Source organism: Miniopterus schreibersii (genome assembly GCF_964146895.1).
Source record: "Miniopterus schreibersii genome assembly, chromosome: 1".
Lineage (NCBI taxonomy): Eukaryota > Metazoa > Chordata > Mammalia > Chiroptera > Miniopteridae > Miniopterus > Miniopterus schreibersii.
Window position 1 is genome coordinate 80,845,944 of NC_138101.1, and position 59,785 is coordinate 80,905,728.

The following is a 59,785-nucleotide window of genomic DNA, read 5'->3' on the forward strand; positions in this document are numbered from 1 at the left end:
AGATGTTGAGATATTAACCCATGTCCCAGAACTTCTGTTCTTCATCTCTAGAATAGAGGTAAAAATAAATTACTTACAAAAAGAAAAATCACCTGCCTCACAGAGATGCTGGGGAATTAAGATGGGAAACAAAGCACCTTATAAATGAAAAAGCACCATTCGATTTAAAGTAATTCTTTTGAACCCAATTGATTTTTTAAGTATCTATTAAGAGGAGCCAAATAGATAAAAATGCTAACAGTGGATAAGTATTTCATGATGCCATATTTGGGGCAATACTTTTTAAATTTTTATTTATACTTTGTTATATTGCCAACTTTTCTACAATGAGCATGCATTTCATTTGCAATCAGAGAAAGCTATATTAAGTAGTTAATATAAGTGTGACTTAGAGATACACACCGTGTAGTGGAAGCATAAAGGGAAACAGAGGGATGATACATACTGATGCCAGGATACAGTTACTGCTGGGAATAAGAAATGAGACGGAACAAAGAAGAATGCATGTGGGCTTTTACTATATCAGTCAAAATTATGTTCTTAAGCTGAGTGGTGGGTACAAGAGTACTTTTTAATTATGATATATGCCTTGTTGTGTGTTTTAATTTCATTATAAATTTAAAAACAAAATATCAGTTCTAGATACAAAAGTTTATGTGCAAGGATGCTCTTTGTAGGGTTATTTGCAATAGTCACAAATATTATAGATTAAGTGTCCAACAATAGAAAATTGGTTAAATAAATTATGGTGCATTAAAAAAGTAAGCTAATATTGTTAATATTACTATTCTTGCCCTATGAACCTTAAGTCATCTAGTTTCATGGAGCTAGCTGCTGAATCTGCTTATTGTAGGTGGAAGATGATAAACAATTGATGCTGAATTGCAGTTTTGATTCCTCCCATTTTATTTTCTCCAGTACTTTATTAAGCCATGATTGGTGTAAATATGTTTACTAGGTGAGTATTTCTGAGAATTTAAAAATGTTCAGTTAGCATTGCAAATCTTTCCATCACAGATGAGAATATTTAGTACTTGAGCAAGAAGATATGAAGAAGGAAACATTTGAAAGGCCCAAGTGAAGCCACAAACCATCACAATCACAAACCTCAGCCTATAGCACACTGGCCTCTTTACTTTGCAGATGAGAAGCCTTGATTTCGGTTGACCTTTTGTTTCCTTCCTCTTATCAAATTGTTACACCAAGGGAACTGTTTCTCACTTGTTTATTAGGCTCCACGGTGGATATTATATAGTAATGGACCTCGTCAAGGATTTGGTATTTCTGTCCATTCTTTTTTGCACAACCTACTCAAGAATTCTAAGGAAGGTAGCTTTCAAATCAATGATAAAAGACAATGTTTTTCTGCTCTGTTCTCAGGTGAGTAAACTGTGAATTGCTGTTCAAAGTCATTTTTTCCATTTTTCAAAATCAAAACTAATATTATTGTATGAATGTTTGTGTTGCTGATGCAGATGTGGCTACCAGCCACTAGGTGTCATAAGAGTGAGCTGCAGAATCAATTCAGAGGATCACGGGGTTCAAGCAGAAGGAAGAGCTGGATTTGTCTCCAGCACCTGAGACCCCTGCTTCTGCCCTGTTTGCTTCAACAGCTTGGCAATCTCTCCCAGACTTCTAGGAAAGGACCCAACAGGGCTTTGTGGGAATATGAACATAGGTACTGCTTCTCCCAGGAGCATTTGCATTTCAAATTTTATGTAAAATTGTTGACATGTTTATTCTCTATTAATAGTAATCCAGGAGCAAAAGGAGGAGATATATTTCAGAGTTTGGAGGAACTATAGAATCTTTAAATCACTCATCCTTCAGGCAAGATTTGGAACTATATTCCATTTTATACTTTTGTTTATGCAGCCTCGGTATAATGTTGTAGTATAGAAGCTTGCAAATTCAGTATATAAATAAAATGCCTAGTATCAAAGTCCATGTCTATAAGGCATATATAGAGCCATATAAATCATAAAAAGTACGTACAAAAGTTGAATTAAATTAGAAACGACTTTATTATATCACAATTCACCACTTATCTTCATTTTAATAAGACAGCCAGCCCCCTTTTATCATAAAATTCCCTTCAACTGTCACGGTACCAAAGTGCTTGTGTTCAAGCCACCATTATTTTACTTAATAATGGCCCCAAAATGCAAAAATAGTGATGCTTGCAATTCAGATATGCCAAAGAGAAACCGTAAAGTGTTTCCTTTAAGTGAAAAGGTGAGTGCGGTACAGTAAGATATTTTGAGAGACAGGGATAGACTACATTCGAATTACTTTTTCATATTGTTATAATGGTTCTGTTTTATTATTAGTTATTGTTAATCTCTTACTGTGCCTAATTTATAAATTAAACTTTATCATAGGTATGTATGTATGTTTGCACGGGATAAAATATAGTGCACATAGAGTTCCGTACTATCCATGGTCTCGGGCATCTACAAGGGGTCTCGGAACATACCCCTGTGGCTAAGGGGGGGCTACTCTACCATAACATGGTTCTCATAATGGCCCAGCTCTCTCCAAGATACTCTTACTCTTTTCTATTTCCACGACTGAGCTAGTGGAAAAATGGATCTCCTGACATCTTGTGTCACTCAGATCAACATTTTGTACTTTCCATATTTTTTTATTTACAGACCCTTACCTGGACTTCCAAACTCTGTTCATTTATTAACTGCTGAGGTCATGAGGATTATGTGTATTTTGTTTACCACAGTTTTTCCAGCACCTAGCACAGTGCCAAGCCCATTGTAGACGATCAACAGCCATCTGCTGAGGATACACCTAAGGAACAAAACAACAGCTCCAATGTCCTGAGCGCCTCCTCTGGGCAGGGCACTCTTCTAAGCAATTTACAGTTAATCAGCCCCAGGAGGAAGGATGCTCTACTAGCCTCCCTTCACAGGTGGGACAGAGAGTTTCAATAACTTGCCCTAGTTTCTACTAGTTAGGATTCAACTTCGGCTAGCAGATGGTTGAACTAGGACTTAAACATAAGTATTGTAACTTCAAAGCCAGCCTTTTCTCCCTCCCCCCACCCCCTACTTTCCTGAGATATTAATACATAATTGTATGTTTTCAATGTACAATATAACAATGCGATTTATGTACATATTATGAAATGATTACCACAAGTTCAGTTAGCACATCTATCACCCAGGAAGCCAGGCTTCTTAATGACCTCTTAGAAAGCACCGAGTGCCTTCTCTCTCCTCCTTTCCTATTTCCACTTCCATTTCCATTTCTTCCCTTTCTCTTATAACACTGAACATTTCCAAGTGGGTCTGTACCTGCCTTCAAGATAAAAACTTGAAGCTTCACCCTTGCCCAAATCACTGGTGCCAGCAAGACCATAAAAGGTCCTCCAACTGAGAGGGACTTTGCCCGAATCCCTCGCCTCTCCTGGGTTCCCCCGTGTCCTGCAACCCTGGCCTGCTCCCAGCTGTAAAGGCAGGGCTGAGAAGAGTGATCTCAGACCTTGGCTCATAGGTCTCATTTGGTTTTGCTGCTGGTTTGGGCCTTTGCCTGTGCAGGACTCTGCTTTTCATCAGCATCTCCTGCTTGCTGTGAACCCCCCGCCTAGGGCCTTGCTTAGTGTTCCTTCTGCTAGATTACTCTTCCTCATGAAGGCCTTGGCCTGGCCACCTGCTGCTTGTCCCTCCATGCCTTGGCACGCTCACATTCAGAACTTGGCCTTGCTTTCTATAGCTAAGACGATGTGCCCTTTTTATGTTTGTGAACGTCTTGGCCTTGAACCCACGTATCCTCTCCAGGCCACGTGGGGAAGTTAGATTCTCAGTTCTTATCGTTTAACATACCTCTTGGGCTGTCCCTATAATCTGAAGCAGACATTTTCCCCCTAAGATCTCATTTTCCCACTTATCAGTGAAAAGCCCTTAGTATATTCCCTCAACTCATTCCTTTCTTCCTCTTCTTGCTAATATTTCTTGGCTCACGTCCACCCTATGACCTCTGGTTTCATGAGAGAACCAGATGCAGATGTGGAGAACTTTCCTAATTTTTTTCCACGGGACCTCTGCAGAGTTGCCGTGGTGAAGCCATTTGTGTTAACAATATGACACACTTTCCCATATGGTGCACAAGTGGGGGAAAGGCGGGTACAAGGTGTTGACCTTGAAGAATGCTACAGAAACTGCATGTAAGTAGCCACAGAGATAAAAGGCAGAAAAAAACAAAAAAATTATGACCAGAACCCTGGCCAATGTGGCTCAGGAGTTAGAGGGTCAGCCCAAGCACTTAAGGGTCCCAGGTTCGATTCCAGGTCAAGGGCGCATACCTGGGTTGCAAGTTTGATCCTCAATCCCCAGGCAACCAATCGACGTGTCTCTCTCACATTGATATTTCTCTCTCTCCCCCTCCCTCCCTCACTCCCTCCCTCCCTCCCTCCCTCCCTCCCTCCCTCTCTCTAAAAAATCAATGGAAAAAATATCCTCAGGTGAGGATTAAAAAAAAAAAAATTGTGACCAGGAGAATATTCTGAGGGAAATAAAATCAATCAAAATAAGATCTAATTTACTCCATTAGCTACGCTTTACTGTGTACTATGTGTGTATGTCAGGGAAACCACTGGGACCATCTGTTAAATGTTTATTTCCATTGTTACGTCTGAGGTGCCAAAAAAAGCCTGTAATGGGAAGAAAGGGGAAAATAGCCTTTAAGATTGTTGGAGATTGATCAAGAAAAGAAAAAGCCAGACGCCCAATTCAGGCTCAAGTTCTGTCTTCTTTTTTATAACCAGAAAGTTCTAGAATAGTCAAGCCCGCCTTTTCAAGGATCTCTGCTTTTTTTCCTCTCATTATCGATAGCAGGCCTTTATGGCAGAGAGAATAGAGACTTGAGATGGAGACATTTGTCATTTGTCGATGCTTTTTTGAGAGGACAAAAGAAATAGAGACACAGGAAACTAACCACCCTACTCGTTAGCTCTTCTGGAGAAAAATCTGAGAAGAGTGAAGTCTTTAGCCAAAATAAGGTACAAGAGCTTGTCTGTACAATTTAATTATTCATGTTTCCCCTGCCTACAATTAGTCTGGATAATCAAATACTGAGTAACCCAGGAAGACTGAAAAACAATAAAGCATCTTCCCATTGACCTCACATGCTCCTAAGGTTTAATTTTGCTTGCTGACATCCAAGAATAGCTTCATCGTGGAAGAATTGAAGAAGAAAGTAATTAGCATCCCTGAACAAACTTTGGAAGTTTGTGTTTACAATGGATTCAATTTATAAGAGGAAAAGTTGTGGTTTCTGTTTCTTAAACCATAAGAATTTGTATAGACAATACCTAACTTGCCAGCAGCTTCAGAGTCAATTACCCTGAATCTTGTTGCCAAAAACTAATTTTATTTGGTAAGAAGCAAAGTGAGTCTACTTGTTTGGTTCAAACCCCAAATTAGCCTGCAAATAACAAATTCTCATTTTTTTCCCACTTAAATGAAAAAATCATCTACTTAAACACTGTAAATTTTTGAAGATTAAAACTAACACATAGGGCTTACTTTCAAGTATAGTAACCATTTAACAAAGATCTTTGTGTACGTCAGTAAATAAACCTTTTGGCTGGACTACAACAGAGAAGAATGAGGTAAAAAGTCAATTTGTTTAAAGAAAGTTATAGTGAGATTTCAGTATTTTATGGAATAATTTATCTTAAGCTCATTTTAGGGAAGGGCCATGATTTTGGTGAAAGTAAAGGATTGTGGTGCTTAATATGCACTATCTCATGTGGTCCTCACATCCCTACAAAGCAGGTATTTTCATCCACATGTTTTATCTCTAGCTATCTTTTCAGAGTAAATGTTTTTCTGAAACATTTCAGAGTAAATTGCAGATGTGATGTTTCTTTACTTCTAAAAAACTTCAGTGTGAATTTTTATATTAACAAAGACTTTTCTTATATAAACACAGCACAACAATCAAACTCAGAAAATTAACCTTGACATAATACTCCTACCTAACCTATAGACATTCAAGTGTTGTCAGTCAACCCACTAATGTTTGTTGTTTCTTATCAAAAGAAAAATAATGTCTGGTTCAGGATCCAATTTGTGATCACAAGTTGCATTCAGTTGTCACATCTTTTTAGTGTTTTTTAACTTGAAACAATTCCAGTCTTTTGTGTCTCTCATAACATTGGCAATTTTGAATAGTACAGGCCAGTTATCCTATAAAATGTCCATCAAAAATTGGAAAATCTCAGCAGAGAAATAAAAACAGTGAAAAGAAGCAAAGAGAAGATTTATAATTGAAAAATACAATAACGAATATAAGAAAAATCACTGGGTGAGCTCATAAGAAAAATGATGACAGAGGAAAATGTTAGTAAACTTAACTGTAGAGCAATAAACATTATCTAATGTGACAGAGAGAAAAAAATGTTGTAAAAACAATCAAACAAAAAAACCTCAGAGCCTCAAGAACCTATGTGACATGATAAAAATGAAAATGTCTAGCATACATGTAATTGGAGTCCTAGAAAAACAAGGGAGATCGGGACAGAAAAAGCATATATTTGAAGAAATGATGGCCAAAAGCTTCCTATATTTGGTGAAAGGCATAAATTTACAGATTCAAGAAAACTAACTAATGCCGAACATAATACATTCAAAGAAATCCTTGGCCAGACACACCATAACGGTTGAAAATAAACGACAGAGAGGAATATCGTTGGAAAACAGCAAGAAAGAAAACAAACACATTACTTACAGAGAAACAAAGATCTGAATGACTGCAATGTCTCATCAAAACCATGAAAACCATAAGACAGTGGGACAACTTGTTTTCTGAAAGACAGCATCAAATTTTTAAATGTTTATACCCTTTATCTTAGAATTATACTTCTAGGAATTTGTTATAAATAAATATACCTTTAAAAAGTACCTAAATTGCTCATCAAAGTGTTGCTTAAAACAGCAAAGAGTATACATAAATATATATTATTATATATCCATGTAAATTACTATGCAGACATTTAAATTTTTGGTTATATATTTATTGACACAATCTTGTTGAATTTTTAAAGCAAGCATGATATACTTTCTGAACTTATACACAGCAAGTTCCCACTCAAGTAAGGAAAAACTTTGTCTAAGGAAGAAAGACCAAACGGGCAAACTACCATTAGGCTCAGGAATTATTATTATTTTCAACACTATTTCATCGTAATGTTAAAATTTTCAAATCATGACCAAGAAGCCATGTCTTCTCCATTTTAGTGAGTTCCTCTTGAAAAGTCCATTTGACCTAACTGTGGAAGATTGTTTCAAATGGTCCCCAATGAATCATGCCTCCCTGAGTCCCCACCCTTTGCTCTATGACTTTGCCACTCTTCCCATCAAGAGGTGGAATGTATTTCCCTGGACTCTAACTGGCCTTGTGGCTTGCTTTGACCAATAGAATGTAGTGGAAATGATGTTCTGAGATTTTTGAGCCTCTACCTCAAGTAGTCTTGTAGTTGCTGTTTCTGCTTTTAAGAATCCATCAGGAGGATGGGAGGCCATGTAAACAGAGAGGACACAGAAGAGAACGAAGGCACCACAGCTCACAGCCAGCACCAAGGCCCCGACTTGGAAGTGAAGCTATTTTGAATTCTCCAGCTCCAGTCATATTGTCCCAGCTGATATCATATGGCATAAAGATGAGTCTTCTCTACTTAGTTCTGCCTGAATTCCTAACCCATAGAGTAAGCAGCAAATGGTGGTTGCTTTAAGCAACTAAGTTTTGTTATACAGCAATAAGTGACTGAAACAATACCATTCGGTTAAATATCTTGACATCGATTTATATACTGTGTGTAACTAGAGAATAAGAAAATGTCAAGAACATAATACAGGGACCATTCGAATAAAGGTACAAGAGCAAAATAGTCCCTGTTAAAAGACTGAATTTGGTTATTTAAGCAAACCTTAATGAATTTGTTTCCTAAGCAGCCATCAATCACTAATATTCTAAGAAAAAACATTAAGCTTTATGATTCTAGCACTTAGAATTGTTACATATTGTTGCATTTACTTCACAATAGTATATTTAAAAACCCACAGTAACAGAGTAAATAATTTAAAGAAACATTCTACTAAAATCACTATTATAATCATGGCAGTGAAAATTTTGAGTTCAGTGTAGATACATCTGCTATGCAAATAAATTATCAAAGTGATCTCAATGATTCTCAGTATACACATCTTTATTTAAATAACTCATACTACTATTGACAACTACTGAATCTTTCTCATCTCAAGTCCTCAACAAGCAACGCAGGTCCAGGTCATTCCACATAGAAGACATTGTGAGAAACAGATACCACTCCGTAACTACAAAACAAACAAATAAACAAACAAACAAACAAAAACACGTACTTTGAAACAAAAGTATGCATTTAAAATCATATCCTCCCAGTTCCACTCCAATGTCAATAACTGGTATTTGTGTTAGAAATCATCTTAATATAGGATTGTAGAGATTATGTTTGAATATATTAAAATTATTCTCCAAAAAGTAAATTACTACTGGAGACCACCGTTCTTCTAAAATAAGTTCTCTCAAAATTTAAGACAGTAAAAGTAACAGCACCCATAAGTATAATATGATGTATTCTTTTGAAAGTTACTGAGATCATTATTTTATTTGATCCTCATAGCAGGTATATATCAATTTTATAGATTAAAAAACAAGAGGCTTGTATAGATAAGAAAGGTACTCACTGTCATTGTAATAACAGTAACTTTAACATTGTAAACCCAAGTTTCCTAAGAGTTAAGCAAATGTCTAATGCCTGATTTGTGTATTATTATAAATGGAGATCACAACAGGTAGGCACCAAAATCTAATAAAGCAACTTTCTAAATATTTCTTGAAACTGCCCACTCTTCTGGTTCTACCCCTTCAGTCCATGGCCTTCTAAAAGGTCTTGAATCCCTGACCCTACCCAGTTGCCACCATAAATTTTTAAAATAAAATGTTGATGCCCTAGCTGGTTTGGCTTAATGGTTAGAGAGTTGGCCCTTGGACTGGAGGATCTCAGGTTCAATTCTGGTCAAGGGTGTACCTGGGTTTCGGGCTCACCCTGGCCAAGGATGGGGCACGTGTGGGAGGCAACCAACTGATGTGTCTCTCTTACATCTGTTTCTCTCTCTCCCTCTCCCTCTTTCTCTCTCCCCTCCACTCTCTCTGAAAAGCAATGGAAAAATTATCCTCAGGTGAGGAATGAATGAATGAATGAATGAATGAATGAATGAATGAATAAATAAATAAATAAATAAATAAATAAATAAATAAATAAATAAAACATTGATTATGGCATTCTACTTAGAATCCCTCTGTGACACTTCATAGCTTTCAGAAAAGTTTAAATTCACGGGTCCTGCCTGATTTTCTAGCTTCATCTTGACAACCCCATACCTACACATTTTTTTCCAGGCAAACTGAAAAATACATACAGTACTCTGTGCCATGTTGTTCCCTCTGCCAACCAACTTACCTATGTAACTGTCGCTTGACTTTTAAACTGTGGTTCACATGCAGTCAACTCCTCTAGAATGCCTTCTTTAATCCCTCAGCCTGATTTCTATGTCTCTCTTCTTGGCTCCCATCCCATAGCTTCAGGTCTAAAACATAATCATGGCCTGAGGTGGATTAGGGGAAGAGCCAGCCAGGCAATTGTCCAGGACATCAATCTTTAAGAAGACATATGTCATTAGGAACATTGCAGAGAGAAGAAATTGTGTTTGTCAATACTGTATGTGGTTAGAAGGACTACTTTGAGAAGCTTCTAGGAATCAGGTGAGAAGACCCGAGAATATGCTTCATTAGCAATAAATGATTTCTAAACTGCCTTTCAAAGAAGGTGAGTTTGGTTAGCTTCTGTTTTTGTTTTGCTAGTTAGGGTATGCAAATTCAGAGTCAGAGCTGAGCTGCTTAGGACAACACAGGAGAGGGCATCCTTTGCCAACAGAGATCCTTCTCCATCCTTCCCTGTACTGTGTTTATTATGTGGTGATCTTTGCAAAACTGCTGTCTACCCTCCCCCCCAAATAGAACAAATACTTAAAGAACATCAGTTTGAAGGGGAACCAAATATCTAATTATCTTCCTCAAAGGCATACCATGTTTCTGTTTGGTTCTGGTTATTATATTTATCACAAGATCTTGTAATAAGTCAAATTCCTTGTCTAAATTTTCCATAAGCTTCCCAAGGACTGAGACTGAGACTATGATCTTTTTTTTTCTTTTTTCTGCAACATATCTGAAAAAGGGACATGTTCAGCCAAAGTGCATGATCTTGAAGTATAATGACCTGACACCCAAAGTTCAAGATTTAGCAGTGTTTATCTAACACTGTCCAGAGAAGAATGACTTGAGTCAAATAGATAAGAATATTCTGTTCACTAAAGAGGCATTCTTTATTGTGGGATAAGTGCAGATAATTATGAGTGAAATATCCTTTAAAACTACCTTTCTCTCTTTGGTTTGACTTCATGTTTACCAAGTAAACTACTGATTGCTTATTTCTTAGATACCTCTATATAAGGGATAAAGAGTCCTAGACGGAAAAGACCAAATCTATAGTCACTGGAAAAATACATCAGCCATTGTAAGTCAATAAATTTACATTCTACTTTATATATAACACTTTATAAGTGTGATTAGCAGGAGATAAGATCTCTAAATCTGATCAACTATGTGTACATAAACAAAATTTAACATCTGAACCTCTCACTCTGGTGACATCAAGGCACTATCACCCTTTCTGGGGTCCTGGGAAAATAATATATATGTTAGTTTCAAAATTATAAAGCTTCTACACGTATTTTTTCCTTTTTGACAAGAATGACCTGCATATTTCAAAGGATGTTTTAACTTTACTTTTCTCTCTAAAACTTCATTTCATTTTGGTACTACTTCTGGCCAGTTGAAGTTTCATGGTCTTGACCTGATTTAAACTAATATTTTCCTTCTTTCTGCTGCCAGTAAAATATTGTTATACTCAACTTTTCTCAAGAGAAAGATGTTCTGTATTTCTTCATAGCAGGCTGCAACACTGAAGGGGAAAAGGGGTACCTTTGACCTGATGACTCTTTTTCTGGAAAACATGCAAAGTACTATAAAAAATACTATTAAGATCTTTTAGGATTAAGTTACATTACTTTAATAGAGAAGAACCCTACACAGATGTGCCATTACAAGAAATGATGTCTTTTCTGAAAATGACCCACATTGATTTGGCATTGTTTAAATATTACGTCAACCAATTATATTTAAAATCTCAAGCAGATTGGAAAGTTCAGGAAAAAAGTAGTATTAAGGGCAAGCAAAATTATTTTCTGAAAACTTCTGCTACTTGATTTGAGCCTTGTAAAATTAAAAACAAATATAAATAATCTTAAATTTTGTTAAACTGGGATATTGAATCATGCCACTTGACCCATGGAGTAAATGTATTTTGGAATTCAAAAATTTTCAGATTTTAAAAAGGTAAATATCATGCTATATATTCAGTGCAATAGTAATAAATGACTCTTTGAGAAAAAATTGTGTGTATACATAAGTTTATTATGACTTTTGCTGATAAAACAATGTATCATAAAATTATAAATAATAATAAAAACACAATACTCTTCCCTATAATTCTATGTAACCAATGGATTTTCATAAAATGTATTAATTTTTGTCTAACTCTTATATCCATAGCGAACCTATGGTTATGATTGATAAAGGAATGAAATTCAGTCATAAATGTTGGTTGATATTTTCCTTAATTTTAAATTTGGGGGGTGTATTAGTTCTTTTCCTACCTTTTTTAATCATTTATTTTCATATGTATGTATGCATATAGACATAGATAGATATATACATATAAATATACATATAAACACACACATGTTAAATATATTTCAGGCCTTACATTTCTAAGTTTCACTGTGGCTGCATATATACAAATTTTATGTTGTACTCTCATTATTGTTTAGTTTTTATTTGTCTCTCAAATAGGTTGAATTAAATTGTTTATTGATTTCTTTAGAAAAAAAAATGGTCTAGAGGCACTACTTTTAGACCCATTAAGACTCTATAAATTCCCCAACCTATATTTACCTATTCTAACATTTTTGAAGCACGTCCAGCAAAATATTTACAAGTTTTATTTCAATTGAAAAATAAGTTTGAGAAGACAGGTTTAAACAAAATTGAACAAATTTCCTTAAAGCAGGATTAATATGCTAATATGTATTGTAAATCTATAAAAAAGGAGATATAGAATGTGACATTTCCTAAAACTATTTGACCACATTTTTTTTTTCTTGGCTAAAATACTTAGGTCTCATGGAACAATTCAGAGAGAGATTAACTATTGTAGAGCATTTGGTGTCAGTATCATGAATTTTACCAACAGCTATAATCATTATTTAGTACTGTATTAGGCAAAGTTGTTAATTGCAAATAATAGAAGTCACTCTGAAAGAGTTTAAGCTTAAAATAAATTTATTAAAAGGCAAGTAGACCTTCCTCTGGCCGGTATGGCTCAGTTCATTGGGCATCCTCCTGTGCACTGAAAGGTTGCTGGTTCGACTCCTGGTCAGGGCACATGCCCGGGTTCTTGGCTTGATCTCCAGTAGGGGGAGTGAAGGAGGCAGCCCATCGATGTTTCTCTCTCTTTCTACTTCTCCCTTCTTCTCCCTCTAAAAGTCAATAAAAATCTTAAAAAAAAAAAAAGATAAGTAGACTAAAAAATCTCCAGGAAATCCAGAGAATCAACTTTAGAGTCTAGCATTAGAAACAATACCAGGTAAATCAGTGAATTGCTTTTTGGAACCACTAAAATGGCATTCTTTTTTTTTTTAATTCACAAATTGACAAAACAGCAGATAAAAATACCACCAGCAACAGGACAGTTCAGAAGCCAGAAAGCAAGTGAGTGACTGTTTACTACTTTAAGAGATTAGGGAATGTTAAATATGTGTTTCTAGTATGAGAATTCTCAAAACCAGCTGATTAGCACATAAGGATGCCCAAACAGTTCAGAAGTTAGAAGCACCATTTATCTCTGCAACTGGGGGTAGGAATATGAGATAAAAACAAGATAATTCATTGAAAATCTGTATAAAAAGCAATTTGGTCTTAAAAATGGCCTCCCACACCATGCAGCAGAGTGATTGCTGATTAAGACTATAGACTTATTCTAAGATGAGACTTCAAATGCTGGCATACCAGGCCCAGGTGATGGCAGAAATACAATACTAGAAATAGGGAGAAATTAATGAAAAATCTACATTTTGAATAATAACCATAGGCTCTCTCTTTCTACTCTGATTATACTTCCCTCCAGGATAACTTTACAGGAAATATAACAAGGCCAAACGAAAAGCCCTATAGAAAGAGTTGAGAATATCCACTAAGATGACCCAGTCAGATCATCTTACAGTGTAGTCCAATAATTGAAAAGTTTCATCAAGGAAATATTCCCATCAGCTTCTTATTACTTGAAAATTAAACGTGCATGAGCTAGAAGTATCACCAAACACTTAAGAAATGTATCAGTGGAAAAGGTGGAAACCAAAACAATCACAAAGTGGACTCCAGGAGAAACAAAAACATATTTCAAAAGAATTTTTATACTGTGATTAAATTCTTTAAAAATATAAAAGATGTTTACATCCTTGAACTAAGAATAGAAAGCTATTAAAATTTTTCAGAGGACCAAGAAGAGCTATTGAATATTAAAAACATAATATAAATTAAACTCTTAATGGAAGTGTTAAAAGAGAAATAAAACCCAGAAAGTGGAATCCTCCTAAAAAAGAATGTATGAATAAATTCAAATAATAGAAGAGAAATGGGAAACGGGAAAGAAGATATTAAAGAATTAAAAGATGTGTCAGTTATTTTTATTCCATAACAAATCACCCTCAAACTTAGTGAATTAAAACAATTTATTATTTTTTGTAAATTTGTTGGTTTACTGGACTCACCATAACAGGTCTTCTCCTCTTCTGCTTAGGACAGTCACATAAGTACATTCTGACTGCGAATTGCCTGGGGCTCTATAGTCCAACATGTCCTCACTCTCCAAGGCCTCTCTCCACATCACCTCTCACTATTGAGCAATCTACTCCAAGCTTCTTTACAGAAGAAAAAAAAAGAAACTGGAAGTGTCCAATCACCTTACAACATGGGCCTACATGTCTCAGATACACTTCTGCCACTTTCTATTGGTAAAGCAAGTCATAAGACCAACCTAGATTCAGTGAGAAAGATAACAGAGTTCACCCATTAATGTAAGGATCAGCATGTGAATAAAGGGTTGGGGTGGACTATTGGCCACTGTCTTTATGGTCAATCTTCCACATCACATAAGATAACTTCAGGACTTCCAACAGCCCCAAAAATAGGAGTTTGAGGAAAAAAGAACAGAAACAATGAGGAAGGGGTAGAAAGTTAGAAAATAAATGTACTTTTAAATGATCAGAACTGAAGGGTGTGAATTTCCAGATTGAAAAGGCCTACCAAAGAGCTCCAGCAGCAAAACAAACAAGCAAAAGCATCTATACTAATAAACAATGTCATGAAGCGTTAGACCATGAAGAGAATATCCTAAAAGCTTCTTTAAAAAGGTTGCATTTAAAAAAATTAAGAATCAGAATAACAGTAGACTTACCAAAAACAAAAATAGAACATAGAAGATGGTAAAACAATAGCTTCAAAATTCTGAGGGGGGAAAATGACGTCTAACCTAGATTTCTTTAGCTAGAAAAACTATCAATCTAGTTTGAAATGGAATACATTTTTAGACGAGCAATTTCTCAAATAATTACAATTTCAAGCTTACTATCTCAGGGAACTACTGGAGGATAGATTCTACCAAAATTAGTAAATAAACTAAGAATGAGGAAGAAATTGGGTCCAACTCAGGAGAAAGAAGAAAGGACAATGTGAATAGAAAGGATGACTAGAGACCCATGGTTAGTTGTGCAACAGCCCTAGAGATCAAACAACTTGCAATGGAATAGGAAAACAGACAGCTCCCAAAGGGAAATCTTCAAGAAGCTAAGCGAATGAAATAAATTGTTACGAACTCCAAAAATAAAAGAAAATTAAAAATCATAATATACAACGTAACTTAGTTGTGGATAATACTTATAGTTGTAATAATGCAAACATTAATATTAATCTAATTGAAAATGGTAACATATTCATATTGAGAGGATGGATGGTAAGGAAATAAATGAGTAGTGGGGCAGAACTGGGGAAGTAGGAGAAATAGCTTTCATACAAGAATATAAATATTTAATATCTAAAGCCAAAATTCAGGTTAGCAGCTAAGTATGTTTTCAAGAAATAAGAAAAAATGCCAGAGCAAACATGATTTGAAAGTAGTTACTTCTGGGAAGTGGGTATGAGAAGTACATACAGGAGAACACTGATTCATTTTAGCTTTTTAAAACTATTTGACTTGTAAAACTAGTCGTGTGTGTGTGTGTTTTCAAACACAATTTTAAAATAACATAAGTTTCCATTGGTGGGGATATAAAATGGAGCAGCTGCTATAGAAAAGAGTATAGCAGTTTCTGAAAAAGTTAAAATAGAATTGTGTAATCCGACACCTCCACTTCCGGGTATATATTCAAAAGAATGATAGAAGGATCTTGAGTGGATATTTGTACACCCAAGTTTATAGCAACATTATCTACAATCGCCAAAATGTAGAGACAATCCAAGTGACCATAAATGGATGAATTAATAAAAAAAATGTGGTATGACATGAATGGACACTTGAGGACATTGTGCTAATGAAATAAGCCAGTGACAAAAAGTCAAATACTGTATGATTCCACTAATATAAGGCATCTAGAGTAGTCAAACTCATAGGAACAGTAATAAAGCATTTATTTAAAAGAACTCACAAAGCCCTGGCTGGGGAGCTCAGTTGGTTAGAGCGTAGTCCCGATACACCAAGGTTGCAGTGCAGGTTCAACCCTCAGTCAGGGCACATACAAGAAACAACCAATGAATGCATAAATAAATGGAACAACAAATCAATGTTTCTCTCTCCCTCTCCCTCTCCAATAAAAAATTAAAAAAAACACAAACTCACAAAGATGCCATTAATTAGATGGTATTAAATTGACTAATTTTAGGACTCATTCACCAAATATGAGAATATGTTTAAAACAATTCATTGTGAATTGTGTAATTTAAAGTTATAAATTCCCCTAATATTTATAAATGAAATTTAACCTGCATTAGTAACTCTGCATTTTATAGGCCACTAAAAATCTCAAAGAAGTCTATAATGATAACTGAAAAAGTAGTGCCACATCTATCTGCACAGTAATTTTGGTGCAGTGACATCTCAAGACAATTGTTATTACCAGTTAGATGAAGAAAGTCACAAGAACTCAGAGAGTTTAAAAACAGCTAAATTGACCAATGCACTGTTCTCTAGTAAACAAACTCAAATATTATATGTAGGGTTTCAGTCACAAGATTACCCATAGATCAGAGTACTGCTATACATTACACAATTTGATTTCTTGTCTTTGACAGGTATCTTCCCCAAGACACTGGCAACTTGCTTGACTTAGTTTTTTTGAATCAAAAAACTAAGGAGCTTATTCTAACTTTGATTTTTGAAGGCGGCTATTTGTTTTCAAAGTTTCAAAGAGATAAAACTAATGGTTTTAGTGGTTGTGGAGTACACAAATGGGGACCGCACAAATAATTATTTCATAGATTTTATCCATGTTCCTTGATTGGGACAAAAATCTGTATTATTTATATTTCTATGGATTGAGGTTTACATGAAAACAGTTTTTGGGGTTTTTTTGCTAACATTAAGAAGTCTGAATTATAAAATCTTTATAAATGATTTAATGGATTGAAACTGTATTTGCTATAAATGACTATTTTTGAAAGTGAATTATTACTAAAATCTAACACAAACTTCATACAAAACAATTTACCCCCTTTGAAACTATTTTGATGGAAAGATATTTTGTCATTTCCATTAATATGTAATTTAAAAATCTTCTTAAAAATCTTACAAATTCACTCTATTTTTTTTAAATCTTCACTCGAGGATATTTTTTCCATTGCTTTTTTCAGAGAGAGTGGAAGTAAAAAAGAGGGAGAAACATCAGTGTGAGTGAGACATACCAAATTGGTTGTCTCCCGCACTCGCCCCAACAGGGACTGAGTGTGCAACCAAGGCCACTTCAGTCCACAATCTAATGCTCTAACCACTGAGCCAAACTGGCAAGGACACAAATTCACTCTATTTACGACATTATAAAATAACTTCAAAGATAGTGAAAGCTAGAAGTTACAATCATAGCCTACAAATTGATAATTTTCATTTACTAAACCATAAAATTTTTACTTTAATAATGCCAAGATATGAAATCCACTTTTACATGTCATTAGAATGACAAATGTTTTGAAGTCCATATTCTTTAGCCTTCAACACAAACAGTATACCTATTGGATACAAGAACAGATAAAAATCAGACAATCAAAATGTCCATTAACTGGTAAATGGATAGATTGTGCTACTCATATAATGGAATATTATATAGTAATAAAAATTAATGAACTGTGGCTACACTTATCTGCATGGGTGAATTTTAAAGTTTTTCAGCAAAAGAAGGTGATGGAAGAATACATATAGTATGGTTCCATTTACATAAAATTTAAAAGGAGGCAAAACAAAGCAGTGCAAAACTATAAATACAAACAAGGGAATGAAGAACAGAAAATCTAGGATAGTGGTACCTCTGGGGGAGAGAAGTGAATGTAATCAAAGAGGAGCCACAGTGGGTATCAAAGTTATGAGTATTGTTCTTAAAGAGAAGCGGTGACTACATGGGTATTAATTACTCATCCTTAAATATATACTTTGTTGTTTTTAAATTTGTCTTTATTGTTGAAAGTATTACAAATGTCCCTTCCCCCCCCCCCATTGATTTCCTCTACTTTGCACCCTTCCCCCTAGACCTTCAACACTCTTATTGTCCATGGGTTGTGCATATGTGCATATAAGTTCTTAGGTTAATCTCTCCCCCCACCCCCACCCCTGCTTTCCCTCTGAGATTTGTCAGTCTGTTCCATGCTTGTGTGTCTCTGGACCTATTTTGTTCATTGGTTTATTTTGTTCATTAGATTCCACATATGAGTAAGATCATGTGATACTTGTCTTTCTCTGACTGGCTTATTTTGCTTAGCATAATACTCTCCAGGTCGCATCATGCTGTCTCAAAGGGTAAGGGACCCTTCATTTTTATAGCTGCATAGTATTCCATGGTGTAAATGTCCAAGAGAGGAAAGAAAGTAGAGACCTGTATGAAGACAACTCATTTTGAAGAGGCTTGACCTTGACTGGGGCATAAGGAAATAAAAGAGTAGATTTGGAAAATACGTGGATGTTTAGAAAGACTTTGTTTTGCTCTTATGCTTTTTAAGATAGGAAAAGAGAGCATCTGAATGGCACAGAAAGAAAGGTTCTATTAGAGGGGAGAAGTTGAAGAAACAGAAAAGGAGACAACTGATGAAACAAGTTACTTGAGTACTCTGAAGAGGTTGACCTTTGATAGCAGGTGGGATTCAACCTAATTTCAATCAAAGTGGAGTAGGGAAGGATAGAAACAGGTGCAGCAGATTTATACATTTGGTGATGGGAAACCAAAGTATATCACATCTGATGGCTTGTTCCATCTCTTGAATGAGGTAAGATCATTAGCTGAGAAGGAAGCATCAGAACTGTTTTAAGAAAAAGTGAAAGTATATAAGAGAACAGACTGACCACGGATAAATGCAGGTGCTTTCTTGGACATTTCACCTCACCTATTTCCCTTGTCTCTGCCGAGAACGCATTTCCTCTTCCTTTTCTCCCAGAAAGTCTTCCCATCCTTCAAGACTCACCTTATCTTCTATGTCCTCTGAAACCTTTTCTATTCCATGGTAATCCTTTCCTTAAATCTTACACTTCACTGTATCACTCATGTTTCACTTACTAATGGACTGTCTTGCAGTAACTCTTTTGTGTTGTACATGATTTAATTTTTGTGTGTTGTCTCCTTAACTACAGTTCTTGAGGGCAGAAATTCTTTCATTAAATAGTCCCTCCCTCTTTCAGAAGAAGTGTATTCTTGTACGCACCGTGAACATCAGGATGTATTTCCTAAATGTCATCTACTGAATCAAATATCCTTAAAAACAAATGATAAAATAACTAAGAGTGAACTTTGAAACCTCCATTATTTTCTTAAAACTGCTTCTGGTTTTCAATTTTTGGTTTTAGAACTTACTTTTTAGAAGTTAAGCCAGAGAGCCAAGGTTAACACATAATTGGTTTGCATTTTTAAAATTTTAAACAAAGTATTGATGCTCATACTATTAATTTTTTTTCTTATAACTTCTAATGTTTTTTTCATGGAGGTAGTTCTCTCAGAAAATGAGGTGAAATGTTATCAGCAAAGACAGATTATGTTAGGAATGCCATCTTGTGGTTGAGAATAGTCCATTACACTAACAGGTCCTTTCAATGACAATCTTTAATTCAGAAATAAAACATTCAGCAAATTCACTAACGTATGGTTAAAATGTATTATTACTACAAAGAAAGAAAAAGTAAATATGTGCATCAATTGTGTGTGGTTTCAGTTCTCAAAAAAGACAATGTTCATTGAAAAGAAAGACAACTGGTTATAGAGGAATGGACTCCAAATAATACAGGGAACTGCTACCTATAACTATAAACATACTTCTATTAAAAATATTAAAATACACTGAATTTTGGAAAAATTTTCTCTTGAAATATGTCATTTTATTTCTGAATCTACTACAAAGTAGTTGATTATTACATCCTGGATTTAAATCATGTGTCTTGATTTTCAAGCTACATCACTCTAACTATAAACATCCAAAGGGAAGTGAAGGACAGAGCACTTATCTAATTTGGATGGTGTGACATATACATAATGATTTGTAGCCCAAATAGAGTCCCAGTGGAGTTAAAACACTGGCTCTTAGTAGGTAAGCTTACTACTTCCTCCATACAAATTAGCCATTTGAGCAGCAAATTATTTTTCTCATCAACAGAGAAGTAGTAATGGTTATAGATGTAGTAAACAACTGAGCTTAAATATTTTAATTGTCAAATTGAATACCAGGCATTTTGGTCCACCTAAAAGTGGGGGTAGGAAGTGAAAACCGATGTATCCCTCATGAGTAAAAAGCACAGCACAACAGCACATGGGGCCATGTATTATGCTACCTTTTCATCACTTCAAGAGTAAGGATCCAAAAGAGCATGTGCAGGTACAAAGTCCAGTCCTAGAGATTAGGCTATTGAAATTCCAAAAGATAATATAGACGTAGATATTTAAATTTTTAAAAATGTTATTTTACTCCAAATCAACTTTCATGATTTATTATTGCATGCTTATTAACAGAAAAAAATATTTTACTCAGGAAACTTGCATGAATTGATTTTGTATTAGTTTTTCCACATGACTCTTCAGGACATTCACATCAGCTGCACAGACCTGATACTCCATCTTCTCTTGCTGTTTTGTTCTCTCTAATAAAGCCTCATGTGGTGGAGGTAATGCATTGTATGAACTCAATAAATAAAGCTGACTTGACGAAGTTTGGTTGATTTGTTGAATCTTTAAAGCCTGCATGATAACAGGTGCAAACTTTGAGTAATGAGCTGTAGATGAGACAATTACTGGGCAAGTTTTGTCTTGCATTCTGTCGGCAACCACTTTTGCAACAGCAGTGTGTGGATCCAAAATATACCCTGAAGTATTGTAGGTGGAGTGAATAGCTGCTAGGCACTCTCCTTCAGAGCACCAGTCGGCTATAAAATCCTGCTGAAGTTTCTCAAGTAGAATCTTCTCTATCTGAAAGTGATGCTGCTCTTCTAATTGATTAAATAATTTTGTCATTAATTGCCCATCTTTATTAGACATCAAGTGTAAATATCGTTCCAGGTTTGAAGATTTAACAATATCTATTGCTGGTGAAAAAGTTTGTGCTAGTTTTCTTTCCCTTAGATCATAATGTCCTGTTTTTATAAAATCAGTCAAAACATGGTTCTGATTAGAGGCACAAATAAATTTTCGAATAGGGATTCCCATCATTTTAGCATACACTGCAGCTAAAATGTTACCAAAGTTTCCTGTGGGAATACAGACATCCACTGGGCTTCCAAATGAAATAAATCCTTGGCTAACGAGATCAAGATATGCAGAAGCATGATAAACTACTTGGGGAAGCAGTCGGCCCCAGTTTATGGAATTAGCTGAACTTAAGATTGTTCCATATTCCACAGTAAGAAAGCCAGTAAAATCAGAATCTTGAAAAATTCTTTTTACAGCTGTCTGGCAAAAATCAAAATCTGACTTGACACCCACTGCCCATCCATTTTCTTTCTGACTGCCAATTATTTGTGCTTTTTGAAAATCACTTACTCCGTTCTCAGGAAAAAATGTGGCCACAGCTATTCTCTGCTTGTCATTCTTATTAAGAAGACTAAAACCATTTAAAACAGCACTCCCTGTGTCTCCTGAAGTTGCTACAAGTATCATATAATTACAACTTGGTGGAATACAGTGTGCAAAAAGATGAGGCATAAGCTGTAAAGACAAATCTTTAAATGATCCTGTTGGTCCATAAAACAACTCCAGAATGAACTGGTTGCCTGAAAGGTGCCTGACAGGGGCAATTTTTGAGCAGACAAAGTTTTCCCCATAAGCAGTTTCAATCATTTCTCCCAATTTGGCAGCAGGTATGTCAGCAGGATGTATACACCGTTCTAATAATATTTGTGCTCTTTCTATGTAGGTTGCTCCTACTAGGCTTTTCCACTCCCCACAGTTTAATTTTGGAAATTCCTTCTCAGGAACAAATAGTCCACCATCAGAAGCTAACCCCTCAGTCACAGCATCGCTAAAGAATTTCCTTGAAACCTTCTGTTCACAGTCTTTAGGCCAAATGTGTCTTGTTGAAATTAATGTTTCTGAGTCCACATCTTGGTATCTTTTAACTGCATTAAGCACTTTGTCAGCTACCTCCTCTGGGGAAGCCCCACTTTCACAAAAAACGCGGGTATCGTACCACTTCTTATAATACTGTCTTCTAAATTTAAGTAAATCTATCATAGATGTTCCAGAATTCTGACCTACAATCCTATCTATTTTCATTAATTTTAGTCGACTAACTATATCTATTAGAGGTACATCCAGGTATACAATTATTCCATTTTTCTTCAGATGCCACATGCTAGCATCATGCATTGGATTAGACCCAGTAAGGGAAATCACACTTCCAGATGCAGAGAAGTTTAACACAGCTTTTCCTTCCTCTTCTAAAAATTGTTCATTACCAACATCCTGTAATTTTTCAGACACACTCATATTCCAGGTTTTTTCAAGGATATCATCATCCACATCTATGACACAACAACCTAGTTTCAGTCCTATTATTCTGCCTACTGTTGTTTTCCCAGCTCCAGGCGGTCCCATCAGGATAATATTTTTGTCTCCAACAAGAGAGTGGGTTGAGTGACATGACTTCCTTAATTCTGCAAGTGCAAAGGTTCTTGAAAGAAATAGCTGTGCATGTTTATCCATTTTAACACGTATAACAGAAAAACATTTCTGGGTTATTTGTTTCAGATGCTGAGATCGGTTAAAGTGGAACATTCTCTTTTCACTTTTCTGCCCAAGCCAACCTAAAAACTGGCTTTAGCCCTTTTCAAAACATAAAAACAAAAAAAGACATTTGGTTACTAATTTCAACAGACTTAAAATCCTGATAGGAGTAAATATAACCATGCCCACAGTACATAAACTATTTAAAAATCTTCCAAATTTATGGGACATTTAAAAAAGTATTTGAACTCAAATTCCCATATATTACATATTATATTTTTTAAAATCTTTTCAAATCTCAAGACATTGAGTAATCAAAATTTTAAGAATTTGTAACAATTAAGCAACAGGAACTTTATTCAGAAAGTGCCATTATCAGAGGTGCTTTTAAAAATATATACTAAATCAAATTAGTATTTCTTTTAAAATTAAAATTGAAAATTGTTTTATGGTTTATAACACATATAATAAGGGTTATTTGAAGCTGGAATATTATTTGCTTAGAATTCACAACAGCTGATTAATACTCTTTAGATTTAATTTCTCTTTAGTTATATGAACATGTTGATAGACTATCATGTTACTCATAAATTTCTTAGATACAGTATTCACAACAGGAAACCAGAATAAAATATTTGCTTATAAAATGCTTAAATAACTTTCCAAACTATAGGGCAAAAATATATTTTCTTTCTATGTGCCTTTTCTATGCGTACTGTTAAGAATCATTCTTACATATTTTTCATATTGAAGACCTTCAAAAAAAGCTAAAATGAAAGGTATAATATTATGCAAACAGTTAAAGTGATTATCAGCAGCAAGGTCAAAGGCTACATATCTATAACCTTATCTGCATGGGACCATCACTTTGGCGTCTGTCTTATAATCATAATCAGTGGAGAAACTTAATTCAAATTCCGGACTCCAAAGTGATAGCAAAAAAACGCAAGAATGTTATCAATGACAAGAGGAAAAAATTATTCTGGAATCCAAAGTGACTGCAATTCCCCATACTGGTCAAATCCCTGTTTTTGAAATATACTCACCATTAAAACACAAATGTAGGCCAGACAAGTCAAAATTTTATTCACATGTAAAATGCAAGTTATAACTTCTGCCACGTTCATTTAAATTAGGGGTGAGGAAAGTCTGGCCCGCAGGCCATATACAGCCCTCGAAATCCTTTGGTCTGTCCCTGCCAAGGCAACCACAGGTGGGGCTCGAAATTCAGTAAGTCTAGGAGCTTTTTTCATAGATAATTTTTAAGTTGATAATTTTGTATGGCCCACAAATGATGTTATAAATATCTAAATGGCTGTTGGCAGAAAAAAGGTTCCCTGCCCCTGATTTAAGCTAAGGTAACTTGACTGCTGGGTGGGGCTTTTCACGTTCTGTGGTAGAACCAAAATGCAACTAAACCATATTAAATATTAGGTGGTACGTTTAAATATGTTCTGAAAACTTTCAATCATTTACTACTCTGAATATCAATTCTACTTAAACTTTGTTCTGTAATTCCCATTTAAATCATTTTAAGCTAACACTGAATTTAATTTACAAGTTAAATTGCAACTGTCAGGAGATGGAACATATTTCCTTATTTGGCTTTTCAGCTTGTATGTGCTGTGCTTAATTCCCAGTGACTTGTAAACATACAATACACACGTACCAATCTTAGATGAAGAGTTTGTTGCTGCTGAGGCAAAGTCAATCTTCACAAAAAAGTAGAGTCTATAATGGAAAAAATTTCAAGTTAACCATAACCACATACAGTATCACAAAATCCCACACATAGTCTATTATTAAAATGTCCATCTGAAATATTTAAAGTGCAGAAAAATAATGAATTGACCTCTTTTTAAGTTTCCCAAGTCTTTTATAAAAATATGAAGATACTGCTTTTTTCAACATGTCTTATCATAGAAAAGAATTTTACTAAACAATACCGAAGAAATTTCTGTCATCAAACAATATAAAAGACAATATAGTAAAGTATATAAAATCTCCCACAATGACACCTAAAATTTTAAGGATTTAACTGTATGTTTAGTGATCAGAGGAAAATAAATCAGTGGACTAAAGCTATGAAATGAGTGTCTGAATTACTCTTTTAGGTTGTTTTATCCATCTGAACCATGACATGATTTGTATGAAATAATACATACTGTAAAAAGCACAAATGAAGCATCTGCCACACACAGGTACCTCTTAACTATTGAAATGTTTATAATAAATTCAAAGCATATATCATAGTGGCTGGCACATAATTATATTCATATATATAGTAACATTAATCATAGTCACTCAATGACAATGGAATAAAAACATATAAATTGAATCAGAATATCTGGGCACAAGGCTAGGTTTTTGGTTTTTTTTAATGATTTGGTTTATTGATAAGTCTTCAGAGAAAACAGTGGTACTCACCTGTAAATCAACTGTTTTGACATACACAGTCTAATCCTTTCCCTGGAGTAAACCAAGGACCAGAGAATTGTATGTTTGAACAATATCAGCAATTTCTTTTATTAAACTGAATTCTGAAACTATAAACTAGCTAATTTTGAGGGGCTGTATATAAAACAGTCTGATTAACCTCCTATTCAGGAGGCTTTTGCTAATAAAATCACAATGTCTTCTATTTTTAGTTCCCAATGTATAATTTCTGATGTCTGTATTAGTAATAACCGTTGGTTTGTTTTTATGGACGCTAAGTCTTTTTTTTTTAATCCCCACCCAAGGGTATGTTTTTTATTTTTAGAAACAGAGGAAGGGGGGGGGGGGCATGGACAGACATGGACGTAAGAGAGAAACATTGATCAGTTGTCTCCTGTATGTGCCCCTATGGGGGATGGAAGCCAAAACCTTTTGGTGTATGGGACGATGCTCCAACCAATTGATCTTTTCTTCCACTTTATGTTGGTTGCTACAATACTTAATATCAACTCCATTAAAAGTAGAAGACTATAACACAAACGTTTGTGTTAACTTCACCTTATCTTTTGTAACCATACTTTCCTTTTATATGAATTTAAAATAGAAAATTATGGCCCTGGTCAGGTGGCTCTGTTGGTTGGAGCATAATCCTGTACATCAAAAGGTGGCAGGTTCAATTCCCAGTCAGGGAACATACCTAGGTTGTAAGTTTGATCCCTGGACAGGATGCATATAGGAGGCAACTCACTAATGTTTCTCTCTTTCTCTCTTCCTTCAACAGAAAAAAGGCATATCCTCAGGTGAGGATTAGAAAAAAAGAAAAAAAGAAAAAAAATCATGACAGTTCAATTTATTAATTCTCTATCAGTATTATTTCACCATAAAAATCTTCCTGACTCTAGAAAAATGCTGTTAAGTGTTATAACATGTAACAAGTATCATTTTTAAAGAAAAATAAGATGAATTCTATTTTAAGCTACATACTAAATTTTGTTTTGTAAGATTCAGCCACAAACTAATTTTAGGGTTTCAACATCCATTGTAAACAATCCAAATGACAACAGAAGATGGACTAATGCCCACAGCATGTAACTTTTATCTGGAAACTGAATTTTACTTAAGAAATACAGTTAATCTTTGTTATTCATGGTAGGTGTGTTCTATCTAGTCACCAGGAATACTGAATTAGTGAATATTGAACCACTGCTTCTAGGGGAAGTACAGGGTTAGGTCTCTGTGAGCCTCTGGTCACAACATTTTTGCCAACTGATCAATACATAACCTTGTTTTATGTGTGTTTTTGTTTCAAGACATCTTCCTTAACATATATAGTTGATTCATTACCAATGAACTCACAGCCAACAGCACTCAACTCATGACTGACTGAAGCTAATCTAACACACATTTACTCTGTAAGGCACCTGACAGCACTGTTGCCTCAGGAACACCAGGCAGTAAGTACTTCAGCACGCTTCTTGGGGGCCATTTTAAACAGCAAAATCACCAACTTGAACAGGAGTGGGGAAACTTTTTTCTGCCAAGGGCCATTTGGATATTTATAGCATAATTTGTGGGCCATATAAAATTATCAATTTAAAAATTAGCTCTGCAAAAAGCTCCTAGATTTATTGAATTATGAGTCCCGACTGCACTTGCCTTGGTAGGGCCAGACCAAATGATTTCTCAGGCTGTATAGTCTGTGGGAAGGACATTCCCCACCCCTGAACTAGAAGCACAAAAATGTGAAAAATGTAGCACTAAATAGAATGTGAAAAGGACACTTGTCTACAGTATGAAAGCTAAAACAAGAAGGCAGAGGGTGACTTTGACTTCAGCATGGAACATGCACATTAGGCAACTCAAATTCTCACCACTGTGTGCATGTTCGTAAATGACCGCAAAAGTGCTGCAAGTATTAATTTGGGGTTATAAATAAATTTTAGCCAGAACTCACAAATATAAACCTGTGAAAAGTGAGGATCATCTGTATATCATTTTTCTTTATTATTCAAAACCATGTTATTAGACAGTTTTCATTTATTTAAACGTTAACGTTTTTCAATATAAGGTCATGATTGGGCAGTTTTTCCTTAGCCAAAGTACAAAACTATTTCAAATTAAATGAAAGTTAATCACATAGGAGTCAGAAAGCAAAAACAGTACTTAAAGACCAAATCTCGGATGATGGGAGTCCTAATATATGGTGAAGGGAGAAGATTTGACTTTGGGTGGTGGACACACAGTGCAATATACAGATCTTGTAATATAGAAACCAACACCCAAAACCAATATGATCATATTAACCAATGTCACCCCAATAAATTTAAATAAATAAGTGGCTAATTCTAAAAAAAAAAAAGGGGGGGACCAAATCTCTTGGCCATAAAATTACCTAGCTTCCAATTCCTCTGGGAAATTGTCAAGATCCTACTTAGTCAAAATGATTCAGCATTTTTCACTCATTTAAAATATTTGTTATTGTATACTCCTCTAAAATCAAGTAAGACACAGCACTTCAAATATTATTTCCTGATGAGAAATGGCTATAGTTCAATGAACTTCTGTTTGTCATCCAGTATTAATGCAATCTCTATTTAAATTTCTCAGGTGAATGACTAAACCTAGTCCACTGTCTTGTGAAGAAAGATATTGAGGTTTTTAAAAATTCTTAAAAATTACTTCATTTTTACAGCATTAAGTTGTTTCCCAAGTAATAAGAACAAATGAAGATATACTAGGACAGAAACTAATGGTGGGTGGGGGTAAAGCTCTGCTGCTTCTGACTACTGAACAAAAATCCTCTCAACAACTCCTACTTCCATAGAAATTGTGAGGTGGAGAGAGTAAAAGGACCACACACTCCAATGCCATGTTGAAATCATAGGGATCTTACAAGTTCACTCAGCCACTCAACATTGCCTTTATCTTAGAATCAAAGCTCTAAGCATTTCCTGTTGTTTCCTTTTGTTGTTAGGTAGCCTATTAATGGTCTTGAGTATTTATTCAAGACTTTTGTAAGTACACTTTTCCACTTTATAACTTAGAAAAATATTTTAAAGTATATGTTTTTATAAAGGGTTTATTTTCCTTTATTTTCCTCCCAATTATCTTACTGTATTCCCACCGACACCCATTTTATTCATCTAAGTAGATTAAAATAATCTTTAGCAAAAAAACCCCCAATCTATTTTGTATATACAACCATTTATATCAAGAGTCTGTGCCAACTACAACCCACAGGCCAAATCTGGCCCACCACCCATTCAAAGGAACACAACTTTGCTTTCATTTGTTCATGTGCTTAGTACTGTCTTTGGCTGCTGATGAGCTACAATAGTAGAGTTGAGTAGTTGCAACAGAAACCATCTGGCCTTCAAAGGCCTAAATATTTATTAACTAGCCCTTTTCAGAAAAAGTTCCTGACCTCTGATGGTATACCAACACTAATTTCCTGTGGCCATACTGGACATAGGCATTTCCTTGAAGAGTATTGCCATTTTGAGGGAATTACAGAAATTAAAAATATATTCTTTGTAAACATACTTTCAAAAAACAAGAATTACAGACCAAGCATCTAAGAAGAAAAAAGTTCCTTTCCAAATAATTTAACAACTTCCATCATAACTGTAAACTAAATATACTATAGTGAGATCTTAAATTCTGTTTAGTAATTTTAAAAACCACAATAAATACATTAGCATCAGTGAAAATACTGTATTCAGGTACACAAGGAAGTCAAGACTAACTAAGGCCAGTTGGTGCTTACTAACTGGAGAATTGCTTTTCTTTGCCCTTACTGACTCCTAAAGGAACTGATTAACATAAACTGTCCCAAGGTGTTCCTTCTAATTAGAAAATTTATAAGCTTTGGCCAATGACTATCCATTTGGCTAATAGTATTATCATTATGAGTGCTTACTTAAAATCTTAACATGTATAGAGAACATGATTTTTCTCTATGCACGCTAAGCCAAAAAAAAATCCACAAACAAAAAAAAAACATCAAAAAATTCTCAAAGGAGAACAAAAAGGACAAAGTAGTATATACACACGTTTTGAAAAATAGAAAATTTGATGTGAAGAATAAGAGAATCATCCCCAAGGTGTCACTGACATGAAGTAAAATTATTTTTTAAATGCCTGGGATAAAAATTAACATCTCACCAACTGGATAAGAAAACACTAAGTTTAGACTTATCTAATGAAACTCACTATGATCTCCAAATGATAAGGAGCACCGCCTTTTTAGTAGGAACTAAAATGTTACTTAAGCCACCGTACTGTTTTAATTCCTGTACAGAGCAGCCTGGCAGTGCGACGACCGAAAGTGGTGCCCTGTCCCCTCTTCAAGCATCTTCGTTCTCTTGGACAGAGTGGCCACAGTAAGGCTGATTCAGACCCGTGGATATCTTCCTTCCCAAATCACAATGCCGAAACGTCTTTTAGAGACTGGGATGGCAAAACCTTTTCAATGAGTTCCTCTCAGCGGTCACACGTATAAATTGGTTTATGGAAGGCCAAACGTGTTGAGAACAGGAAAAAAACGCCTCACACAAAGACAATTCTCAAAAAGGGACACCAAAAAAAAAAAAATGGGCAAAAACTAAAGGGCCCACATACAAGGCTTCCTCTGGCTTAGGCTGCTCGTTTAAAAAACAAAGTCCACACAGTCGTGGAGAAACGCTAAGAGGTGGGGCCCGATTAAGAGGGAAACAGGGCGGGAAGCGGCGAGGCGCGGAGCCCGGGGAGAAGCGGGCGCGACAGGTGGGTGGCGAGCTCCGGCCAGCCCGCGGGGAAGCGCCGAGGACCGGGCGGTGACCAACACCGCGCGGCAGAAGGGGGACGGCACGAGGGGGGGAAGGCATGCAATGGAGCGGACTGGGGTCTACAGCCTCCCTTTCTTTCTCCTCAGACAACTCACCAAGAAAATCACACTGAGAAGACGGGGGAAAGGGAAAGAAATGGGAGGGGGCGTCCGGAGCCGCCAGGATCGCGTCGGGGCGAGGCCCACACCTCTGGCGCTCGCTCCCCCACCAGCGCAGCCCAGGCCCGAGCCCAGGTCAGCACCGCCCCTGCGCCGAGGCCCCTGCGCCTGCGCGGCCTGCGCCTCCGCGCGCCACACCCACGCGGGGGAGCCTCCCCGCCCCAGGCACGTATCGCTTCTGTGCGCTCCACCTAAGAGCCCGCCCCGCTCCCGGGGCCCCTCCCCTACCTGGTCCCGCTCGCGGCGTACGCCGGCGTCAGCGTGGCCTCCGCCGCTCGCCCCGCCCCTGCCGGTGTTGGAACCTGCGCAGTAGAGCTTTAGTGTGTGACGGCGCGCCCGCTGCGCTACACCTGTGTGTGAATCTTTATTTATCTAAATAACCAGACACAAGAAAGAACAGCGTTTTTAAGGGGACGCCATTTTTCACCCCATTACTCCCAAAGGCACATAGAGACGGTGCTCTCCGCGTTGCGCTTTCTCGTCAGAAGTATGAGCCGCGGAGGCGGAAGAGAGGAAACCTTAGTTTGCCGTGCGGCCGCCCACTTCCCCGTCGCTTAGTAACTGTTTCCATGGCAAGCGCGCGGTCGAGGACGCTAAGCAACCGCGAGAAGAATAGAAAGGGTATCTTCTTCCCAGCAGAGGACTGCGCAGAGGAGGTCAAAGGGGAATTGTGTGAAGAGAGAAACCTTAGTTCCTTGAGAAGGCAAGAGGGAGGAAAGGAAAGGGGAAGCAGTGAAGAAAGGGACGGAGATATTGGTATTTTGAGGGGGAAAAAGTTGAGTTTTGAGGAGTTCATTTGGTGGCCATGGATCCAACATGCTCTTCTGAGAGTATTTATAACCTCATACCCAGTGACTGGAAGGAGCCTCCCCAGCCTCCTAGGTATGTGGGCAATACAAGATTATCGCCTGAAACAAGAATGGGGAATAATTATTCTATTTCAGGGTTAACAAAGCATCACATGACTTTTAAAAAGAAAGAAATATTTGTATCTCGATGAAGTAGCCTTGGGCGGATGATAACTTCTTAAAGAAAAGCTTGCAAAATCTAGGTACTTAGCATGTCAATATTCAGAGAGGGTGATCCAGTGTTGTTAGACTAGGGCCATTTTATGTTAGCCCCTTGTAATATGGTATGTAATTGTTTTGTAATTTATCTGATTGTTCGCACATGATATGTGGTATATAATAGCATAAAATTTCGTGTTGAAAAAAGAAAATCACAATTTTATTATGCTGTGTTTGGATACTTGATATTTGGTTTCAAGAGTTCATTCCTTTATTTCTGACTGCTCTTTTTCTAAGGGGATAGTACTTATTTTGACCCCAAGATTATTGTCAAATATAAATTTGTTTCTGAGCTTCAACTTTTTTGATTAGTGAAACAAAATAGACAGACTGGATCGTTTCTAAAGTCTTTTACGGGTCTAATAGATGGAAGAAAGAGTGGATGGATAGAGAACCAAAAATATGTAATTGAGTTAAAAATTTTACATGAATGATAGGACCTCTTAAATTCCCCAGTTTCAAAAAGGTCATCACAAAGTAAACATCCCATTCACTCTCCTGTGTAGGGACTTAGAACTTATTTAAATCTGTGGGGTGAAAAGAAGGTAAGTAGTGGAGAAAATCTCACTCCTAGGTCTTTGCTGTCTTTTACCTTTTTCCTTTTCCTGATTCAAGTCAAAGCCAAATTGAAAGAGCACTGGGCTAGGGGTAAAAACAAAACAAAAAACAGGGGCTGCAACTAATTGGTTTGGGGATCATGAATAAATTTTCATTTGTTTTCTGATCTGTAAAACAAACTAAATAATGTTTATGGCCCCTTTCAGATCTAATGGTCAGTTATTTTTAGGGGTGCATAACATCTTCAACAAGTGGACACATCCTTCCTTTTTAAGCCTGAGTATCTTTGTTTTAAGCAGAGCATTACCTACATTGTTTTCCATTAGCTTCTCAAAATCTAGTGGAAATTGGAAAGGGGAATATAAAGAAGATATGATACAGTTGCACAGTTTATGAGGAGTGTTTAACTATTGCTGAATGGACTTTTGGTCCAAAATTCCTATATATTGTACAAAATAAAGCTCCTCGTCTCTGAAACCCACTAGAGTACTGAATTTGAATGATAAATTATTTTATTAGATAGGTGTTCTGTTCATTGGTAAATTATAAAGCTTTACTATGCATCTAGGTGATTTTTTTCAATAAATTTTATAGGAACAATCTTTATTCATTGGCAAGCATTACCTGAGATCCTATTATGTGTGTAATATTGCCCTTGGGGAATTTTGGAGTCACTGCACACAAACTCCTTGGTTTACTCTGAAGGACTGTGTAAGAAAAAGCAACTTATGGTGAAGGGAATAGAAAGCGTCCTAATATGCTACAGAACTCTCTCTGTTAGAAAGTCAGCCTACACTGTTAGCAACAACCATGAGGAGTTTTAGTTTGACAGAATGCATGAAAAGCACTAATTCATAAAAAGAGAGCATAAGTAAATATTTAACTAATTCTTTCTTACCACACTAACACAGACTTGTCCTGGCTCAAACCCTTTAGTGATAGTAAAAATTTAATCATAAGAAATGTATTAATGGGGGGGGGGATGGGACATCTGTAATACTTTCAGCAATAAAGATAAATTTTAAAAATGTAATAAGCTATGAGGCTTATTTGTATTACTGAGTTATAAACCCAGCTTTAAAAAAGCTCTCTGCAGCAATTTGCAAGACTGGTAAGATGATTGTCCAGCCTTCATAAAGAGTTGGATTCCTTGGAGAAATCAAAAATTGACTGTTCTGTGATCAGAGGTTAGTTTCCTTGGTGAACAAAAATATAAACATTAAAATATTGATTAACAATAAAACCATATATTATTGAAAACCCCAGTGAGAGATGCAGATACTAAATGAGATAGATATATGTTACCAAATAGATATATATAACCAAAGTGGGGTGAAGGGCAACTTTTTGCAGTTGAACTATAAGCTGGGACTTAAGATATAAAAGTATTAAAGTCAATGAGAAACCAGGAATCAGTTTTCAAAATTTCAGTTCCTCATGATATGTGAGATGGTTTCTAAGATCTTCACCAAATTTGTGACCCTTCTATTGATAACTCCAGTTGCTTAATATCTCCAAACATTCTCTCCCTTTTGTTGAAAGTAATATTCCCGATATGATCTGCATGTCAAACTATGATCTACTTTCCTTGATACACAATACTTTTATTTATGCATCCATTAGCACTATGACAGTCATGTCTTACCATTGTCTCACATTGAAATTCCCACATAAATTATGACTAAGTTTGGTCTCCCCATCCTATAATTGCATAGCTGATTCTTTTTTATCTAAACTTATTAATATATGGAGACAGTTTTGAATTTTGAATCATATACTCTCTTTGTGTCATTTGCAGATCTAATGTCTTTTATATATCCATCAGTCAGTGACAAGGCAAGTACTTTGCACTTTAGTAGGCTACTAGGTATTTCTTTCTAGACTGACAGCAATAATGTTTTTGAGGATTCAGTCAGTCATCCAAATGCACCCATTAATCAGTTCATATTTCTCTACCTTATCAATAAGGATTTAATAAGAGGCTTTACTAACATCAAGATGTATATTATGTCTAAGGTATTCCTGACTTATGAGTCCAATAACCTTATATTTTTCAAAAAAGATCTTAATTTTAGTGACCTGAAACTCCAAGTGGCTCATGCAGTCATTGCTGCTCTACAGATTTTTAGCTCTTTGAAATTAACATCAGGCTCACCAGTATGGAGTTTCTGGATGCACGCTTTTTGAAAACAGAGATATTTAATGTCATAATCACCCAGTAGTTTATTGTTGTTTTTTATGCCTTTCTGGTTTTCATTGGGATAATTGTGACATGGAGACAGAATTTTATTTTCAGAGCTTCTCATTCTTCTTGAACTACCTTCCATTTTATTCAATTTTCATACTGCTATATCTATATTTTCTGAAATTTTGTAACATCTCCTTGTTTAAAGTCTGGTTATGTATCTGAGTTTGCTAGTTTGCTAAGCAATCTTGACTATTATGAAATTTTAGATGACAGTGTCATTTTCTCCTGAGGTTCTTACCTACTCTGCTGACTAATTGTAGTCAGTAATTGAATTGGGGAAAGCAGTAAGCCTTTTAAATGAACTGATATTCAAAGAAAGGACTATTCCAATGTCATTGCTTTTAGTGCTAGAAGTCATTATTCATGTTTTTTAATCTGGCTATCCAATCTCTGCAGACTTACACAATAATAACACTTCATCTCTTTTTACCCAAGTGCTCTTCTCATGCTTGTATATATTCATTCTTTACATAAACCTCACAGTTCATATAGATTGCAAAATCACCAGGAAAAGCAAACACACGACTTAAGCTGTGCTATAATTAATAGAATCATCTAAAGAATGCAGAAGAATTGAAGGCCTGGGAAACTAGTACGAAAGGGATAATGAGAGAAGGCACTTTTCCTTCAGACATGTGGATGAAGGAACCTAGACTTTTATTCATTTTTGAAATTGAGATATAATTGACATTATATTAGTTTCATCTATTTTTTATTTTTATAATTTAGAAAAATAAAAAGTGTCATTCATATAGAGTAGAATATCTTGTTTTCTATAAAAAATGAGTAAACTTTGAGCTCACACAAAATAATGTATTGAATCACAAGATGACAAATTAAAAAGTGGTGAAAGCATACACACGTCATTTTTACCCCAAGGGACTATTTTATTAATCAAAAGATCATACCTGCTAATTCCAACTTCCGTGGGAATTTTAAGGCACAGGTTTGTATTGAACCTGAAGGTATCTAATGAGCTCATTCAATGTGAACCATAACTGATTTCTAGCCGTTGAGCTCAAGATTGACAAAAGGCCCCTAAAAGCAAGAAACAATTTCATGTTTCTTCAAACAAACTCACCCACGTAAGTATGAAGAGAATACACGTTGTTAAAAGTGGTTTAGCTGAACTTCTGCCTACAATCAAGGATGGAATTTATCCTCTCATCTTCAATAACTAAAACGACAGCAAAAAATATAAAACAATGGTTTTCAGACATTGCCCCTACATATCCTCTGGAGAGAATTTATAGGCCAAAGCCCAGGGAAGAGGAATTCAAACAAAACCTAGCAGTTTCCCCAAGTTAAGGGCACAGAGTTTAGGGTTCAGGAAGGTCAAGACAAGGCATGTAGAATTCACAGCACTGGAGTGAATTCTCGGAGTACTGGAGAGAGAGAGAGAGAAAAAAATATGCAGGGGTATTTCCCTGAAGTCTTTGGTTGTTAGTAATATGGTGTGATAAAACTACTGAGGCCAGAGAGATAACCAACAGAATGCAGCAGAGCCAAATAAAGTTCATATTCCCACCAGGCAGAGTGGAAACACCTAAGACACAGGGCATTGAGTAGTGCGCTCAGAAGTATATTGCTTCAGTAGTGGAACCAAATTAGAACTAGACTAAAGCTCTTCTGGACCCAGAAGTGCAATGCATAACCAAGAGGAAAATCAGTCAATACAAGCAGGCAAATAATCGGCATCAATGAGAGAATTAATAGACTAGGATATGACAACCACTCTTTTAAATATTTTCCATGTGTTCAAAAAAGTAGAGGAGGAAAACATGAGCAAAATACAGAGAGAAATGGAAAGATTTTTTTAAAAAGACCCAAATCTAACGTACAGAGCTAAAGAATGTCTAAAATGAAAATCTGATACTGATGTGATTAACAGCAGCCAAGACACTGAAGAAAAAAATATTGTTGAATGTGAAGACATAGTAATAGAACAATACAAAATGAAACAGAGAAAAAAATGGAAAAAGAAAGCAGAATCAGTAAGCTATAAAGACCATCAAGCCGTCTAACATAAGTGTAATTAGAGCCCCAGAAAGAGAGGAGACAGATAGGTAAACAGAAGAAATATTTGAGTAATGGTAAAATTTGGGGAAATTTAATGAAATCCCTAAATCCAAGAATCACAATGATGAAGGAGGAGGAGAAGAAAGAAAAGGAGAGGAAGAACACTATCATACCAAGGACATTACAATCAAATTTCTTAAAACCAATAACAAAGAAAAAAAAGCTTAAAAGTAGCCAAAAGGGAGGAAGTTAATAAAATGTCCTTCATGCACAAGAAAGGGTATGAGTTGGAAATTTGAATTTACGCAATGAAATAAGACTGAAAATGGGAAATATATGTGCAAATATTATTTCCTTTTAAAATGTCTTTAAAATATGATTAATCCGCTTCTTAGAAGGAAAATCATCACAATAATTATGGGTTTTGTAACACATATAGAAGTAAAATATCTTACAACATTAGGACAAAGATTGAGAAAGGGTAAATGAAAGTATTCTTTTGTAAGTTTCTTATACCACATGCGAAGTGTTATAATATTATTTGAATGTAGGCTGTGATAAGTTGAACATGTACACTGTAAACGTTAGAACTTCCACAAAAGAAAAAATCCAAACAAAAACAAAAATAAGGCAGGATATTTAAAAAAGAAGAATGAACAATGTGATATGTAGAAAACAAACAGCAAGGTGGAAAATTTAAAGGTAAACATTTTAAAAATCACATTAAATGTGAATGGTCTAAACATGCCATGTAAGAGATTGTTAGAAAGGATAAAAATTATTTGCTCTCTCTATAAAAAAGCAAACAAAAAAACTTAAAAAAAAATAAAGACACAAATAAGTAAAAAGTTGAAAAATGAAAAAATACTATGGCACCACAAATCAAAGGAATGCTGGAGTGGTTAAACTCATATCAGGAGATTTTAGAATATAAAATTTTTACAGATTTAAAAAGCATTATTTTATAATGATGAAGTGGTCACTTTTTCAAGAAGATATGCTAATCCTAAGTAATATGCACCTACTACCAGTGTCAAAAATATACAAAGCAAAAACTAATAGAACTAAAAGAAACAGACAAATCCACAATTGTAGTCAGAGATTTCAGTAATTAATAAAAACACTTAAAAACACTACCAGCCAGTTTGATCTAATTGTCATTTACAGAACACTCCAGCCAACAACAGCAAAGTACACTTTCTTTATGAGTGTATATAAAATTTGCAAAGATAGACCACAATAGAAAATAATTAGAAATCAGTAAGATACCTGAAACATCCCCAAATATTTGAGAACCAAACATAATATCTAAACAAGCTCCTAAGTCAAAGATGATGTTCAAAAGGAATTAAAAAGGTATTTTGAGCTTAAAAAAATGAAAGCATTGCATATCAAAATTTGTGGGCTACAGCTATAAAACTTTGCAGAGAGGGAATGTTATAGCTTTAAATACTTGTATAGGGAAGTATAAAGGTTTAAAGTCAAATATCTAAACTTGCACCTTAAAAAACTTTAAAAAGAAAAGCAAATTAAACCCAAAATAAGGAGAAATAGTAAAGATCAGTGCAGAAATCATTGAAATGTAGATTAAACATTAGAAAAAATCAATGAAAAGCTGGTTCTTTGAGGAGAGCAATAAATTTAATAAACCTCTAGTTAGACTGATCAGAAAAATGAGGGGGTTGAGGGGATGGGGAGAGCGAGAGAGATGTGAAATCACTACTGGTGCTTTGATTTTCAAAGAATAATAGGAAATACTATGAATATCTTTACCCTAGCACCTCTTTCTTGGGGCAAAGCTTCCCTCTAGCTTGCCTAAGCCTAAAGACGGGGCTTAGGTAATTATGGCTACCTCCCAATGAATATAGACTTAACATAAATTAGAAATGTATATCCTATTTTAAACTTTAAATAATTTTTACTAGAAATATAAATGCTGCAACTTCTTTTCATTTTAGGTACATATCAACCTTTAAGACAGCTGTAAAAGAGGACATGCAAAAATTTAAAACTGCAATGAAAACTATGGGACCACCAAAAATTGAAGTACCTTCTCCAAAGGATTTCCTGAAGAAACATTCAAAGGAAAAAACTCTACCACCCAGTAGGTTTTATCACTCTTTTTAATATTAACAATGTAAACAGTAATTTAACTAAAATTATTTTTTAGTGTCTATGAATATTAAATGTGCACAGATGACGCAACTTTACCTCATATTAAACAGAATTTGAGAAGCTAAAATAAAGAAGTAGGGAACGTATAGAAAAAGAGAGCAGAGAACGCTAAGTTGCTCCCAAACAGACTTTTGGTGCTGCAAGCACCTTGAACTACATCTTGGACTGTCCAATAAAGGCCCACCTCCAGCACCACATGCCTCACTGTCTTAGCCCCTAGCCATATGAACTCAATAACAAACACCAGAAGAGTCCTAAACTCCATTGTGCAAGGGCCTTTTCTCCAAGAAATGAAAATTCCAACCATTGCTATCAGTTGTTGAAGCAACTACTTTAGGCCTGAATATGTGCTTAACTCTCCCAGATATCTAAGACCATTAAGGCAATAAATGAGTTGGATGTAATGGAGGAGTTAATGAATGAGTGGTAGACATAGTTCTCGGACATGCTAACTGTGCATTCACACAGGGCCCCGTGCTTAGAAAGATCTCATGCTTGGTTTAATGCTCTGCTTTTGCCACCTTGAAATTCTTAATAATTTTTAATCAAGGAGCCCCACATTTTTATTTTGTACTGGGCCTCACAACTTATGTAATTAATCACGGTCATAGAGTATATAGATATAGGGAAAGAAAGCTATCAAAAAAAATGGAGAGTGAATGAAAAGGGATCACTGACCTGTGTGTGTGGAAGCAGCTTCTTCCCATCCTGAGCATGTCTTGCATGATGCTTTGGGACAAAAAAAATGAGAGGGAAATAAGCCTATCTCTTTTCAAAAGTTAGCCTTTTTATGTCTTCTGGCTTCAAGGAAATAATGTAACACCTCAAGCCTAGCTAGGGTATACCTTTTGACAAAAGTGAAACTACTTTTCTTGTGTCCATATTTTATGTCCCACAATCCTTTCTCATAACCGACATGCTATAACAAAGGATGGGGCACTCTTAGGAAAGATGGAAGAAGCAAGTCTGAAAATACAACATTCATGCTTACAGTCATGTCTTCAACAGTCTATTTTGTATCTTCCTCAAGTGAAATCTTGGTATTTTGTGACCCACAACCACTTGAGAAATAAGGAAATGTTAAAATGGAATTAGGATTTTTCAGTGCCTTGGGACCAATAATATTACTTGGGTCCTCATGTATCCTCTCTAAGATTAAGCATATTATATAACACATCTACCAAACTATAAATCCTAATTATAAAATAAGGAAAAGGGGAAGAAGCCTATATCTCCTCTTATAAACATCATGAGGTAAATAAACACAAAATTTCATGGGCCTGAAGAATAATTAAGAAATTCAGTCCAGTGAGACAAAGTTAAAGGTTAATGTAGGCCAAGGCTGCTGCCAATTTCTTTTTGAATATTCTGTCATTTTGAATATAATTTTGAAGGCAGTAATTTGCTAGATACACTGAAAAAATTTAACAGATACATGAATGTTTCTCTAAATTCAATTGATAGAACATCTGCATGACTACAAGGTATGTTGACACTACCATTCTGACGTAGCCTAAAAAAACAAACCATTTGGTTTTCAGATTTATTATCACTACCACCAAATAATTTGTGAAGAGACATCTTCACCCCATTTTCCAAGCCTTACCCCATAGTCAACCCCTACTCCTGGGATGAGAGGCAAGATGATATTTAGATAAATATAACATAAGGGAAAAGCAGAAGTAGAATTTAGGGACCATCAGATAGACAACCACAAATGACCAAGAGTTATAATTTACTCTGCTTACTCACCTAAGAATGAATTATTAGTCTTTCTAAATGGTTTCCTCATTTTCTGAGAATTTAGTTTCACCTCTTTTACTATACATTTCCAAAGATACAGATTCTCTTGTAGTTACAGGAGTCATTTGCATGCACTTTTGATTCATAATTAAATTTGGCTTCTGAATATTTGTGAACATGTAGAGCAAGGGTAGAGAGCCTTTTATTCTGCCAAGGGCCATTTGGATATTTGTAACATCATTCGCAGGCCATACAAGATTATCAGCTTAAAACTTAGCTATGAAAAAAGCTCCTAGATTTATTGAATTCTGAGTCCCACCTTTGGTTGCCTTGGCAGGGTCAGACCAAATGATTTCAAGGGCTCTATACGGCTCTCAGACTGGACGTTTCCCACCCCTGATCTAGAGGATAGATACCTCTGATTTCGTAGGCAAAAAGATCATGCAAACCATTTTTGGTTAAGAGTATCCGGTAGAAGGAAAACTATTTGGGTTCCACAATGAGGTCTTATTCTCTGCTTCAAGCTTCATAGAAACTCCATAATTCAATTCTGAACAGTGCTCATACCACCTCAGTAATACGTTAAACAGGAAAAAGATATGATTTTTGTAGGTCAAAAATGGTAAACAATTTCACATGTAGTTCAACCAAATATACACATTATATTCCACATATTAAATTTTATTTTTCTTCTCCTACTCATATGTAATCTCCATGAGAACAGGAACTTTGTCTCTTCACTGCTGTATTTGCAGTTCCTAGTGCATTCCCTAGGGACATAGTAGTTGCTCAACAAAAATATATTGCATGAATTAATGAATAAATTAATATTCAAAGCTCCTTTATAATGTTTCTGGGGATATAGAACTAATATTGAAGTGTATTGGTTTGCTAGGGCTGCCATAACAAAGTGTCACAGACTGAGTGGCTTAAACAGAAATTTATTTTGTAAAAATTCTGAGGGCTAGATCCAAGATCAAGTTGCTGTCAGGGTTGTTTTTATTTTAAGCCTCTCTGCCCTTGTAGATGGCAGTCTTTTTCCTGTCTCTTCACCTGGTCTTCCCTCTGTGTGTGTCTTGGATTAGGGTTCACACTAATGACCTCATTTTAACTTAGTATCTCTTTAAAGATCCTATGTCCAAATACAGTCACATCCTGAGATACTGGAGGTTATGTCTTCAATGTATAAATATTGGAGGAACACAGTTCAGCCCATAACAAGATATAAATCTAGTCCATAGACTTTTAATAATAAGCACAGGGTGAGGCAAAAGTGGGTTTACAGTTGTGAATACATGAAACAGAATTTATTCTTGGATTATTATTTATTAATTATTGTATTATTTATTTGTGTTACAACTGTAAACCTACTCTTGCCCCACCCTGTATTGTTTTCTAAATAATAAAAGCTATATAAGCTCATAAAAAGCTCCAACAATGCAGAAATAAATAAAGTCAAAGTCCCTAGTAATTGTGATAGGGTAAAATTTGAGTAAGCTTCTTCAAGAAAGTTGTTGCCTTTGACTCTTGGAAAGCAATTGTAATTTTTTTACATCTTAATATTTTTACAAACCATTTTGATTTGACTCTGTCAAAATAGACAAGTTGGAATAGTCAGGTTGAAGGTACTATGTAAAAATGAACAGTTTCACATGCTGCTAATGAAGAGAATTTGGTATAGAAAAATAAAATAAATTGTGGATAGTAGTTATTTTAGGAGGTGAGATGTAATCAGGGAGGGGTGGATAGGAAACTTCAACTATATTGGTAATGTTTTATTTGTTAAGCTGTATATTGAGTACATAGCTATTATATGATTTTTATACCTTATAGTAATAGTAGTTTTAGTGAGAGGAAAACATAGATCCTTGGACTTTTAATACATCAAGTGTTTTTTTTTATTTATGTGGTGATTTTGTAGTAACTTTCCTCTGAAGAAGCAATTATTAGTAATATTGACAGTACTCAGAAAAAAGTTTTAATGTTTCTTTGAACTTTTTTCAATGGGAAAGCTGAACTTTTGTTGTTGAAATCTTTATAAGAAAATATTTTCACAATAGCTAGTTAAAATATATTAGCTATCATATGCTTTGGGGTGCTTATCTTCTTCCTTAGTTTTTTATACTATTCTTCAAGATATTAATTGATTACATTCAACTTAATTTTTACATTTATGATTATTGATTTTTTACCTTAAAGATTTGGATATATTATTAATAAAATTTCAATATACTAGTGGTAAAATATCGGGATGTTTTATATAGCACTGAGTAGCAATGTTTATAGTTTAATATTAACAAGGAAATGTTATGTTTAACAGAAAAAACGTTTGAGCGGGATAAGCCCAAAAAGCCTCCTGTGCCACTGAGGACTGATCATCCAATCATGGGAGTACAGAGTGAAAAAAATTTCATTAATACAAATGCAGCCGATGTCATTATGGGAGTGGCTAAAAAGCCTAAACCAATTTATGTTGACAAAAGAACTGGAGACAAGCATGATCTTGAAACTTCTGGACTAGTGCCAAAGTACATCAATAAAAAGGTAACCTTGTGATATATTAATTTTAGACCTGAAATGCAAATAATTTAAATATAATGTTCATAATAATTATCTATATTATCAGTAATAGTGTTCTCACTGGACAAATTATCTAGATTGCCAATTCTCATTCTCCTGAAATCTGTGTTTGGTGTAAATCGAATGTGATGAAATGACAGGGAATTTGGAATGAATACCATATAGTTCAGTAGAGGAAAACTGTAATTATTTTTCTTTAATTTTAATTTTCAATATAATTAATAATTATAATAAACATTCTCTAAAATATATTAATTTTAGGTGAGGTGGACAGTCACAGTTATTACTATAAATCTAGAAGGAGTAACCTTTCAGAAGATCCTCTGATTTAGTCATTAGGTTTCAGTGTCTAGGAGGCAGAATGAGAAAAATGAAGAATAATACAACTTTAGAGCCATCCATCCTATTAGTATAGTGTAACTAATTCACATTGTTATTTCAACTTGAATATATTCATTTGCTTTTAGTTTGAAGTAAAACAGATGTTGAAAGAACTGTGCAGTAATCTAGTCCTTTTGGGACCTTCATTTCTATTTGAAAAGACTCTAATCAGATAAACATATTTCATCAGTGAAAATTATAGAAGCTTGGGTTTAATTGTTTAAATATAGAAGATCTTTAAAATTTAGAAAACTTACCAAAAAAATACCTTATATAAAACCTATTTTACTTTGTATACTTACAGAACATTAAAGTGCCTGAAACACACACAGTAAAATATGAGTACAAAACCCTAAAGAATAATAATACATAATAATAAGGTGTGGCAAATAGGAAAGAAGGAAGAAAGGAAGAGAGAAAAAAGAAACGAAATTGCATTAATGATGTATGAAGGGCTTATGTTGAGGTAGTCCAGTGATCTACCATGAGAAATCCAGTGCCTGTTCAAAATCAAAACAGGACCCTCAAGGCTGTTGTCAGAGAACACTGCTTGTTCCCTGAGAAACTGTCACATGTAGGCTAAGCCCCCTTTGGAAGACTTTAGCAGGAATCGAGGAGTGGCAGCACCTTCCATTAAGTAATTTCAGGCTTCTAGGGATATTTCCTCCGTCTGTGGTTCCTGGAGGCTGCTCATAGCCCTTGTCCCATAGGGTGTGGAAAAGCAGAAATTTCACTCTCCTGGCCCTTTAAAGCTATTTCCAGTCCATTATTTCTCTACCATCACATAAAAATCCTTCTCCTTTGATAGTTATACCACCAATTGCCACACAGTCTGCCCCTCCCTCTGGCTACCTTCTGCCTTAGCTGTCCACTTCAATGTATTTTTTGCCTTGAACAGAAAATTGAAGTAAAAATTCAATACAGAGACAGAAAAATATTAAGTATCTCTACCTGTGCTTGTTTACCAAGCCATACAAACACTACACTATTATTGTCCTCTTGTTGCTGGCTAAGCAATCAGGGCTCATGAAGGACTTACTCACTTACTTTCCATTTATCAGAGTTAAATTTTTAAAAAAATCTCTTATTGGTGAGATAGTAAGTCCTTTTAAGGGCAATGCCATTTGTAAAAAGTAAGTAAATCTCATGTTTTATTTCCAAATAAAATATTATATGCCCATTGTGCCATGAGAAACAGTTTGTGAAAACAAACCTAAGCATGGGTAATTCCTAACGTACATAGCAATAGTAATAAGACATCATTTCAAATTTTAGCGCTGCCACTTATTTAACTCTGTGATCTTTAACAAATTATTAGATTTATCACAGGGTTGGAGTTAGGATTAAGTGATACAAAAAATATTAAGTACTTGACATAATACCTGGCACCTAGTAAACATTCAATAAAGAGTAGATATTATAATATATACAATTATTATTTTCAATAGTACGATTAGCCTTCAATGATCCAACACATGGGAATATTTCAGATCACTGAAGCTTTTAGCCATTTGTGAGATCGTTGTTTTTCCTAAACTGTATCATGTCATTCCCTTTATTAAACAGAGTATACCAAATATAATTTAATATTTTTTGATGACACAAAATCATTATTATGCCCATCAGTAATTGTATTGAGCTGTAATGAGGTGTTGCCCTCAGTGTTTCCTGAAATGGACTGGACTATTTACCATTGCACTAACTAACAAGAATACTGTGCTCTTAGAGATTATTTGTAGAGTGCTTTGCAACTTTCCAGAACACATTCACAGCTAGGATTTCTATCCCTTGTTCAGGCAGAGTGGGTTAGGTTATGTGGTGGTAACAAATAACTCCCACATTTCAGTAACTAAAAGCAACTAAGTTTTATTGTTTGCTTGTGTCACATTTTCATTGAGGGTTGTTGAAAGCTCTGCTTCTTGTCCTCATTTCATGCCCCAGGCAACCCAAAACACCTCCCATCACTATACCAGACAGAAAAAGAACATGGCAAACCATCCATTAATTCCTAAGGCTTCTACCCAAAAGGTAGAGGTCACTTCCACTGACAATAGGCAAGTCAAGTGGCATGGCTACATCTTACTTCAAAGAGAGCAGGAAAGTGTTGTACTACCAAGTGCCCGAAGAAAGAACCAGAATATTTGTGAATAGTTTTGATGACTACCATCTCTCTCAACCACTGTTTCCTGAGAGAGGTCTTCCCTGATTTTGTTATTTATCTAAAATAGCTCCTATTCTTTCTTTCCCCTTATTGGCTTTTATTTTACCTTGGAACACACACACACATACACACACAGTATTTTTTTTTGCTGAGTTTCTCTCACATTAGAATGCACATTCCATGAGAACAGAAACTTTGCCTTTCTTATTCACCAATATATCTAGCACAAAGTACAAATAATATTTTGAAGAATAAATAAGTACTGTTTCTCAACAGTGGTATCTATCATACACATTCACTAATCTGGAAGAATCATGGCTGATTACTTCACTGTCAGTACTTGTAAGCAGCCCAGGATTTTGCATTTCTCTAAACTCCTTAGGGTCCCAAGTCAGTTTTCTCTTAATGCAGATGTGCTTTGTATCTTTTGAGAGTTGGTTTTTATAATGCCTTGGAAGTAAGTATCTTCTTTTATTTAACAAGTCCTTGCAAAAGAGATCTCATGATGTTTAAGATATTTCAGGGTAAAAGCTGAAGCAGTACAATAAATAAAGAAAAGCCAGCTCTTAGGGGGAAAGTAAGGGCTGAGTCATCAGCCAGAAGCAGGCACTGGAAACATTCCCAAGGAGGAAAACAAACTGCCGCAAATAACAGCCCAAATGGTTTTAAAAGACCAGAATCAACTAGTTCCCAGGTCGGGGGAAGTCACTGAATTTTGTCAGTTCGCAGTTTTAAGTAAAGGCTTTATATCCGTAACATTTCTTTTTCTCCCAGGCATTGGTTGGTATGTACATGTATATAAGAGTACACTCGGGATATTGATTTTTTTTTCCCTCTCTCAAAATTCCTTGTAAGGATTATGGTGTCACACCTAAATATATATGTAAGCGAAATGAGGAAGTAAAAAATGCCCAGGAAGAGTATGATAACTATATCCAGGAAAGCCTTAGGAAAGCAGCTATGAAAAGGCTGTCTGATGAAGAAAGGGAAGCAGTGCTGCAGGTAAGTGCTCTGTCATTTCTATTCTGTGTAACTCTCTAGAACATCTCTTAACGAAAAGTCTGCCATCAACGATTAATGAAACCAGCACTTGGGCTTTGAAATCCAATGACTCTCTTTTGGTTATGGTGACAGCTACTTGCAGCAAAGATGACTCTTTGGGGAAAACAAAACATTGTAATACTGGGATTATTATTTGTTTCCAATTTGGTGAGTTTCTGTTTTTTCCTGAAGTAGTTACTATTGTAAGGAACCACACCTTCTCCTTCAACAAACATGCATACATAAAAGAAAAAGCATTTTCATTTTTATTTTCATGTTCCTGAATTTTAAAAAAATAATACTCATAAAATAGATATTTTTCACTAGATGGAGCTCTAGAATAATTGAAACTCTTCCTAGACCAATTTTTTTTTTTCTTTCCTATAAGGCAGATGTTCAAATTTCAAAGTAACCAGGTGTTAGGTTTTATATGTATCTTTCTTATTTTGAAAAAGTAAACAAATAAAATATTTACATTGGAATATTTAATGCAAGATTTTATCTGAAGCATTTAAAATATTGGGAATGTGAGCAGGGTTATATTTATTAAGTACCTACTTGTATTTTTCTATAGTCACACTGCCTCTTACGGAAGTAAAAATAGAACTTACCCATTACTTTTGAAAGCTTTCTACAAAGCCATTTCTAGTGACCTCTTTAAAACAGAAAAAAAAAAATTTCTTACCATATTAATTTCTGTTGAGAAATGGATCCATATGCATTATAAATTCTTAACATTTATCAGTGCTATAATAATCAATAAGCATTTTTTAAAATTTATCTTTATTGTTGAAAGTATTAGATATCCCCTTTTTGTCCCCCTTTTGATCTCCTCCACCCTGCATCCGCCCCCCCCCAGGCTTTCACCACACTGTCATCTGTGTCCATGGGTTATGCATATATGCATATAAGCTCTTTGATTAATCTCTCCCCACCCACTCCCCCACCCCCGCCATCCCACTGAGATTCATCAGTCTGTTCCATGCTTCTGTGTCTCTGGATCTATTTTGTTCCTCAGTCTATTTTGTTTATTAGATTCCACATATGAGTGAGATCATGTAAAACTGAATCAGGAAGAATCAGAAAACCTGAATAGCAGCAATAAAAAAAAAAATCCCAGCAAAAAAAATGCCCCTGTCCAGAAGGCTTCACAGGGGAGTTTTCTAATTCTTTAGGTTGTAAGGTTAGATAGGTTATTAAAATTTTTTCTTGCTTTTTGAGGTAGGCCTGTAGTGCTTTGAACTTACTCTCAGGACTGCTTTCGCTGTGTCCCATAGATTTTGGGTTGTTTTGTGTTCATTTTCATTTGTTTCCAGAAGTTTTTAATTTCTTTCTTGATCTTATTGGTAACCCATTCATTGCTTAATAACATGCTATTTAGCCTCTGTGTGTTTGAATGTTTTTGAGTGTTTTTACTGTAGTTGATTTCTAATTTCATACCATTGTGATCTGAGATGCTTGATATGATTTCAATCTTGAACTTGTACAGACTTGTTTTTTGTCCTAACGTGCTCTATCTTGGAGCATGACCCATGTGCACTTGAGAGGAATGCATATTCTGTAGCTTGGGAGTGAAATGTTCTGTAAATGTCAATTAAATCCATCTCATCTAGTGTGCCGTTTAGAGTCACTGTTTCTGCATTGACTTTTTGTCTGAAAGATCTATCCAGTGAAGTCAGTGCAGTGTTCAAGTCCACAGCTGTGATTGTATGTTGATCTCTCCCTTAAAGTCCTTAAAGTTATTATTGATAGGACCTTACTTATTGCCATTTTAATTCTTTATGCCTATGTTTCTCTCTCTATTTCTTATTATTACAGCAGTACCTTTAACATGTCTTGCAATGCTGGTTTGGTTGTGATAAACCCTTTAGCCTTTTTTTGTCTGGGAAACTCTTTATTTCATCATCTATCTTGAGTGATAGCCTTGATGCTGGATAGAGTAGTCTTGGCTTCAGATCTTTGTTTTGCATTATCTTGAATACTTCATGCCATTCCCTTCTGGCCTGAAGAGTTTCTGATGAGAAATCAGCTGACAGCCGTATGGGAGCTCCTTTGTAGGTAACAGATTGCTTTTCTCTTGCTGCCTTTAAGATTCTCTTTGTATTGAATTTTTGGTATTTTAATTATGATGTGTCTGGGAGTGGGCCTCTTTGGGTTCTTCTTGCTTGGGACTCTCTGTGCCTCCTGAACTTATATGGCTTTTTCTTTGATCAGGTTAGGGAAGTTTTCTGACATTACTTCCTCAGATTCTCTATCCCTTGCTTATTCTCTTCCCCTTCTGTACTCCTATAATGTGAATATTGTTACATTTCAAGTTACATTTCCCATAGCTCCCTTAGACTGTCCTCCTGTTTTTTAGTTGTTTTTTCTTTTTGGATCTCTGATTGAGTGATTTTTTTCTACTCTGTCTTCTAATTCGCTGATCCGATCCTCAGCTTCCTCTAATCTGCTGTTTATTCCTTCCAATGTATTCTTTATTTATGCTATGTCATTCTTCATTTCTGACTGGTCATTTTCATAGTTTCTATCTTTTCTCATGCTGTTGAGCATCCTTACAATCAGTATTCTGAACTCCATAGCTGATAGATTGCTTATCTCCATTTCACTTAGCTCTTTTCGTGGAGACTTCTCTTGTTCTTTCACTTGGGGCTTGTTTTTTGTCTTCCCATTTTGGCTGCCTATTTGGGTTGTTTCTATGTATTAGGTGGATCTGCTAGGATTCTGTCTTTTTTGAGGGTCTCTGGTAAAGGCCAATGTCAGACACTGTTTGTGACTGGCCTTGAGTATACTGTTTGGAGATATCAAAAACCCACAGCTTGTGGTTCCCTCTGCTGGGCTGGCTTGTTGTTCCTTCTGCTGGGGATGGGTGCTTTTGGAGAGGACCAAGATGCACACCGAAGTGTACTTTTCCAAGGTCCAGGTCCAGAAGCAGATCAGGCAAAGACTCAAAGCTCCCAGAAGTGTGCCTCTGCTTGCAGTCTGATTGATCTTAGTCTCTTAATGAGCCTCAGTCTGTGGACCACAGCAAGGCATAAACTCCACAGAGTGGGGTGAAAGGTTTTCTAGTGGTGGTGGGGGGGGAGGGGGTATTTGCTTTCCCCCCAGGCAAAAGCTGCCTGGCTGGCAAAGGTCTGCCTGTGAAAGATGTCCTCTGAAGTATGGGGGAATGACTCAGTAGAGGAATCCAGATGGCCGCCCTGTGAGCTCTGTCTCCAGAGCCCAAAACCCCAGATTCTTCTCACATTGCTCTAGTCCACTCTGTCCTCCCTCTGCCAGAGCCCAAGGTGAGTGGCTGCACACAAAACTTTAAGAGGGTGCCTGCATTTCCAGCCATCTCTCCCAGGCAGCCAGAAACCCTGCTACTTTCCACAGCCATATTTTATGTGGGCACCTTTCTCAGTTCTGGTGCTCTGGGCTAGGAAACCCAGCTTGGGGTTTAGGCCCCAGAGTTCTCAGTGGGAACCCCCCACACCTTCAGCTGCTGCCTATGGGAGCCCAGCTAGCCCTCTCCCACCTCTGCACTTCCTACCAATCTCTATACGGTCTCTGCTTTAGGTCCTTGGTTATGAGGGAGCTCTCCAGCTAGTCTTCTGTTGGTTATTCAGGGTGGTTTTTCTCTATTTTAGTTGTAATTCCAGCTTGGTCCTGGGAGAGTGTCAGTGCAGCTTCCATTCAATCCACCTCCCTCTTGGAATGTCACTAAACATTTTTTAAATGACTATTTCACATAGAGTATCATGCTAAGCCCTGAGGATATTAAGAAGGATATATGAAAATTTCTGCTGTAGGAATGTTGTCATTTAATAAATTAAATTTTGCGTGTGTGTGTGTGTGTGTGTGTATGTATGTGTAGATCCTAAGTTTTATAAGATTCCAAGGCACAGTGTCCATTGAAGGACATAGGTAGGTCATTAGCTGGGCATTAAACTGAAGAGTGAGAGTGGATCCAAGGAGTGGCCTAAGAGCAGAGACTGTACTACTGTGTCTCTTGGTTGACAGCAGTCTCCCCAGTACCTAACCCACTGCCCAGCATGAACTTAGGTGTTTCATAATTGTGTCCTGGAAAGAAGAAAGGAAGACAGGTTGGCAGGAGACTGGCAGACCTGGAGGTGGGGCTTTCATGTCACTTTCAAGAAGAGTACTGGTTTTTGGCCCATTTCTCTCTCTCGTTTATCTCTCTCTCTCTCTCCCTCTCTCTCGTTTGGATTTTACCATTTTTAGAAAATACATGCTTTTGTGAAAGCCAGATTTTTATATCTAAATGAAAATGAAAAGTAGGGAAAGAGAAAAAGAACTTACCTCAGAAGGGAAAGGCTCTCCTCTCCTGCACCTTTTTAGCTGTAGTGGATAAACTGCCGTCAGCTTCGTAATCTAGTCATTACAGAGTTTCTCCGCATACCCCTTGAGTGACAATAGCAGATCCTCCATCAGATGCCTTATTATCCAGGTAATGTAGTAGTGTAGTCACTGTGGTAACAAAGCCACAAGCTATGCTCCTGACAAGCCCTGAACCATGCTTCCCTCCCTCGTTAAGAGTTGCACATAGTTCTGTGACAACCTGGTTGTATGTCCCTGAGCAGGCCATGTTCTTCTGCTCATTCTTCATAAAATAACAGTCTCATTATACCTGGAAGAGCTCATCTGGACTAACAATCCCAAACTTCTCATTTTCAGATAAGGATATAAAGTGTTAAGTGGGCTCATTTGTTCATCCACCCATGGATTCGTTTATTGAACATCTACTGTGTTCCAGGCACTGTACCCAGCCTGGAGGATACTGTAGTGAGCATAACAAATGCAGTCCTTAGCTGAACAGGGACTAAAATCCACATCAACCAATTCCCAGTCCAGTATTTTCCCACTGCGTTATATACACGTGCATAGAAAGTAACCAAAGGAAGCTTTATTAGTCAAGGCTGCAGCAGGAAATAGAAGGCATGCTCAGCTGGGACTCTGAAGAGGGTTTTGAAGTAACTATTTACAGATGTGAAGCAGGACTAAGAGAATCAACAGAGAAACTGAGGCACCCAGGACTAAGGACAGTGGGAATCCCCCAACACCTGAAGTTTGGGCAGGGCAAGAAACTGTGTCACCAGAGCCCAGTGAGGGCTAGAGCCTAGAAAACGGGTCACCTGACAGGTGTTGTCACAGATGGATCAGCCAGAACTAGAGTCAAGTAATGTCAAGAGAGATGGGAAAGAAAGGCCCCAAGCTGTCTCTCCCATCAATGCTGCCTTTGGCAGATACTAGAGGACAAAAGAGCTGAGGGTGGGGATAGTCCACAAAAATCAACCCACCCCACCTACCCCTAGTCACAGTACAAGACAAGAAGAATGGATTGGGGGTGGGGGGTACAAAAGGAGCATGAAACTGAATGAAGGCACTATTTTATGACTGTTTCTCCCCATTTGAAGTTTTTCCAAAATTAGCAATCTTATTTCAGCATAAAAATAAAGGAGAGAAGATTTTAGAAATAAAAATAAGGGAAAATCACTATTGTTGCAATGGATAAAAGGTTTTTTTAGCTGAGATAAGAAAGATCTTAAAAAACAGCAAAGAGATTATTTTAATAAAATATGATATATTAGTTACATTTAATGGCCATTCCTGGCTACTGACTTTGATCCAGACATTATTGTACACACTGGAAGATAAAGCAAACTATCCTTTAAAAGGAAATACAGAGAAAAAGTGTAGCTGCTACAACCACAAATAATATGGAAAATCATCCAACTAAAAAATTATCAAATTAAAAAATTTGAAAAAATATCACCCAACTTGAAATGAAAAACCTTTGATATTTGAAGTGTATAAATTTTCTCTCTGCAATAGACACCCCTATGGAGCACCATGGAACCATATTTCCTGTCCTATAATGAAAGATGATAGGATAATAAGATTTCTATGAGGACTTCTTTTTGGAATATAGCTCATACACTATTAAGAATTGTGTTAAACCATCCCCCTCTTAAAACTTTAACCTGGATACTTTTCTTTCTACCTTTCTCCTCTCCCAAAGTCTTGATATAATCTCACTCAAGGGTTCAAAATTTGTTATCCTTTCTTTCAACCAACCTATTCTATATAGTATGCCCTATCCTATCATTTTTTTACCTAAGCATGGAAATAAGTCATTGAAATTTTATTGTCCCTGGGAAGTCTCTACGACATTAAATTTTTATTGTAAGGGTTTATTATGAAGGCATGATTATATAAGACACTTCTAATTTTCTCATAAACCTGAATGTATGCCACGAGTTTTTAAGGACAATATTATCATGGCAATATTTTTATTGTACTTTCAGTTTTACTTTTTTTGTTTGTAAAAAAATGATTTGTGCATCCATAGTGAATAAAAGAAAGTGTTAATTTACAAAATTTTATTGCATGAATTCAATTAGTAGTTTAATACCATTTTGTCAGCGGGGCCTCTAGTGCACTGTGATAAATTGTAACAATGCAGAGATGGAAATAACCTTTATTGCTCCTAAGAGATCCCTAATTTTGAATTTGTTGGTTACTGAGAATATAAAAAATTAACTACATTATTAAATTAGCATGTGTGTTACATTTAATGACATTTCAGTCATTTCTAGAATACATTAATGGAAAGTATAAATCCCTTGACTCTATGGAAGAAGAATTCTAATACACTGAAAGAGACATAAAAGATAATCTCTGGTGAAATTTAATTTTGGCATTTTGTACAATTCCATTTAGTCAGGTATAAGAAAATATGGCCACGCAAGTCAGAATCAAGTCTTTTGATGTGATGGCTCTGTTGAAGAGTGGGGATGATAGTTTGAAAAGAAAATCCTAAAGAAAAAAAATAAAATTTTTATAAAAAATAATTTCCTGTTCAAACATTTTTTTTTCTGTCTGAGAATATCAATTCTAAGTTGTTGTTTTTACCAAAGCATTTACCGTGGGCCTAATTTTATACTACTCATAACTCTACATATGCATATTTGATGGTAAAAACAAGTACAGTAACATTAAAAACAGAGCAAATAAATACTCCCAACGGAAACTGAACACACAGTCAGGACAGGGTTTGGCCTCTGTACAATATTTTTTGTTACTGTGGCTAAGTACTTGATAAATACATATCATTTCAAAAGCCATTTTTGTCAGTTGTTTTTTTAGCTATTTATATTTTTCTTACCAGTACAGTTTTGTTTTGTTTTACCATTTACTTTAATTTACAATTTACTTTTGAAGTTTACTTTGAGTATTTACAGTTTTTTTTACTGTTTGCAGGGTCTGAAAAAGAACTGGGAAGAGGTACATAAAGAGTTCCAGTCCCTCTCAGTCTTCATTGATTCCTTACCAAAGAAGATCCGCAAGCAGAGGCTGGAAGAAGAAATGAAGCAACTGGAACATGACATTGGTGTGATTGAAAAGCACAAAATTATTTATATCGCCAATAAGTAATAATGGGTTTTTAAAGTATAGTCATTTTAATATAGGAAAGAAAACATGGAAAACATACAAATGAAACTAAGTTTTTCAAAGAGGAAAACACTATGAAGAGAATAAAAACCCTCTTTACCAAAATGCTTAGGAAATGTCTGAAAATTAATTGGATTTTTTCTTACACAAGAAATTTTTTTTTTTAACAGTTTCAGGTTTTTTGCCTATAAACTAATTCAAGTTTGATGTTATCTGTTCCAGTTCCATAGTGTGTTATTATTATGTACCTGTTTCACATAAACATTAATTTCTGAGCCCTGAAAAATAAAGTCAGCACTCAGAACATTACATTTTTTTCTACACTACTCAATTCAAGGAACACATTAAAAATTGTTAAGTATTTTGAATTGGAAATAGTGGTGTATGCTTTCTTACTACATATTGTTTTCTACATATTGTTTCAGAGCTCCACAAACTTAAAATCTTATATTCTCTGGTAACTTCTGTCATTTGCAGATATTCCCCAACTCTAAATATTTTCAATATCCACAATGCTATGTATGCTGAAAGGCTTATATTTGGAGGAAGAAATATTAAGAAGATAACATAAAATCAAGGAGACAACTTATAAAATACACCATTACAGAGAATAGCCTCCTTCCTAACTTCCAACTGTAAAAAACTTTGCTACTCTAGCTGGCGGAGGGAGTTGGAGGGGGTTATAGGCAGGAAAAATGGTAAACAAAGAAACAAAAACAGAAAACCAAGTTTGCTACTCTAGGTGCCTTATTCTATAATTCACTATATGTATTTCACTAGAATGAGATGTTACTTTTTCTTTTTGGCCCTTCCAATCTATGAACATAGGATGTATTTCCATTTTTGTCTTCTTTAATTTTTTTGAGCAAAGTTTTGTAATTTTCATTGTACAAGTCTTTCACCTACTTGATTAAGTTAATTTCTAAGTATACTTGATGCTATTCTAAATAGAATTGTTTTGTAATTTTTTATTTCAGATTTTTCATTGTTAATGTATAAAAATGCAATTGATTTTTTAATTGATTTTAGAGAGAGGATGGGAGAGAGGGAGAGAGAGAAAGAAGCATCGATGTGAGAGAGAAACATTGATCAGTTGTCTCCTGCACGCTTCCCTACCAGAGATCGAACCTACAACCTGGTTATGTGCCCTAACTGAAAATTGAACCCACCACCCTCTGGTGCAAGAGATGACACTCCAACCAACTGAGCCACACTGGCTAAGGCAAAATGCAACTGATTTTTGTGTGTTTACTATATCGTGCAACTTTGCTGAATTCATGCATTATTTCTAACAGATTTTTGTGTGTGTGTGGAATTTTTAGGGTTTTTTACAAATAAGGTCATATACTCTGCAAACATATTATTTTACTTTTTCCTTTCTCATTTGGGTGCCTTTTATTTATTTTTCTTGACTAGCTGCTCTGGCTAGAACTTCCAGTACTATATTGCATAGAAGTGGTGAAAGCAGACATCCTTGTCATGTTCCTGATTTTAGAGGAAAAGCTGTCAGTCTTTCACCATTGAATATAATGTCTGCTGTGGGTTTTTAATATATGAATTTTATTATGTTGAGATAATTTTCTTCTGTTCCTAATTGTGTGTGTGTGTGTTTGTTTTATAATGAAAGGGTGTTGTAAACATCAATTTTAAAATGAAAACATATCTTTCACCTGAATAATCAATGCATTCTCTCCTAGTTATCAATCTATGTGGGAAGACAAATCATAACCAAAAGAGTGCATTGGCTAGAACAGAGTAAACAAAAAAGAAATTTAGACTATAAAAATCTTTTCAACTAACAAAAGTCATTCATTGTCATTCAACAAATACTGTCTACTACTTGCCAGGAATTGTTCTGATTGCTGAACAGAGAAGTGAAATAGCCATGTTGGAAGACAGAAATAGTCACACAAATGCATTTATAGTTATATATTGAAATTAGTGATTTGAAAGAAAAAATAAGAAGCTATACAAGAGAATATCAAGGTATTCTTAAATCAGATTTTATAGATAAGGAGATGCCCTTCTGAGATCTGACATTTAAAAATAAACTAGAGAATTAGTAGAAGTTGGGAGAGATGGGGAAGAGAAGGGTTGTGGAGCAAAAATAATTCCAAGCAGAAAGAATAAAACGTCTGAAGGATCTTGGGCTGGAGACCCTCAGTCCATAGGAGGAAGGCAGCCATTGGGGTGGGGTTGTACTGAGAGAAGGGCAGAGGTACAAGCCGAAGATGAAGAGGGAAGCAGGGGCATTGACGTGTTTTAAGCAGGGAGATGGCCTGATGCAATCAGTATTTTTAAATGCTCACTTGCTACATAGATTGAAGTGAAAGAATAAATGCATGGGGGACACTGATTAGGAAACGATCATAATCTTCCAGGTGAAAAAGAGACTGGCATAGACCAAGACTGTGGTAGTGAAGACAAAGAGCAGCTGTTGGCTTCAATAGCACTTAAGTATTTAAGAGGTAAAAATGTAATTTGGTGAGAGATTGAAAGGAAAAGAGGAAGGTTTCAAGGATGACAGCCAAATTTCTGATGTGAGCAATGGGGCAGTGGAGCTCTCACTCTCTGAGCTGGAGAAATCTAAAGGAGGAGCAGATTGAGAGATCAAGAACACAATTTTGGACATGTTTACGATAATCTTGTGATATCTATGTGGGCATTTAGATAGATGATAGATAGATGAGATAGGTTAGATAGATAGATGATAGATGATAGATAGGTAGATGATAGATAGATAGATGATAGATAGATAGATGATAGATAGATAGATAGATAGATAGATAGATAGATAGATAGATAGATAGATAGATAGATGATAGATAGATAGATGATAGATAGATAGATAGATAGATAGATAGATAGATAGATAGATAGATAGATGATAGATAGATAGATAGATGATAGATAGATAGATGATAGATAGACAGATAGATGATAGCTAGATGATAGATATGTGATAGATATTTCAGTCAGAAAAGAGATCTGGGATAGGCTGATGAATCGGGGAGTTCAGCAGCATGAATGAGATAATCTTGGGACACATATTGAGTGAGAAGACAATGATGAAGTCTCAGCAAATCTTTCATTTAGAAGTCAGATGGGAGAGCAGGAAGGAGCAAGTAGATGAAGAGTGAGTGTTCTGAGAGGTCAGAAGAAAACCAGGAAGCCAAGAAAATTCAAGAAAGGAGCACCCTTTCCCTAAGGTAGAACCTTGACAATGGAATGAAATTCTCCAAGCCCTGGCTAAGCTCCCTTCTCTCCTGCTCTGAGCAGGTTGCAGGTCAGCTTCTACATTGATTCTCCTGCTCCTATTTTTATTTGCAGTCCAAACTCTTCTGTTGAAATCCTTTTTATCTGAAGATATGTTGATCTATTTGGCCAATGTCACAGCATTAGCATGTGACTTAATGTGCCTATTAATATAGCCCACATGAATACAATTTTACCACCAACGTGAAAGATACTTTTCAATAGCTCAAGGAAAAATTTCAGCAGTTAAGGAGACCAATGCTGGTTAATATCAATTAACTCTTAAGAGGGCAATTTAATTTTGTTTCCAAGTTCTTAGTAACCTGAAGAAGGTGATTTATTAATAAACATTGGTTACTACAGGTAGGGGACAAGCATAGGTAAGGAACAAAAAGAGTAAGATAACTTTTCCTGGAGGGTTTTTTCTTCCTGCTGAAATGTGCTATGGTGAAAAAAAAAAAAAAAATCAGATTTTACTCTGACAGTAAGTTATGTGACCTTTGGGAAATCACTTAGTGTCCTTCAACCTTAGTTTCATATGTAAAACAAAGATACTGACCTAGATTTTGTCCAATCCTCCTTTCATTTCTAATGGTCTGTCACTATAAAACTATATGACTATTTTCAACTTAGTTTAAGCAAAAGTTTGGTCTCCAATCTGATCAGAATGCATATAAGCACTAGGATCCAGAGCCAATGATTTGCACCAACCCGCCATTTGACATACTGGAAGAATGTTAAGTAGAGCAAAAACCATCACTAGTTTTCAGATCTTTTTAGATGAAAACTTTCTTAATTATAGTCATTTGAGGTTTTTGACCACAGGGTGTTCTTCACTCTATGGATTTTAAATAGATGGTCTCTTTAGGAAACTAGGGCTGAAAGAAAAAAGGAAGGAAAAGAGAACAGGAGAGAAGGAAGATGAGGAGAGGGACAGGAGGAAATTTTTTAAAAAATTGGATGACCCTGCTGGCACGTCTCAGTGGTTGAGCATCCACCTATGAACCAGGAGGTCACAGTTTGATTCCTGGTCAGAGCACATGCCCAGGTTATGGGCTCAGTCCTTTATGCTCTTAGAAAATATCCATGGTGAATAAAAAAAGAAATGTCTTCATAGTAAGAAATTGATTAATTCATTCATTGCTGAATGAGGTCACAGGTGACAGCAGTTTTTCTTCACTCATAATGTGCTTGATGAGAAAGAACTGAAATTAGCAACAGACTAAATTAACGCTGATTATTTCTGAAAACTGAAGATACTGTTTCACAGGCTTGGTGTAAAAAGGCCATGCACATATTAACTTTAAACTGCACATGCAGATATGGCTTTTAGATGCAGATTTTTTATTCTAAAGGATGCTTCTTCTACGGGAAATAAGACTGGACGGTGACATGTATTTTTCGACTCCATTTAGGCACTCAAATGAGTCTTGTCTATGGAACAAGGATATACACTTATATAAATGATGCTGCTGATGTGGGAAACATCTGTGGAGTTCTTTTGGAATAAAAATATCCACCCTGCCCCTGAACCTCTGCCACCAAGTTCTCCTTTCCTGAGACTGCCAATGTTATCAATTTTTATTACCTTTCAGAAATACTTTCTAAAAGTAATGAATATATGTGTGGACACAAAATACACATAATTATATATAAAATTCAAACGAGAGCATGCAATAACACTTGCCCCTTTCAGTTAACAATGTTATGGAGCTCATTTTTTATCAATACATAATGTTCTTCATTCTTTTTTGAGAATGCATAGTATTAAATTATGTCTATATTTCACTGGTTCCCTATTGATGGACATTTAAGTTACTTCATTTAAGTTGTTTTCAATATTTGCTATTAAAAACATTGACACAGTGACTCTGAACATTCATCATTTCACACATTTGGTTATATTTGTAGGAAATCATTCCCAGGAGAAAAATAACTAGGTCAAAAGATATGTGCCCTTGTAATTTTATTCGAAATTATGCTTTACTGTGTGTGTGTGCATTTGTGTGTGTGTAGTATAGGTGATGTATATACATGGTTCAAATTCATAATGTGCCCAGAGGTGAGTAGGGGGAAATAAATCTCCCTCACGCTCCTTTCCTACAGCTACTGAATCCCCCTTTCCAGAAGCAACCATTGTAACTGGATTCCTGTGTATCTTTTTAAATCATATAACATGCATATGTGTATATATAATATAAAAATAATGATATATGTATCTATAGGAGAATTATTTCAATTTGGCAGATACATGGTTTTCTCTATGGGGATCAGAAGACTTGCCAAGAGAGGCAGCATAGATCAGTGTAAGCATTCATTAAGGAATAACTTTTTTACTTTATCGCCATTATCATACACACACCATCAATATTGTGGATTCCACCAAGAAACAATAGTTTTATTGACTTTCACTATGCCTATGTGTTCATTCTGGATGAATGAGAGACCATAGATATGGGTCTTTGCCCTGTCCTTGGCCACACCATGTTGAGTTTTCCAATCTGGATTCATTGCAACCATCTGAGATGTTTCCACCTTCCTGTGCCATCTGCGCTGGGTCTACTGCTTCCTGAGTTTTGTGCTTTTCTCTTTCTTGATTGTGTTTTTCAACACTGGGAGGCTACACTTAGGATACAGGCCACATTCAGAGAACCTCCCTTGTGCGCTATGTGCCATTGAGTCAGCTCTGAATGAGTGATGTCCCTGTGGATGAGTGATGTCCTGTCCTCAACAGCCCTGTTCAACTCCTGTAGATGCATGCTTGTGGCTTCTTTTATGCAGTCAATCCATCTCATATTTGGTCTTTCTCATTTCCTGTTGCATTCTATTTTTCCCAGCATTATTGTCTTTTTCAAAGAACCCTGCCTTCTCATGATATGCCCAAAGTAGGACAGTTTCAGTTTTGTCATTTTTGCCTCCAGCGATGTTGCAGACTTAAATTTGCTCTAGGACCCACTCGTTCGTATTTCTGGTGGTTCAGGGTATCACTAGAGCTCTCCTCCA

The 59,785-nt window shown here is 35.8% G+C and overlaps 2 protein-coding genes across 4 annotated transcripts; one reads left to right on the forward strand and one right to left on the reverse strand.

The window, feature by feature from the left end:
• Window positions 1-19,322: 19,322 nt before the first annotated feature.
• THNSL1 (threonine synthase like 1) lies at window positions 19,323-30,393 on the reverse strand. Of its 3 annotated transcripts, none has more exons than XM_081144583.1 (3): window positions 30,040-30,214; window positions 24,352-24,413; window positions 19,323-22,781 (listed from the first exon to the last, which is right to left on the reverse strand). In XM_081144583.1, the coding sequence occupies exon 3, from the start codon at window positions 22,731-22,733 to the stop codon at window positions 20,493-20,495; it is 2,241 nt and encodes a 746-aa protein (XP_081000709.1). In that variant the 5' UTR covers window positions 22,734-22,781; window positions 24,352-24,413; window positions 30,040-30,214; the 3' UTR covers window positions 19,323-20,492. The 3 variants fall into 3 exon arrangements, with proteins under 3 accessions (XP_081000709.1, XP_081000710.1, XP_081000711.1); XM_081144584.1 differs by lacking the exon at window positions 30,040-30,214 and adding an exon at window positions 30,331-30,393 and having other exon boundaries at window positions 19,441-22,781; XM_081144585.1 differs by having other exon boundaries at window positions 19,441-22,612; window positions 30,040-30,191.
• A 15-nt stretch (window positions 30,394-30,408) lies between these two features.
• Window positions 30,409-57,232, forward strand: ENKUR (enkurin, TRPC channel interacting protein). The gene is made up of 5 exons (XM_081144873.1): window positions 30,409-30,984; window positions 37,953-38,098; window positions 42,233-42,456; window positions 45,890-46,036; window positions 53,336-57,232. The coding sequence occupies exons 1-5, from the start codon at window positions 30,908-30,910 to the stop codon at window positions 53,507-53,509; spliced, it is 768 nt and encodes a 255-aa protein (XP_081000999.1). The 5' UTR covers window positions 30,409-30,907; the 3' UTR covers window positions 53,510-57,232.
• The last annotated feature ends 2,553 nt before the right edge of the window (window positions 57,233-59,785 follow it).

What these genes read in the sequence shown, in the direction of transcription:
- THNSL1 (XM_081144583.1), bottom strand. Translation starts at nt 22,733, where the DNA reads ATGTTCCACTTTAACCGATCTCAGCATCTGAAACAAATAACCCAGAAA.
- ENKUR (XM_081144873.1), top strand. Translation starts at nt 30,908, where the DNA reads ATGGATCCAACATGCTCTTCTGAGAGTATTTATAACCTCATACCCAGT. An exon ending in GGAAAAAACTCTACCACCCA is followed by an intron (nt 38,099 to 42,232) that starts GTAGGTTTTATC and finishes TATGTTTAACAG; the next exon opens with AAAAAACGTTTGAGCGGGAT. An exon ending in AAAGGGAAGCAGTGCTGCAG is followed by an intron (nt 46,037 to 53,335) that starts GTAAGTGCTCTG and finishes TACTGTTTGCAG; the next exon opens with GGTCTGAAAAAGAACTGGGA.